This window comes from Pteropus alecto, unplaced genomic scaffold (genome assembly GCF_000325575.1).
Source record: "Pteropus alecto unplaced genomic scaffold, ASM32557v1 scaffold8, whole genome shotgun sequence".
Classification (NCBI taxonomy): Eukaryota; Metazoa; Chordata; class Mammalia; order Chiroptera; family Pteropodidae; genus Pteropus; species Pteropus alecto.
The window spans coordinates 15,531,773-15,597,322 of NW_006494609.1; the positions used below are offsets into that span (position 1 = coordinate 15,531,773).

A 65,550-nucleotide genomic window follows, 5' to 3' on the forward strand; every position below is an offset into this window, starting at 1 on the left:
TCAACTTCATTACTATTAGGGAAATGTATATTAAAACCACAATGTATTACTACTACTACACACTCTCCATAATGGCTAAAATATTGAGGGAGGACTAGAGACATCGAAACTATTATTTACTATGGACACAACCTAAATGCCCATCAATAGACAACTGGATAAAAAAAATGTGGTACTTATATACAATAGAATATTACTCAGCCATAAAAAAGAATAAATTTTACAATTTGTGATGACATGGATGGACCTAGAGGGTATTATACTAAGTGAAGTAAGCAGACTAAGAAAGACAAATACCATATCATCTTACTTATGTGTAGAACTTACAGAACAAAATAAACGAACAGAAACAGACTCACAGATACAGAGAACAAACTAATGGTTGCCAGAGGGGAGGGAGGTTGTGTGGCTGGGTGAAAAAAGTGAAGGTATTAAGAAATACAAATTGGTAGTTACAAAATAGTCATGGGGATGTAAAGTATGGCATAGAGAACATAGTCAATGATATCTGAATAACTATGTACAGTGCCAGGTGGGTACTAGACTAATTAAGGGATCACTTCATAAATTATATAAATGTCTAACCACTATGCTGTACATCTGAAACTAATAAAAAATAATATTGAATGTCAACTCTAATTGAACTAAATAGAAAAAAAGAAAGATTATTCTTCAAAAAAACAAAAAGAAAAAAACACAACTATTTGCAGTATCTACTAAAGCTCCAACTTTAATTGAAATAAATAGAAAAAAGAAAGATTATTCTTCAAAAAAACAAAAACAAAAAAACACAACTATTTGCAGTATCTACTAAAGCTTAATATATGTACACTCTGTGATCTAGCAATTCCACTACTAGGTAGAGAATGCAAACAAAACATGCAAACATACATTCATCAAAAGATGTGTGTCAGAATGTTAATAGAAACAGTACTTATTCATAATGGCCCCTGAAGTGGAAACTACTGAAATGCTCATCACAACAGAATGGCTAAATTGTGTTTTATTCACAAAAGAATAATACATAACAATGAGAATTAATTAATTATAACTACCTGCATCAATACAGATGAATCTCTCAAACAATTTTAAGAAGAAGACAGACTCAAAAGAGTATACACTATGATTCCATTTGCAAAAGTTCAAAAACAGGCAAAATTAGTCTATATTAGATCAGGATAGTGGCTACCCTTGCAGGGTGAAGGGAGAGTCAGTATCTGGAAGAGGGCATAAGAAGGGCTTAGGGGATGCAGAGAAATAAACGTTATTCAATCTAAGTATTATTTAAATGTGGTTTACTTTGTGAGAATTCACTAAGCTGTACTCTTATGATATGGTGTCCTTACCTGTGTTGTATTTAATAAAAGAAAAAAATTCAAACAAAAAAGCCTCTGCTAAGATACAGCTATTGCACACATCAAGAGCTACCTAATACGGTGACCAGACAACAGACTTTCTGGAAACAGTCCTAATGCAAATTTTCTGTCCTGCTATTGGGCTGCGTGCCTCAGTTTGGGGCCCTCAAACTACCATTACCATATTTAACACTATATAGAGAAATAATGACATCCACATAGCCGATTAAAAAAAATTCTCTATAAAAATTAGCTTTAAAATACGAAAAATAAAGTCTACGGCCATGCCACCCTGAACAAGCCCGATTCCATCTGATCGCGGAAGCTAAGCAGGGTTGGGCCTGGGTAGTGCTTGGATAGGAGATCACCTAGAAAGACCAGGTGCGGTAGGCATAAAAAATAAAATATAAGGGATTGTAAGCTGACAAGGTCCTTGCAATCTGTGAGGTCAACCAAGGGTTGCCTCGCTTAAAATAAAAAATAATAATAAAAATAAAAAATAAAATAAAATCTGAAAAATAAGCACTTAAAAATCAAACCTTATCTAAGTAAAACTATTGCTGTAGGAAATATCGTCCTGTACTTCTATGATTTAATCCAAAGTAAGAACAAATTATTCAGTCCAAATTTAAAATCACATTTTAAAGTGACAAGATGAATCAAAATCTAGATGGAACGAAAAAATTGCACAATGGCCCCTCCGAGATTATGCATTCCCCCAACCCCGACAAGCTATCCCCAGCCACTTCTTTCTCATCAAGCCTTAACCAAAGCTGAATAGAAGTTCACTCTGCTGCAGTGAAAGTTCAAAGGTATTGAAATTCCACGATTTCAAGCCCGAACTTTATTGTCTTGGGATCAGAGGACGAACAAACTGCATCTCCAGTTTTACGAAGATATTTTATAAAATCACAAAAAGAAACAGCACCAAATCATTCCCCCACTGCCCTCAAAGTTGTCAGAACCAACCTGAAACCAGTGTAAATTCCCAGAGAGATAACTGACTACAGCAGAAAGCGGGCATGAACTAAGGGTATGCTCTGAAATGGCCTAACTGGGGCCACCTCATAGTCGAAGCAGCCTTTCTTCTCATCTGAGTGATAATAAGGTCCCACCCCTTATTGAGGTTCAGCAAACACAAGCATCCAAACAACAGCAATGGCCGGCACTTCTACAGCACTATGTGCCATGCAGCATTCTAAGCACTGAGCTCTGAGGCAGACACTTTATTATCCTCACACCACAGAGGAGGAAACTGGAGCACAGTGACAGTATGTAACTTACCCAGGTTCATACGGGTAGTAAATGGCAGAGCAGGGCTTCAAACCCAGGTCAGAGGCTTCAAGTCTGTGCTATTGCCACTTCCTCAAGCCACTTATGTGGAATTTGGTTATTACTAAACCTCAAATATCCTGAAGAACCAACAATCACAAAAAGGCATAATAGATGTCATACGGTCAATGCTTGGCATCTCTTCAGTATTTTCACTAATTTTAAATATAATCCCAACGAGTTTGGTTATCATTCTCAGTTTATATTACATAAAAATACCAATTCGGATGGCACAGTGACCCCACCAAGAGTGGTCAGCAATAAAAGTGATCACAATGACAGAACGCAGGCACCATAACTAAAAACAAAATGAAACAGAACAAAAAAGCAGTTAATGGTCATTTAATATTAGAGTTTAAGTTAGGGATTAGCAAACTCTAGTTTTTGGGCCAAATTCAACCTGCACCAGTAGCTAAGAATCATCTTTATATTTTCAGACGGTTGGGAAAACACAAGAATATGTGAAACCACATATGATCCGCAAAGCCTAAAATCTTTACATAAAAATTAACTTGGATAAACAGCACCATATACATCTTAGATGCTCAAAGAACTCGATTAATTTATTGAGCATGAACTATGTGTCAGGCACAATCTTAAGTACTGGGGGATATATCAGTAAACATTTTGTTGAGTTTACATTTCATCTTAATAAAGGGTACTCAAAGTGACAACTCTGAATATGGGGAAACCAGCATTCCGAAGGGAAGTGATCGCAGGGCCCTTCGCAGGCAGGGCCACTTCCTTAGAGCCACAGTCGGTTCTCTGGCTCTCCAAACCCAGTACCTAGCAGAGATTAAATGGATGTGGTGGAGGTGGAGTAAACATGTTGGAAAATGGCACATTAAACTTGAGCATCCCCTGAATGGACTGTGTACGATATTAACAATGGGCACTATGTTTATAGGTGCTTTCCATACACTTGAAATATGTCTTAAAAACTTCAACTTAAGAGCTTTCATTTGCTAAGAACATGTAAATTGATAAAACATATTCCTGAAGTACCTTTAAGCCTATGCACATGCTGATAACTGAGAAACTTTAGCCTAAATAGATTTTCATTAGGCTACCGCCCAGCGGGATTCCATGGTTTAGTAGTTACATTCATTGAAATGTATCCAAAATAGGTAACAATCTATAGCATTAAAATACATATTGTGTAATTCTCAAGAAATGGTGTGGAACATGTTTAAAGTCTTCCATGTTGAAACATTTTGTCCTACATCAAAGCTTCTGAAAATTAGTGATAAAAATATGTACATGCAGAGTTCTCTTCATCCAATCTCCTCTGCCAAGCTATGAAATTTCTCCTGTCCAACTTTCATAAATCATGTCAATCACGTAAAGATTCGTAATAACTATCACTGACTCCTTACTCTCGAGGCATAAAAATTGGTCTATTTTAGTGACAAAACTTTCTGAAATGTTTTCTCTAAAGCATTTCATTGAATAATGTGTTTAGATTTATGCTGTGCCTCTTGTCTACATTTGATTGCTTTGACTGCCGTGATTTTTTTTTTTTAAATAAATGATTATTTACAAGTATTTAACAAAACAAAATCCCTTTGCTCCTGCTAAAGAAGAGACTCACCGGCAATCCTTTCCAAACATGAAACGATTATGAAACAAGACATGTGCCAAAGTTGTCCTGAGGGAGGTTTCACTCACACCCAAATGGCTTGATAATTGTATGAGAGAAAAGACGAGTTTCTCCACATGCCACAAACATCTTTAAGTGGTCATCGAAGAATCAAAACAAAACAGGCTAGGCAGACCACAACAATATTATTGCAGTCCACCCAGAATACCTAGGAAGAAAGCTGGCTTCCAGATCCGGAAAGATGGGACTACCAAAAGAAACGAAACTCAAACATTTCGTAACAAAAACTCTGTGACGACTTCCCTGTTTAGGGGTGCACGGGGTTTCCTACTTTACGTACCTAAGTGTCAGGCCCTCCAGGTCCCTGCACTCGAGAGACTCACGGACCCAGCACAGAAGAACATGAATACAACCCCAGGAAGCTAAGTGTATGGGAGATTCCAATATAGAATTGAGGAGCCCAGAGAAGGAAAAGTTAATTCTGCCAGGGGTAAAACTGGGGGACTTGGGAAGAAGGATCGAGGGAGGTGTCCGAGAGGTGACTAGCTAGAACCTACGGAGAGTCGGGGAGAAGGGACCGGAGAAGGAATCGCACGGAAAGTAGAAGGCAATCGCAGAAGCAAGCCCACTCGGTGCCACCCTCTCCGGTGCCCCGAGGTGCCCCCGGCCCTGCCTTCACTCCCTCCCCGGCTCCCCGGACGTCCCGGGCCTGGGGCTCCCCGGACACCTTGGGTACGGGCCTCAGGGGCGGAGGGTGCGGTGGGGGCTTCGGTTAAGCTCCCCTTCGGAGGAAGCTCCTCTCACCCAGCGAGATCGGGATGGGGGCCACTCGGGCCCCAAACAGCTCTCCAGGAGATGGCGATACCGCGCCCCACGCCCCCCACCACGCCTCACACAGGTACCCGCAGAACGCGGACACTCACTTTCTCGTGGAAGATGGACTCCATGTTTATTTGTCTGGAGCCAACGGCCCCCGCGCCGAAACACCCCCCTACCGCGGCCCGCCCCTGCCCACGTGCCTGGCGCAGACCAATCACCCCCGAGGATGGGAGTCACGTGGAACGAAGAGCAAGCGATCACCGGGGTGGCAAACGCGGGCACACGTGACCTTTGTACCGCGTCCTCCCATCGACTGTTACCTGGGCGGCGGGAGGACGCTGCAGCGCCGCCTGTGGTGTGGAAGATCTTCTCCACTTCCCACCCATTGCTGTGGATTCTTAGGCTTCTAGGGATCTGGATAAGGACCACCCAGGTTCTTTTTGTTTTCCACTTTACTTTGTACTTTCTACTTATCATATCTGAGTATAGTTATTTAATATCTTCCTCCTCCACTCTCACTGAAAGCCTCATTAAGAAACAAGTTAATTTTTATGTAAGGCATCATTGCATCCCCCAATACCTAGCATTTATGTAAAAATGATACTGTTTATATAGGGCTTACTGTAGAGTAGGCACTCTTCTAAGTGCTTTGCATATATTAATGAATTTAATACAACAATGTGTTGAAGCAAGCAGTGTTATCCTTATTTTACACATAACGAAATTGAGGCACAAAGAGGTTAAGAACAGCACAGTGTCCAAGTTCAACTAGTAGGGCTGGGGTCCAAATCCAGATGCCTTGTTAGTAGTGTATGTGTTCTCGTCCTGAAGAGGAAGCACCAGTTGAGGGAGGTGAAAAGTCCAGTAGAATAGGGGAGTAAGTGGTGTGTTGAAGCTGAAGGAGTAGGATAGGAACAGATCTTGCACCTTGAAACCAGGGTAATTATGTTAATGGTTAGAGATTTTACACACACACACACACACACACACACACATGTTAAGTAATGGTCTAGAGCAGGGGGTCCCCAACCCCTAGGCCACAGACTAGTACCGGTCCGTGGCCCATTAGGAACTAGGCCGCACAGCAGGAGATGAGCGGTGGGCCAGCAAGTGAAACTTCATCTGTGTCTGCAGCCACTCCCTAGCAATAGCATCACCACCGCAGCTCCACCTCAGACCATCAGGCATTAGATTCTCATAGGAGCATCGGTCCCTGGTGCAAAAAAGATTGAGGACCGCTGGTCTAAAGTTCAGGAGACTGGTTAGCTGTAGAACGGGAAGTTGTTGGCGTAGAAAAGGCAACCAAAACCACAGGAGTGAATAAAATCATCTCAGGGGAAAAAGAAGAGATTGAGAAGAGGGTCTAGAGCAGAGCCCTGAGAGTAGAGAAGAACTAGCCCAGAAGAAGGGAGGAAAAGCAGGAAAGTGTAATATTCTGGGAGCCCTGGACAGGAACTGCTTCACAGAGCAGTCAGTGTCAGTTGCTGCCAAGAGGTCCAGCAACATAAGAACAAGGGCCCACTAAATTTTGTTGCTATGGAGACCACTGGTGACTTTGGTGAGTGCAGGTTCAGAGGAACAGAAGGGGCAGCAGGAGGTAAGGAAATGAAGACTGCTAGTGAGGACTGGGTAGCCAGGGGAGGATTCTGTTACCACTTACTGAACGTCTCTGTGTGCCTTGTCCATAGTCCTGTGCTGTGTTGGGAAAACAGTCTTAAGGACTTGTGGTCTAACTGGGGAAACAAATCATGGTCTCATGAAGTGAAAAAAATATGCAAAACAGTTTTTCTGATTTCTTTTTAAAGAAAGTGATATATATATATATATATTTATGCAGCAAATCTCTGTAAGAATATAATGGAAACCCAGAGGTTACCTGTTTGAGATAAGAAAGGAACTGGGTAAATAGGAGACAGGAGTGGAAAGGGGACTTTTCACTGTATACAGTTTTATTCTTGATTTTCGAACTATATTAATGTATCACTTATTCAGAAAAAGTATGTGATTGTAGTCATTTCCTAGGGCTGCTGTAGCAAATTACCACAGAGAAACTGTTGTGGCTTAAAACAACAGTTTATTCTCTCACTATTCTTGAGGCCAGATGTCTGAACCCAATGTGTCAGCCAGCCCGTGCTCCAGCTCTGGTGGCTCCTGGCATTAGTTGGCTTGTGGCCACATAACTCCAATCTCTGCCAGTGTCTTCACATGGCCTTCTGCCTTCTGTCTCTCTGGGTCTTCTCCTTTCATAAGGTACAAGTGATTGGATTTAGGTACCACCTTCATCCAGGATGATTTCATGTTGAGAGCTTTAACCAATTACATTGGCAAAGACCTTATTTTCAAATAAGGGTGGACTTGAATTTTTGAGGGACACAATCGACTTTTTCCAGTGATTAATCACTAGGATATATGCCACCCAAAGGACCTTATTGTTTTGTTCACTGTTAAATCCTCATCACCTAAAACAGGACCTGACAATATTTAGTAATGTTGAATTAAACCAGTCATCTCATTAGGCCTTTCTGACCTATTGAGCATGTGATGAATTAATAGCAAGCATAAAGTGAAAAGATCGATGCCTGGGAGTCAGAATGCAGGTTCTGGTTTTGGCTTTGCCTCTGAAGCCATGTATGACTTGAGTATTAGATTTGTTGCAGTTCCTATTCTGATAACTCCATTAGATATTCAGCACATCCTAAACTTTAACTTTGTAAGATAACATGTATCATCCTTCAAAACCCAATGACCATACTCTCCAGAAAGCATCTCCAACTAATTAGAAGTCCCTGTCCCTCTTATGAGTTACTGTATGTGCCTCTATCATACATGGTGCCTTTTACACAGTATCATACTTGGTTTAATCACATATCTTTTCCAGTACCTTATAAATGTCTTGATGGCAGGGCCCATATCTTATTTGACTTCGTGTGTCTAGTAGTTGGTATCTTTCAAATGAATTAATGAAGCCAGGTATTTGGGAATCAGTCTCGATTCTTTTTCTGCAGCTCTTCCCCCTCACCTCTTGTTCCAATTAGTCCTCAAATGCTATGTATTCATTCCTCTCTGCCCTGTCTTCTTTGTTCCTGCTTAGTTCAAGCTGTCTTGATTTCATGTGTATTCCAGTTTGAGGATGTCTGGTCTTCTGATTCCAGTCTCAGTATGTTCGATTCATAGTGCTGTCAGTGATCTCTCAAAAATGCAGATCTCACCAGTTCTTTCATTTAACAAATGGAGTGCTACGATGTATCAGGCACTGGGACTACAATCATGAAAGAGACAAACAGCCCCATCTTCATGGAATTTATATTGGTAAGGATATTTACATTACACAAATCTTATTCTATTTACAATCCTTCAGTGGCTTCCCATTGCTAGCTTACAAAGCCCTTTGTGACCTGGACTGACCACCTGTCTGACTTTATCTCCCGAAATTCCCTCTGCTCCAGCCACACCATTTTCCCTTGACTTCCAGAAAGTCCTCTGATGAAAAGTCCTTTGTGCCACAACTATACCTTGCTCATACCTGTATTAAAGCACTTATTACATCATACTAGAATTATTTATGCTACTCAGAGGAGTCTTTTTCTATCAAGTTTTGGTATGGAACAGTGGATAAATACATTAATTCTAAAAAAATATTATAATAATTCAGTAGGAAGGAGGTTGCTGAGCTACTCAGGAAAGTGTTTCTGGAGACAGGCATATGGACTAGATGCACTTCCAGTAGACTTCCTTGTCACCTTGGACAATTCAGTTTCTCTATTTCACTGAAATTTTATGTTAAGTGAGATTTCACAAAGATATTTCTACCTTCTTGAACATTGTACCTTTTAAACTGACATTTTGTTACCAAAAACCAAATAGCTTAACAGAATTTTAAACATTTGACATTTAAAAATTAATGTCAGTTTCAGTGTACTAAACATACTATACCCGAAAGTTTCCATGAGCCCCTTTGTAATCCTTCTAACCCACTTCTGTACCCTGGTCCCCCAGGCAATCACGGATCTTTGCTACTAGTTTGCAGTTCCTAACATTTTATATAAACGGAATCACATAGCATGTGCTCTTTTTGCCTGGCTTCTTTCATTCAGGATTAATCTGAAATTCATCTGTGTTGAATCAATCATTTCTTTTTATTGCTGAGTAGTACTCAATTATAAGGATTTAACACATCCATTCATTTGTGGACAAACATTGTGGTTATCTCTAATTTTTTGCAAATTACAAATAAAGCTATGAACATTCATGGAAAAGTCTGTGTGTGGATGTGTGCTGTCATATCTCGAGTGATACCTGAGTGGAATGGCTGGGTCATACATGGGGGTAAACCTGGGGGTAAACACGCTTAACTTGAAACAGCTTCCTTTTAACTATTCTAATAGGTGTTTAGTGGTGTCTCATTATTTTAGATTTGCATTTCCCTAGTGACTGCTAATGTTAAGCATCTTTTCTTGCGCTTATTTTCTACCCTCGTATCTTTTCTTATGAAGTGTTCAAATCTTTTGCTTATTTAAAAAATTGCATTGTTGTCTACAGCCATACCACCCTGAACAAGCCCGATCCCGTGGGATCTCGGAAGCTAAGCGGAGTTGGGCCTGGTTAGTTGTGGGATTTTGGAAGCTAAGCAGGGTTGGGCCTGGTTAGTACTTGGATGGAAGACCAGGTGCTATAGGCGTAAAAATAAATAAAAAATAAAAAAATAAGGGCTTGTAAGCTGACAAGGTCCTTGCAATCTGTGAGGTCAACCAAGGGTTGCCTTGCCTAAAAAAAATAAATAAAAATAAATAAACAGATAAAAATTGCATTGTCTTCCTAAGTTATAAGTTCTTCACATATTCTAGATTGATTTTTGTGTATGTTTTGTAAATATTTTCTCCCAGTCTATACTTGCATTTTCATTTTAACTGTTTTTTGAAAAGGTTTTAATTTTTATAAAGTACAATTTCATGATTTTTAAAACTAGTCCATGCTTTATGTGTTACATTTAAGAAATCTTGCCAAAGGTCACTACAATTTTCAGCTATATGATTTTTAGCAAATAAAATCTTAGCATCATCCTTTTAAAGCTCCTTTTACGTACCTGGTTTGAAAAAATTTTTCTGAAAAATATCTGAGGTAAAAATTGGCCATGAGTTAATAGTACTGTGATCTAAAATGAGTAATAGAAAATTAAATGCTAATTGTAAATTTCACATTGGTGTACAAAATCAGGTACTCGATAATTATTTTTAAAGGTAGTGTTTATTACTTGAAATGTGCAAGATTACTTCAGCATTAAAAGAATCACTCTCCGAATTCTTCAAATTAAATAATGTTTTTATTTTTGTCATAATTTTAAAAATGTGAACATTCTGTAATTCAACCACAGCTTTTACTTCCAGGTGACTTCTTCATGGGGTCTCAATTCCCTGTGTAGAAAGAAAAAATTAAGGAAAGGAAAAAGTATAAATAAAACTTTTATGAGGGGATAAAAGGGAAAGTCAAAATAATATGAATTCAATATTTTATATTCTATTAAATTGACCCATTTAAAAAAATTTGTTAGATTCGACATATTCATTCTATTCTCTCGTGATTTCAAACTTTTATCATTTTTCAATTATATTTTTCCAGATTAAAGAACTGTAATTTCTCAGTTTATCCTCAAGTGAAAGCTATTTTCCTCTCAACAAGTTCATTTAATGTTGTCTAGGGGTCCCCAACCCCCGGTACCGGTTTGTGGCCTGTTAAGAACCAGGCCGCAAAGCAGGAGGTAAGTGAAGCTTCATCTGTATCTGCAGCTGCTCCCCAGCGCTAGAAGCGCCTCAGCTCCACCTCAGATCATCAGGCATTAGGTTCTCATAGGAGCACCGGTCTCTGGTGCCAAAAAGTTTGGGGGACTGCTGGTCTAGGTCCTTTCCAGTTCATTTGATCTTTCTTGAGATCCTTGACTGTGAACCTCCTCTACACTGACTGTGGCTGCTTGTGCCTTGAGCTTCCTCCCACCCAGCTGCACATCCAGTGGCAGACACTCTTGTCTTGCTAACTCTAACTCTCTGTGCCAGAGGAGCCATCCACATAGACACAATAGGACCAGGTGGCTACCAGTTGCCTTTTGATCACTCAACCACCATGCCTAAGGCTCTCAAACAGCACTAAGACAATACTAGTACTATTTATTTCAGCTACACCATGCCTTAAATAAGACAGTATATGATAATATATGTGAAAACTGTATCTAGAGTAGGATTTAGTGAGCTGGTTTAAAATATTGTTTCTACATTAAAATGCACCCTGAATTTTTTTTTTGGAAAGGGAATTTTCAAAGATATGAAGTAACCGGTTCATAAACTGAAGACCTGTTTACATTCCAAATGTAATCATACATTTTTATGCAAGGATTAAACAACAAACAAGCCTACAAAATAATATCACTTACATCTAAGTCCTTGGTGGGAAATTACCCCTTCTGTTTATTTTTGGCATATATGATATTAAGAATACTTCCAAAGCTGGCTCATTGCTGGTTTAAAAAATGCCCAAACTAACCTTTTAAATAACAAACTCTTGTTCCGGAAGGCAGTTAGCTTTTCATCATTCTTTCCATCTAGGTAACATCCGATGACAAATCCCATAGGGACAAGTACATGTACCCAGTGGTCACGTACAATCTGAATTAAGTTCATTGTGAATGCTAAAAAAAAAAAAAAAAAGTCATAAATATAACTGCCTTTGAAATATCTTTTAAACTGCATCTGAAACAGGAAGATAACCTGAATATAGGAATCGATGTTAAAAGCATAAGCCTCTTTTGATTTGCTTGGCATCAGAATATAGTATACTACTTAAAATCTACTTGATGAAGATTATATAGGTGACAATAATTAGTAGAAAAATTACATTGTACTAAAATTAATTGATTACTTTTTCTTCCTGGTTCCATCAGTGATCTTATATGATATAGTGCAGAGAAATAGAGTATAAAAAATTTTACCTGCAAAAAAGCTGAGCATGCGTATACATGTAGTACTGACTTAAAACTTTTACATGTGTAAAATATTTTTAGAACCTCTCAGAATGCTAAAGTAAATAGAGAATAATACTATTTTGCCAGAAGCAGAATTCTTTAGAAAAAGCTATAATTATTGAAAACTAAATTTTCAATTAGCAAAAATCTTGTCTTGGATAAACTTCACTGGCTATGATACGGCCACTGTGCAAAGCTGAAAACTAATTTTTGAAAGGAAATGAAAAGATTCAAGAGAAATTTTAAACAACAACCGTATTAAATAATGTCACAGTAGATCTGAACGTCAATTAAATAACTCTAAAAAAGATAGGGAGAGAAGAGAACTTACTTTTATAGAATGACTACTAGACACCAGAGACATCGTACAGTCCTATAGATAATATGTAATAACTATTATCCTCATTATAATAAGAAAACAGCTTAACCCAAATATATATTAAGTGCAGAACTGGAATTCAAACTCAGTTTCACTCCAAAGCTCTTGATGCCTTCTATTACATCCCAATGCCTAAGAGACCCCTCCCAGAATTGATATTTATGGTACTTAAGAGCCTTTACATTCTAAGACTTTCCAAAAGGCAGAGGAGGAATAGAAGAACCAGAAGTCATAATGGAAAATAAATTTGCACTAATTCATAAAAACATAGCTGAATCGTCAGTTTTCTGTAAAAATTTGCACCTAGAGATGAAATTAAAATACATCCTCATGCACATGAATCTAAAATGAGTAAATCATATAGAATGGCTGAGAAGACTTATGATGAAACCCCGGAAAGAGAATAGTCACGTGAAGGGGATTCGTTCTGAGAAATGTGTTAGGCAATTTGGTCATTGTGCAAACGCCAGAGTGCACATACACAAAAAAGAGATGCTATAACCTACTACACACCTCGGCTCTACGGTATAGCCTATTGGGCTACAAACCCATACAGCATGTTACTGTACTGAATACTGTAGCAACTGTAACACAATAGTATCTGTGTATTTAAACATATCAGAATATAGGTGTACAGTAAAACTAAGGTATAAAAGATAAAAAAAAAATGGTACAGCTGTGTAGGGCACTTACCACGAGTGGAGCTTGCAGGGCTGCAAGTGGCTCTGGGTGAGTCAGGGAGAGAGTGGTGAGTGTGTGCGAAGGTCTAGGACATTCCCTCACACTGTAGACTTAGAAACACTGTCCCACAAGTCCTCCCCCACTGCTCCCTTGGAAACATGGAGGAGAAATTGGCTGGGTGAGGTGTGGATCGCCATCACAGTGAGTGTGGGAGGGAGTGAGAGGTGGCTTGAGGACCAGCAGAAATGAGAAATCAAGATAGAGAGAGAAAGGAACACAGGGCACTGTAACGGCCGTGTGGTTTTGGCTACTGCATGTTGGATTATGGAACTTCGTGGTACTCATAAAAAAAAGGGGGGGGGGTGTTAACACAGACAGGGTGTAGAACTGAGGACTGAACATTTTGACTTTGGAAATTTGTTTTTGGCTCTACTGACCCTATCTGGCATAACTCTCTCTGGCAATGAATCAAAAGAAGAAATAAAACTTATCTATGCTTTACTTCATTAAAACCTGGTATTTCCAAAGTATAGGGACAGGCTGGCTCCACACTAACACAGAAAGCTTTTACTAAAGTGGCAGTGGCACTTGATACTTGTTCAGGTAGCTCCTGCAGACCTGTGTCCTTGCCCAGGGTCTTAGGTCCTCAACAAAGAATTCACAGCAATGTGCCCTGGACACCGTCAAGTGAGACCTGGGCGGGCTGCAGTGCCCTCTGAGTACGTAGCGCAGGGGGACAGGGTCCTCTGTGCAGGAGCAGGTCAGTGGCTGACTGGCTGGGCTGTGACCTGTGCACTCCAAATTGAGGTGCTGGGAGTGAGGGAATCTACTGCAAAGCCCCACAGATACTGCTCCTGTCAGAGAAAAAAAAATTTCTCCTAAAGCACATATCCTTCCTACAGGGTATTCCATAATCTTACATGAAATTCAGCTCCATTATAATCTTATGGGATCACCATCATATATGTGGTCTGTCGCTGACCGAAATGTCATTATGCAGGACGTGACTGTACATTACTGCCCATAAAAGTACTCAGCACTAAATTGCGCTGGGATTATGTAGCTTGGATTCCTGGCTGTCACACTTATACAGTCTAATTCTTTATTTCTCAATCTTTAATCACTTACTCATCTCTAAAGGCACTGGGTTAGGAAATGGCCATGAAGTTAAAAATTGCAAAATTACAGGCAGATCTCAACGATATTGAGAGTTTGATTCCAGACCAGACAATAAAGTGAGTGTCTTATTAAAGTGAGTCATAATCTTTTTGCTAGTGGACGGTCTAAGCCTCCATTTTGTAAACAAAATGCAACACCTATGAAGCATAATAAAATGAAGTGCAATAAAACGAGGTATGCTTGCACTGTGTATTGTCTTTCATAAAGTGTAATATTTACACATGGCAGGTTCCAGTCTGAATATCATTGACCTGGAAAGTTATGATGCAATTAAATAAGATGTTTAAAATACAAAATTTACAATTTAGTCTTAATTTTAAGTTTTAGTCTACTGTCTACAGCTGGAATTCTCAAACTTGACTGCACGTCAAAATCACCTGGGGAATCTTTTTGAAAACAGGGACTCCTTGGCCCTATTTCTGGAGTGGAGCTGGAAAAATCTGTATAGGTGAAAGATATAGGTGAAAGAACTCAGATGATTTGTTGCAAATAGTTCTTGGACATATAAATGAAAATGTAACTACTATCCTATTTCCTAGAAGATGGAGGTTCTCTTAGCATTGTTTGCATTGAGATCCTTAAGTGCTTTTTGATAAACACTTAGGTACTTTTTGTGATTCTGACCAATGCCCACCAAGTTAGTCACCTGTTTTATAAACTTAAACCAGTCAAGTATGGGAATAACAATGTGTGCCTTAATCAAATAGGTTATGTAACTTTGAAAGCATTAAACTGCAAAATATTAGACAACATAAATCACTGTAGAAGTCCAGTGGTCATCTATTATTTCACCTGTCTTTATTAGGGCCCTTAAATTTCTTAACAGGTGTCAAGTCTAACCCTCAGTACAGAGGTAAGATATTGTTTGTATTTAACAAAAAAGTACTTGCTAACTCTCAGCTCAAAACTGTTTTAAGTCCGTGGCTACCTGTGGGCTATAAGCCATTCATTATTAGCATTCTTCCAACAGGGCCAGAAGCTGATTTTGTTTGACTCTACTCTGCACAGAAGAGATCAGACATGTCCCTGAGGCTCTTGCTGCCTAAAGGTCTCACAGAGACCACAGGTAAAGACAGTGGGACAGATAGATAAAAAGGATTCTGTATATTCAGAATCCAGAGTCAGATTCAACCACCATGAATGAAGCCTGATTCTGTCCCCAAGAGGTAAATGACAAATATTAGTCTTAGAGGCGTTTCATATTACAACTGTCCAATCTATTTATTCAATGGACTTTGGGAACGGTGGCACTGAACATAATTTATCCTGTACATTTCACTATAAGCAATAACCAAGGAGGATGATGATTTATGGACATTAAAGAACTGAGCTAGAATGAATCCCCGGAGAATGGCTAGAAGGAGAAGCATAGATAGGTTTTCAGGCTCTTGGTCATGGGCCCAAGAGCATAAGGGATGGGTAAAGGGCAGTGAGGACCTGGGACAGCCTCCATTAAGACAAGCCTAGGTTTGAAGAGTGATATCCACAGGGGTGCCCAATATGTAATGTGCCCAATACATATTAGTGTCTTCTTTATATGAAAACTCTCAAGAAAAATTTTATCTTTACTTCAGAACTGGGAGTAGCTACAGCATTACTGGGAAAATTTTTTTTTTAATCTTGCGGACTCAAGGAATCACATAACTGATCAAGTTTTGTTGCCTACCTCTAGAAAGAGTTGACTTCTAAAGCACTCTCTGTAAGACAATGCTTTTCATAATCACCAACTCATGTAATCCTCACAGTTCTACACAACTATTAACTAATAGAATGTCCCCCAATGCAGTACATATTTTTTTCAGATGAGGAAATTCAGGGACAATCAACTTGCCTAAGGTCACAGATGCAGTAAGTGGCAGAGCTGGGATTAATAGTCAGGCAGTTTGACTCCAAGTCCAAGCTCTCTATTTCGTGCTTTACTGTCTCTTACAGTAAGTACAGGGGTAAATATTTATGTTAACCTCACTTCTGGCTTTATCTTATTTTCCCCAATACGTATTATTTTCTTCAACCCAATTTTTTCTGCTTAACTTCTAAAAAGGAAACGATCTCGTGTGTATTTTTGTAAGTCACCCCGAATTCAAGTTGGAAAAATATAGATGACTAGACATATATATATAATAAGTATGTGTTTACATATATTTATATATACACATATATGTTCACGCACACATATACACATATATTCTCTAACTGGTCCCCACAGCATTTTGTATGTATTGATCAAAAAGTGTGGATTTAATCTATGGAAACAAATACTGGATGCATGAAGGAAACTAAACTCCTTGAAATCTGGAACCATGTCTTAAATAACATATATACTGCCAAAAAACCAAGCACAATTTAAACATTACGTTTTTACGAAGTGCACATTTTGTGGATTGGTAGGCTCAAGAGGGTTCGAGATTTAAAAGAGAGAGGTCAGTTTGGCTTCCAATCCTGAGTAAAGAAGAAGACGCAGTGCTGGAACTTGGATGAATCTAAGATGCTCCGTCCCTGCTTCTGCCTAGGAGTGTGACCCGGTCGGTTTCCTTTCCCGTCCGACCGGCGGCGGTCACTGGGTGATCGCTAAAGATGTTTTCCAGTTATCAGAGCCTCAGAGTACCTTTTCTAAAAGCTGCCAGAAGGGAAACGGTCCGCCTGAATAAACCCACTTCCCTTTCCTTTTCCTGGCTCCTTCGCTCAGAAGCCCCTGGACGCCGACCGCTCCAGCCCCGGGGAGGCCCAGATCACCCCAGACCACACACTCCACCGCCTATGGCTTCCCTAGAGGTGCACTCTCCCGCCTGCACCACAGTGACCCGCAGCGCCTCAGCCGCCTTGGACCCCGGACCCACCTGCGGTCTCGGTGCCAACGACGACCCACGACCAAGGGCAACGGCGAGCCCAGCCTCCAGCGCCGGCGGAAGCCTGGGTCTCGGGACCTGCCATTCACAGCGCCCGCAGGAAGAGAGGGGTGGCACAGGAAGGCCATACCTCTTCTTCTTTTTAATATTTGACTTTTCTCACATTTACCTTAGATTTCAAACATTGTAAGTCATTTTAAAATAAAATTTAGGCCCTAGGTGACGAGATTTGTTGATGTATGCTCCATCTCCTTCCTACAACCTCGTCCCGACCCCCCCCTCAAGATGGTATCGCCTGGGGTCTTCCCCGCCTCAGCGGATCGCCTCCAGTTTCAAAATGGCGACCGCCACTGCGGGGCTTCTGCTGCCTGTTCGTCACGGCCGCTGCTGAGCGAACGCCAGCTTTTCTCGCTCTTGAACTTGGCTGGACTCGACTAGGGGTTGGGAAGGGCAGTGGACGGCGTTGGGGGAGGATTGACGAGGCAAGTGAAGGCGGAAGAAAGGAGCGAGCCTTTGGTTGGGGGAGGGGGCGTCCTCGGCCCTCTGGGAGAGTCTGGCTCCAACTCCCAGCCAGTCTCCGCTCGGATGTGCTCCTGGGGTTTCGGTTCCGACTGCCCTGGTCGTTCGTGGCAGAAGTGCTCAGCGAGGGGAAGAGAAGCGATTTCTCCTTGGGTCTAAAGCCCGCGCGGTCTTTTGTGGCCGTCCGTACGATTCCCTCCTATGCTCTTCCCTCCGGTTTGCTGTCTTCCTCAGCCCTTCCAGGCTCTCGGCGCTGGAGGGGTTAATCCAACGCCAGCGTTGGTTCCTTAGCTTCGGCTGCTGTGTTTCCAGCTTCCTTGCTCGGGGTTTTGCCGCTGTCTCAGGTTGAGAGACCACGAGGCTGCTAAGCACTGGGAACAAAGTATGCGTCCTTTTTCGTTAATCGACTCGACCCTCTGCGTCTCGAGGGCACTTGCACCACCATCACTCTGTTTTACGTGCTGTTCAGTAAACCGGAGATCAGACTAGCCATAACCCCAGCAAGTCTGGCCTGTGACCTGGCGAACCTGAATTACCAATTGCCCATCCCTTAATATTTTACTTTATAACCCCTTTCATCCTGTTAGGAAACCGCTGCTCTCCCGGAAGAGACTCAGGGAGCTGGAGGGCCAACCCAGAATTCTTCCCTTTTCCCTTGGATTTTGCATAGTTCCCTTTAGTTATCATTAATATATACAAAGTCATTATTGAGAGAGCAAGTAACTATGATAGATAATTGAGACGAAGTAGTATGGGTTGGAATCATTGCCCTGAAGGAATTTGAGGTATAGTTAGGATTCATTTCCTTCTTTCAGTGCACATTTATTTTGCTTTGAGTACTGTGCTTGGTTGGTATTGGTGATAAAAAGATGATCCCTTTTACTCTTCGCCTATACATTCCACATCTCTTCAACAAATACTCTTTGTGTCTAGTGTGTGCTAGGTGAAAATGAGGAACTGCTTGAGGCCACCGAAAAGCATTATTAGGGAATAAATGTTTGAGCTGGGTAATGAAGGTTCAAAAGCAATTTACTAGGTTCAAGTGAAGGTCATTCCTGGGTGGAGTACAGGGATGCAGAGACTTGAGAAATTTTGGCATACTTAGGGAGAATGGGAAAATAAATTTGCTTGAGCATGCAATGTAAGGGTGAAGCAAGAGGTAGGTTGACTTCCAACTAAGGAATTTAATTTTATTCAGTAGTTAGCAGGAAGCCAGTGAATACCTTGCACAGGAAGAGGCATGGGTCTATTTGTTTTGTTTATTTATTTATTTTTAGGATGACAGCTGTATGGAGGATCAACTTGCAACAGGAAAACTAGATGAGAGGAAATTGCAGTCAGGTAAGGTAATGAGTGCCTTAATTGAAGTATAGTAAAGGATGTCAGAGAGACATTTCTGAAATGTCAAATAGGATTCAACTGGTGGCAGCCAATTTGGTGGTAAGAGAGTCGTGACCCCAGAGTTTTTAGTCTAGGAGACTGCATGGTTGGTGATACCATTAAAATCAAGCCTAAGATGTACATGAAAATAGAATGGTGCCAACGGTGCTCTGCAGTCCGAAGCATTCATTTTCGAATCTAGACCTGTGGTGCTATTACAGTAGCCAGGGCTACATGTAGCTCTTGAGCACTTGAAATTGTGGTTAGATCAAATCGCCTTGTGCTGTAAATATGAAATACATGGTGGATTTCAAAGACTCAGTACAAAAAAAAACTGTAAACTATCTCAATTTTTTAATAATGATTACATGTCAAAATGATATTTCAGATATATTGGGTTAAATAAAATATGTTAAAATTAATTTCACCTGGAAAACTTTTCAGTGTGGCTGTGAAAAACTTTTAAAGTACATTTGTTGCTTGCATTATATTTTTGTTGGACTAGATTATCGTAGTCTAGACCGATGATAGAGAAATTAGTATAGAGGTGGAATTTGAGCTGGGTCTTGAGATGATCGTGAACAGTGATGTCAGGGCAGCTTGCTGGCACCCTCCATTGCCAATGAAGGCATTCAGTTTTTTGTTTTTTGTTTTTTCAAGCAATAGGAAGCCTTCAGAGATTTCTGAGCAGGGGATAATATGTGCAGGGGTATTTCTGAAATTAATCTGGCAGGAATGTTTAGGTTGAGATGAAGGGGAAAAAGGCTGGAAGCTGAGAAGCAGAGAAACCCAAATGTAAGGTAATGAGGCCCTGCATTAAGGTACTGGCAGTATGAACGGAAAGGGAATGATATATGTACAAGGCATGCTGAGGGAAAACTAATCAGGACTCGGAAACAGACTGTTCAGGAAGAAGTAAAGGAAGGAATCGAATGTGTAGAGTTTCATCCTTGGTTGCTTAGATAACAACTAATGAATTCATGTCATAGAGTTATTAAAAGTATACATTTGGGGCTAAAGAAATTTAGTCTTAAAATAGAACCAGCAAAGTCGAAAGGAGGAAGTGGTCTGCTAAATACTCTCCCTTTTTATTCTTCTGCTTTCTGTATCTTCTTATCTAATCAATCATACACACCAGCCAATTTTCTTAAAATACAGAATTACCTGTATCGTGTCATCTTCTTCCTTGATAATTGATCTTAAAATGTTTCTTTGTTGCCTGTAGAACTAGTTCCAAAGTTTCCCAGGCCTTTCATTACCTGGCCCTTTTCTATTCATGTGCCTGGGTAGTTTTTTCACTGGTTATCTGTAAGTTTTTGATTTGTGCCTTTGATCATGTTGTTTTGAATATCTTTTCTCTTTGTTTCTTTCTACCCAGGTCCTCCCAATCCTTAACAAATCATTTAAGATCCCACTTTCTTTTTTTAAGTGATTTTCAATAACATAAGCCAATGTCGATTTAAAAAATATTATTTCTTAAACTGCATATTTCAGCCCCTGATTGTAACCAGTTTGGTATATTATTATTTATTTTTGTCTTTTATTATATATATATTTTTTATCCCTGTTTGTTTTATGTAAGCTTAAGCTTCCTAAAATTATGATGTTTCTTTTTTTAAAAAGGACTATATGTTATACTACTTGCTGCTCATGGTGCTCATCTTAGGGCAAGATATAGAAATTAAACACCATAATTAAAAACTGAAGTAAATCATTATGCTGCATTCATGAGACTTATTTCTTTATTTTTTAGATTCATAAAGAACTCTTCCTTTGAATTCACAGTGTTTCATCCTATATACGATTGAGATACCGGTAAGTAATGAATGTCTAATAAAGATGTACCTTTATTATATTGTAAGCAATTGTAATGAAAATACCCTTTCATCTGTTGAAATCAGGGTCTGTCTGCAAAAAAGTTTTAACATGAACTCATTCAGTTATACCTACAAGAGACTTTGTATTTTCAGTTCATAATGTAAATAAAGTGGGAGGAGTAGGGTAGATTGGAGTAGAAAAAGAATTTCTCTTAGGCCGTTAATGTAAATGTGGTGTGTGTGTTACATGCCACTGAGTCAGCTTCAACTCCTGGAGACCCTGTGAGTGAGTGACGTCCACAATGTCCTGTCCTCCACAGCCCTGCTCAGCGCCTGTAGACTCCTGCCTGTGGCCGCTTTTATTGAGCCATTCCATCTCATATTTGGTCTTCCTCCTTTCCTGCTGCCTTCTATTTTCCCCAGCATTATTGTCTTTTCCTAAGAATCCTGCCTTTCATGATGTATGTGAAGTAGGACAGCTTCAATTTTGTCATTTTTGCCTCCAGTGATGTTTCAGGTTTAATTTGATCTACTCATTCACCTTTCTGGCCATTAAGGGTATCCATAGAGTTTTCCTCCAACACCATATTTCAAATGAATCACTTTTTTTCCTATCAGCCGTCTTCACTGTCCAACTTTCACATCTATACATAGTAATTGAGAATACAAGGGTGTGGATGACCTTCGCCTTGATCTCTAGTGACATATCTTTGCTCTTGTTGATCTTTCCTAATTCTTTCATTGCTGCCCTTCCTAGTGTCAGCCTTCTCTTGATTTCTTGATTGCAGTCTCCATTTGAATGGATGACTGAACTCAGGTAAGCAACACCTTTAACAATTTTAATGTCTTCATTATCTGTGTTAAAGTTGTGTATTTCTTCTATAGTCATGATTTTTGTCTTCTTGATGTTCAAGTACAATCCTGCTTTGTCACTTTCTTCTTTCAGTTTCATCAGACGTTGTTTCAAATCATGGCTACTTTCTGCTAGTAAGGTGGCGTTATCTGCATATACTATTACCGATGTTTCTTCTACCCATTTTCACTGTTCCTTCCTCTGAGTCTAGCCAAATTTTTCATATATGTTCTGCATGCAGAGTAAACAAAAAGGGAGGTAAAGTGCATGCTTGTCCGATGCCTTTGCCCGTAGGAAATCATTCCATCTCTCCATATTCTGTCCGGACAGTGGCTTCCTGTCCACAATACAGGTTATGCGTCAGGACAGTTAAGTGCTGAGTCACACCCATTTCTTTCTGAGCAACCCATAGCTTTTCATGGTCTACAAAGTCAAAGGCTTTACTATAGTCTATAAACAGACTAACCTTCCAAAAGCCTTTGGAGCACTCCAGTGTCCACTGAATGCTCGCAATTAGATCTTGAGCACCACAACCTTTTCTGAATCCAGCTTGAACATCCTGCATTTCTTGCTCCATAAAATATAGAAGCCTTTGTTGCATTACCTTGAGCATCACTTCACCTGCACGGGAAATTAGAGCAGTGGTCCTACAGTAACTGTACTTCTTGGCATCTTCTTCCTTAAAAATAGGAATGAATATTGAACATTTCCTATTTGTCGACATATTCTTGTTAGGATTTTGAAAGATTTAGTCTCTGTGGGTTGGAATAATTCTGTTAGTATACCATCTACCCTTGGTGATTTATTTCTTCCCTATACTTTCGGGGCAGCTTTCACTTCACTTTCTAAAATTTCAGGTTCTTCCTTATAGGAATCATCTTCAAATTATCTGTCATCCTTTTGTCTCTTCTATATAGATTTTCAGGATTCTCTTTCCACCTTCCTTTTATTTTCTCTTGGTCAGATAATACGGTTCCTTGTTGGTTTTTCAGCAGTCCTAGTCTATGTTTAAATTTTCCCCTTATTTCTTGGATCTTCTGGTAGAGATCACTTGTTTTTCATCTTTTGTTGTTCTATCTACTTATATCGACTATCATAATTCTCTTTAGGTCCACTTGGTAGTTGAAAAACTGCATTCATTATTCTAACCTACTTTTGTCACCTTTTACTTTTGCCTCTTGCCTATCTCTAACAATTTTTAGTGTTTCTTCTGTTATCCATCTCTATTTCTTTTTACTCCTGGCATTGTCTTTTCACATTCTTCTCTAATTCTGAAGTTTCAGTCCACAGTTCTGGTTCTTGGTCAGGCAAGTTTAACAATGCAGATCTCTTGTTTTACGTGGACTTTAAATCCATCAGGAATGTTAGTTATGTTATTTTGGCACTTTGATTCTTTTAGTGCTCTTCTTCAGCTTCACTCTAATGTTTGATATTGACAGTTCGTGGTCAGTACCACAGTCTTCTCCAGGTTTTGTTTTGGTAGACAGAATACAGCTTTCCCATCTCTTCCTTCCAACTGCATAGTCTGTTTGATTTCTATATTGGCCATCTGGTGATGTCCATGTGTAGAGTTGTTGCTTCAGTTGTTTGAAGCATGTGTTTGTGATGGACAACTTGTTGGCTTCACAGAAATCTATAAGCCAATCTTCTGCTTCTTTTCTGACCCCTAGTCTAAATTTTTTGACATTTGATTCTACTTTATTTTTTCTTGCTTTTGAGTTCCAGTCATCTATAATTATCAGCCAGGAAAGGCTAATTTAGTTTTTAAGAAGCTAAGATCTGAGATGTTTCTTGAGACCTGCATTTTGCTAATGAATATTTTTATAACATCTGTTTAATAGCACACAATTCTAGTTCTAGGCCTTAAATCCCAACAGATGTGCTCATGTAATATCTTCTTGAAATGTATGTGGTAGGTCCCCTGGCATAAATTCCAGCATTTTTTTATGTATGTATTAATGCTCATGTTTTATAGGCTGGGGTATGTGGGTGAAGAAAGGGTAATTAACTTGCCCAGAACACAGAGGAGTAGATTCAAATCTGGGTCTGTCTGAGTCCAAAGGCCACTGCTTTTCATCAAACCCCACTAGGAAACCACAGAAGGACTCATTGTAAACAAGAGTGTGTAGGATCATGCTTGTACTTTTAAACTTGGCAGTGATGGAAATGGGTCTTTTAAATGTTTGCTTTCTATGTTTATGGAATTTCTGCCCACTTAGAAATTTGACATAATTTTAATTTGTTATGTATGTTAGACTGTACTTTAATGCTTAATTACATTTTTGTTTCTTATGAAAGAACCTTTTGGATTGTTGTTATTGGACCAAAAAAATGACATCTATTATCAAGTTAACTACCCTCTCTGGGGTTCAAGAAGAGTCTGCTCTTTGTTATCTCCTCCAAGTCGATGAGTTTAGATTTCTATTGGACTGTGGCTGGGATGAGCACTTCTCGATGGATATTATAGATTCCCTGAGGAAGTAAGTTACTTTTGTTATTTCTAGACTTTTAGAAAATCAACTCCTCTTTTCTACACTGTAATACCATATTCATGTTACACAGTGTTTGCTTTTCGGCTCTAATTTAGTTTATAGAAAAAGACTTAGTTTTATTTATGCCAAAGAACCAAACAGTGACCGTTTTCACTTGTAAAGTTTGATTGACTTATATGCTGTGTTATTTGAAATTTGGCCAAATCTTAAGTTAATTGTTACTTGGCTAATGAATCTCAGTAGAAATTTTTTGCACCCTAATTCTAGAAAAAAGCAAGATTTAAGTTTATAAGAATTTGAAGTGAGGAAAAACCTTCCATGTGAAAGTTCTGCAGTCGGGGCACATTATCTTTTTATATCTTTTGATGCTAGATGTTAAGAATTGGTGCTTAAAATAATGACCATGAGATACAAAAGGATACTAACCCATCAAAGAAAAATTCAGTTATGTTTGCAGTCGTGTACTAATTATGGAAGGAAAGAAGACTTAAACATTTAAAAAACTTAGAAGTTTTAGCAAAAAATTTTTTTCTTGTTAATTTTTTTGTCGGTGAGAGCATATGCTTCATTGATTAAGTTTTACTATAATGAATATGCTGTCAGTCACCATGAGAAAAAGCTGGGGCAAAAATTCATAATAAATATCTGGCTGTGTAAATATCTTTTCTTTAATTTCTGAAATTCCAAGCTGAGTTCTTAAACTTAAATCGATGGTATAAAAGATAGCCATTTGAAATCAGCTTACATGTGGTGTCCATTGTTTCTTTTACTTTTCTTTATTAAATGTGTCTAGACACTATATATTTACTGCAACTTATCCATAATTTGGACACTTATGCAGGACAGGGCTAGTAATAATTGAAATTCATAAGTATCATACTTTTAGCTCTTAGTTTTGCTCTTTTACTCCAGCATAGTCTTTTTTCAATTCAGAATAATGAGGGAAATCAGAATTGATGAATTAGTTTTGCGTGTCCTGCCTTTATCCTTAAAACTAGATTTGAAGAAGTTGTTTCGTTTTTTGTCCTAGGCATGTCCACCAGATTGACGCAGTACTGTTGTCCCACCCGGATCCGCTCCATCTTGGTGCTCTCCCATATGCCGTCGGGAAGCTGGGTCTAAACTGTGCTATCTATGCAACCATTCCTGTTTATAAAATGGGACAGATGTTCATGTATGACCTTTATCAGGTAATTTGAGCAATTAAACAATTTTTTTAACACTCTGCAGTGATTATTTTTAACCTCTTATTTGTGTTCTTCTTTTAGTCTCGACACAATACAGAAGATTTTACACTGTTTACATTAGATGATGTGGACGCAGCCTTTGACAAAATACAGCAGTTAAAATTCTCTCAGATTGTGAATTTGAAAGGTAAAAAATGTCTCCAGTAGTAAATCATTGGACTAATGGGGTTTAACCTACTGTAAAGTACAAGGGGAATTTGTTGTAAAAATTGTAGGCACTACAAAATATTAACAACTCAGGCCTTTTCCCATTTAACTTGGAAAAGGCTTGTTCAGTGTTTGCTGTGTGCAGTGTGGGCACATCCTCCTGTGGGGAGCTCACAGGCTGATGACTGAAAGTAGCGACTGAAGTAAATGCAGTGCTCTGACAGTGCAGGGTAGAAAACAACTGAATCCTAGAATCAAGCATAAAAATTTATTATTTAATTAGGTCAAGAAGTTACATATTAAATATATACTTAGCATCTATAGAGAGAATTGTATTAAAGATTTTCAGATATGAACCCTGGTGTTGAAAAAAATGTTGCAACAGTGGAATCTGAAGATTTAGCCAGAAAGTAACAGTGGCCTCAACAGTTTTGTTTGTACTTAATTTTTCTTTAGGAAAAATTCTTTACCGTAATGAGATTTGAATTGTCAGATTAGAAGTTAGCAAAAATGGAAACACTTGATAATTTTGTGTACAATATAAATATTAAAATTTATTAGTTCATACTAAATAATTTAATAGTACTAGTAATTTTAAGTTGGATCTCTAGCCTTCTATTCCTAAGCACAAATAAGTCTACAAGAATACGTAATAAAATGACAAGAGCGTTTGCTTCCAGGAGGGAATGGAGTAGCTGGGGGACAGGAGAGTGAGACGTGCATTTCACTGGGCACCTTTTTATTTTTGAATTTTGTATCATTGTATATACTACCTATTAAAAACCAGCTTACAAATAAATAACCTTTCTTTAGGGTTGTAAAAGAAATCTGAGTGTTGTCATTATCTTGTCAACGTAGGTAAAGGACATGGCTTGTCTATCACACCTCTGCCAGCTGGTCATATGATAGGTGGAACAATATGGAAAATAGTCAAAGATGGAGAAGAAGAAATTGTTTACGCGGTCGATTTCAACCACAAGAGGGAGATGTAGGTACATCAAGAGAAAAGCTAATGGAAATACAATTGGTATTATTTTATACTTTGGAGGGAAAATTAGAAACAAAGTTATTTTTTAACCATAAATCTAGAGCAATTTAAAAGCACCAAATAGTGAATATTTTCAAAATTACTTAATTATTTGCATTGTAAGGGAAAGTTATGATACAGGAGAGAAAAGATATATTTGAAAGTACAGTTAGTATCCACTGTATAAAACAGATATCTTCCCAGAGATGTTGCAGAGGAGATTAATTTTTATACATCAAACTCTTTATGCTCTTGACCTACTCATTAAAGGAAATTTGTGATTTTTTTTTGTATAATCAGTAATTACCATCTAATATAACTATATTTAAAGTCAGACCCTTGAAAAGGAGACACATAGTTTAATATTTTAAATACTTCATTTTGTACTCACAGAATATTATATTGATTATATCTGAATGATGATACTCTGGAAGATCTTCATTTTCTTTCTTTCTTTTTTTTAATTTACCAGATTTTCTTATCAGCAAGTATGTATGCTTTTATAGTTGGAGGTGGAAAAAAACTTTATAGAACAAGTTGATTATATTTTACGTAAGATAAGCTATTGTTTATTTGAAGTGATATAGAATATTTCTCTTCTTCAACTTTGTTATAGCCACTTAAATGGATGTTCCTTGGAAATGTTAAGCAGACCCTCCCTACTTATCACAGATTCATTTAATGCTACGTATGTGCAGCCAAGGAGAAAACAGAGAGATGAGCAGCTTCTGAGTATGTATTACGTGAAGTCCTTTTTAAAGAGCTGCAGAAGTGCATGGTAGCATGAATTCCTGTTTGTTCTGTTCTGGTTAACGTTTTTCTTGTCATAGAGATTCGCTAACTCTAATATTTTTAAAAAACTATTATGGAACCACGTCAATATTTTGTACGAAGGGATGGCATTAGTTGGTTTGAATTTAACATTTGTGAGATAGGTACAAAGATTGGCTTCTCCCAAGCACTCTCTGGTACATGTCTAGAGAATGCCAATATATATAAAAATTTCATATAAATCTGTTAGAAAAACATTTATTCTCTAAAAGGAAAATTAGAATAAAGGAGATAAATGAAGGTGCCAGTAGTTGACGATTTTGGCATTGGGTGCTATATGCTCTAACCTAGTACTCTTGGTTCTGGGCTGTTCTCGGCTGCTTTTGTGTTGGCTGGAGTTGCTTTACCTTGTATTGCTTTTTTTATAAGCTATGTGGGATTTTAGCAGGGAAAGTTGGATTCCACTTATAAACATGTTCGAAAACACTGCCTTCACCTAACATTTAAAAAGTATCACCCATAATACTAACTTTAAGAAGTTCTTCAATTCCTGTTTTTGCCAGAGTTTGGTTTTACTAAATATTTTCAGTACTTTCATCTAGAGCAAGGAAATCTGTTTAAAAATATTTATATATTTGTGGGAAAAGAGAATATGATCTGTATTTTACTCTACAGGCATACATACATACAAAATATGTATGTATTAACATAAAGTACGTGTGTGTGCAGGTGTGTACGTTGTATGTGTGTGTAAATTTGGGAATTATTTATAATGAAGTTTATTAAGGCTGGTTGCATTTGGCCTACTCATTGAATTTTTGCAGTGTACTGTACAAATAACATTTTCTCTGTGTACTATGGGTGAAAAGGATTGGAAACCACTGATTTATAATTTTTCAATGAAAAAAATCGAGAGTTAATGGCATTATTTTTTACTCCTAAAAAGATATATTCACAGAATAAAAAATATTTGTAATAGCCTGAATGAAAGTTTTTTATTTTTTGCCTGGCTTAGTAATTGCTTATTTATAAGTTATTGCTTTTATAGTAAAAACATGGATATAAAGTTATCTTTAATTTTGTAGTAAAGTATTGTTATGTTCTATAGGAATTTTACATTCTGTTTTCTAGCAAATGTCCTGGAAACACTTCGAGGTGATGGCAATGTATTAATAGCAGTGGACACTGCAGGCAGAGTTTTGGAACTTGCTCAACTCCTTGATCAGATTTGGAGAACTAAGGATGCAGGATTGGGTGTTTACTCATTGGCACTCCTAAATAATGTCAGTTATAACGTGGTGGAATTTTCTAAGTCCCAGGTTTGTTTCCCATTACCATTTGTAATGAAGTTTGCTACGGAGCTTGGGCTTGTGGAAAACAATGTCTTAATTGCCCTTTGGGTTTTATTTTTCTGTTGAAGAGATTGATGATGATAATGATGATGATGACAATAATAACAAAAGCTAAAAATTTACCACTTAGCTATTTTTCAGGCTTTACATTTATTATTTCATTTAATCCTTATACACCCTATGAAATAGGTTCTGTTTTTCCCTCCATTGTACAGATCGGGCAAGTTGCTTCTCCTCTAACACTTAGTATCACAATTTGTAATATAAGGACAAAAAAATAGAACCAACTTTATAAGATAGAAATGTTAGAATCCAATTTTTTCTCCTTTGAATAAGCTCTTAATCTTGAAATATCAATCTCTGGGTTAAGATACTCATTTAGAACTTATACATAGCCTTCTCAATAGATTTAAAGTAACTTATTAGTGAAACAATGCAAAATTGGATTTTTAGGGGTGAACACTGGGGTGGCAGGATCTAATAGAGGAACCGAAGCAAAAAATAGGCTGCTTGTCAAATGGTACAAATTTAAGGCAACCAGTGTGGGGAAGAGACTTAAGATAGAAGTTGAACTCCTTGTAGAATACACTGAAGTTAAAATATAGCATTTTTTGATTATTGTTTTCTTTCTCCCCCATATTAGGTAGAATGGATGAGTGATAAATTGATGAGATGTTTTGAAGACAAAAGAAATAATCCATTTCAGTTTCGCCATCTCTCTTTATGTCATGGTCTTTCTGATTTGGCTCGAGTACCTAGCCCTAAAGTAGTACTTGCCAGCCAACCTGACCTGGAATGTGGATTTTCAAGGGATCTCTTTATTCAGTGGTGTCAGGACCCTAAAAACTCAATCATTCTAACTTACAGAACTACTCCTGGGACTTTAGCACGTTTCCTAATTGATAATCCTTCTGAAAAAATTACAGAAATAGAGGTAAGCGCCGTACATGAACTTGATCTTAACACTGTTTGGAGAATACATTATGCATGATATATAAAAATCAGTGACCAAAAATAAAACTCAAAATTGTTTCAAGATTTTTATTAGAATAACAGAATAAGAGAGCCTTTCATAGCACAAATTTCAGAGCTCCTTAATTGGAAATTCTCATTTTCCCCTGTCTTTATTCAGATACAATAGACAACTAGTTGCCTGTGTTTACATTGTACAATTCAGTGAGTTTTTTTTTCAATTATAGTTGGCATACAACACACCAGCCTCAGCTGTACAGCATATTGATCAGAGATCCAGGCAACTCACAAAGCGATCACCCCACCAAATCTCCCCCCACATATTCATTCCAACATTATTTTTTTGTTGTTGCTACCAAATTTTACTTATTTATTTATTTTTAAAATTTATTTAAATTTGTTTCACGTATACAGTACATTAGTTAGACATCTATGCAGTTCATAAAACGATCCCTCCAATTGCTCCTTCCTTTCCCTGGCCCTCCACCTAGCCATCATGTTAATGCTAACTGCATTCCCTTTGCATGCTCCCTATCCCCGTGACCAACTGTCAACTGATTTGTACTTCTTTAACCCTTCACCCCATTCTCCTATCTCCCCCTGGCCCCCACTGGTCCATGACCAAATTGTCTACTATATTTGCAAGTCTGTTATTGATTAGTTTGTTCTTTTTGTTTCTTAGATTCCACATATAAATGAAATCATATGGTATTTATCTTTCTCTGTCAGACTTATTTCACTCAGCATAATAACCTTTAGGTCCATCCATGTCGTTGCAAATGGTAGGATTTCATTTTTTTTAATGGCTGAGTAACCATCATTATTAACCATCTTCCCCATGCTGTACTCTACATCCTCATGTCTACTCTGCAACCATTCACCTGTACCTCTCAATCCCTTTGCCCTCTTTTTCCCCCTCACCCCACTCCCCTCTAGTATTCCTCAAAATATTCTCTGTATCTATGAGTTTATTTCTGCTTTTGTTGTTGTTATTGTTGATTTTGTTCTTTAGATTCCACATGGACGTGAAATCACGCGATATTTATCTTTCTCTATCTGACCCATTTCATTCAACACGATACCCTCTAGGTGCATCAAGGCAATGTCTTTTTCCATCCCCTTCCTTTTAGTCTGTGTGTGTCTTCTAATTTGAAGTGAGTCTCTTGTAGGGAGCATATGTAGGGATCTTGTTTTCTTATCCATTCTGCCATTCTACCTTTTGGTTGGAGCACATAATTCTTTTCCATTTGAGGTACTTGTTGATAGGAATGTAGTTGTTGCCATCTTTATTCCTGTTTTTGATACATGTTTTTTCTTCTTAAAGAAATCCCTCCAACATTTCCTGTAATACTGGTTTGGTGTTGATAAATTCCTTTAACTTATTTTTGTCTGGGAAGCTCTTTATCTGCCCTTCAACTCTAGATGATAGCTTTGCTGGATAAAGTATTTTTGCTTGTAGATCCTGGGTCTTCATCCTATCGAATATTTTTTTGCCAAGCCCTTCTGTCCTGCATAGTTTCTTTTGAGAAATCAGCTGCCAGACTTATGGGGGTTCCCTTGTAGGCAACTAACTGCTTTTCTCTTGCTGCTTTTAAGTTTTTTTCTTTTTATTTAACCTTTGGCATTTTAATTATGTGTATCTTGGTGTGGGCCTCTTTAGATCCCTGGCTTTTGGAGTTCTTTGAGCTTCCTGGGGTTTTATGTCCATTTCCTTTACCAGGTTAGGGAAGTTTTCCATCATTATTTCTGATGATTTTTTCAATTTCCATACTGCTAATTGGTCTATTAGTCTAGGAAGATTGTATTTTTCTAAGTACTGGTCCATTTCTCCTAGGTTATTAAATTTGGTATCATACTTTTTCCTAGTACTCTTGCATGCTCCTTTGTATTTCTGCAATATTAGTTGTTATTTTCCCTCTTTCATCTCTGATTTTGTTTATTTGTGTCCTTTCTCTTTTTTCTTTAGTGAGTCTAGCTAGGGGTTTGTCAATTTTATTTTCTTCTCAAAGAACGAGCTCTTCGTTGCCTACCCTTCTCATAAGTTCCTTGAGCATCTTTATAACCAGCGTTTTGAACTCTGCATCTGTTAGATTGCTTGACTCCATTATTTCTAGATCTCTGTTCTGTTCTCTCATATGGTTTCTGCTTCTTTGTCTTCTCATTTTGGCTGCCTTTCTGTGTCTGTTCCTATGTATTAAGCAAAAGCTTCTAAATCTTCCGGTCTTATTAGTGCAGCTTTGTGTAGTAGGTATGCAGTGGCACAGTCCTGAGTGGTTCAGCTGCAGGCCAAATTTAGCCCAAGCCTGCGCCCCTCTGAGGCCACCTGTTAAGATTCAGCAAGCAATGCACAGATGTTGTGCTTATAGTTGCCTCAGAAGGCCCCACCAGAAACCGAGGCCAGGTGCCACCAGTATGAGTCTTGGTGCTGCGCAGCAAGGAGCACCTGACTTGCTGAGGATACACCTAGATGTGGCTTGGGTGGGGCTGCGAGTCGGAGGAGGCAGTTTCAGGGAATCCTCTGGGCAGAGTGACCTCTGTTATCCAGTTAGATGATGTCTCTGCTGTGGCAGTGCTGAGTCTGCACACTGGGAGCGGGGAGGGCTCAACAGAGGAACAATGGATACTGCTTGCACTTCGGCCTGGGAGAGAGTCTAGCTTTGGTCCTCATTCTAACTACTCCGTGCCCTCCTTTAAGTCCCTGAGCAGCCGAACCAGCATTGCTGGTCAGAACGAGCAGGTCTGTCACACCAGAAGTCCGCTTGCGGACGTGGCCCCTTTAAGAGGAGTCTGTGTCTGCCGCTGGCGCAGGCTCCATCCCACGCAGCCACTCAGTACGGGCAGCCTCGCGTCCTCACCCCATACTTCCATCTGCCCTTGCAGGATGATTTCTTAGTTCTCTCCCTAGTTGTGGCCTGTTCATCTAGATCCCAGGTGATGTTTCCTTGCTGCTTGCTCCTTGATTTGGTCGCCAGAGGGATGAATAGAGCCTCTGTCGTCTACGCCATTTTTTTCCCCTTGGAAATTCTCATTCTTGAACCCTTCCGCGGTGATCCCCAGACCCACACCCAGACAGTATACATATACACTGTCTTCTTAATCTCTCTTTGAAAAGTTCCTTCCACGCTCTTTCCTTAATTGGAATCTGGCTGTTCCCTAATGGTACTCTTTCTCCTGCAGCCCTCTCAAATAGATGCTCTTTTTTTTTCCTCTTTCATTTTTCATGTACTTTGCATCACACTTGACAATACACTAACCCCTTCTTGTTCCTGACATTTACTAATCTCTTGGTTATTCTCTGGCATTCATTGGTGACTTTGGACCCTGGTTGACAGCCTTTCTGTCCACTCATACTCTGGCCTCCATTCTTGATGACCTTAGCACTCATATCCATCCGGTTTCCTGGCCCTCTGTTTCTTGACTCTAGTTCTTAGTGACCTTTTCCTCCATGCCTTCCCACGATCATGCTATCTGCTCCCACGGTCATGCCCTTAACCTCTTAACCTTGTTTTGTTTCTCTGCATCCCTTCCTCATGCATCCCACTGTGATCTTACAGCTGGCTTGCTCTATTACTGCCACGCCAACAGTTCCTTGGTGCCATTGGGACTTTGAGTTCACGAACCTCACCACTTTCACTGTCATCATTCCTCCAGCTTTGAAAAGTCAGTGGTCTGTCATTATTTTTTAAACACCTTTAATTCTCTTATCCTTCTGTCTGTACTCAGCTGGCAAAGCCTTGGCTTTGAACTGTTTGCTTACACCAACACTAGCACTCAGCATTCTGTGGGCTATTCCTTTTTGTACTTTCTAGTAGGACAGTTTCACACCTCCTTTCTTCTCAAAAATTCTACAACTCCATCTCAGTTCTCACGGATGGGACATGATCTTGTTTTAAACTCAACTGAGAGGTGGAAGTAGTCAGATAGGACTTCCATTATCTTCTCAGCACTAATAGCTTAACCTGTTTCTGCATCTGCATTTGCTGCCTTATCTCCTATTACAGGAGCAAGACAATTAGTCAAATGACCTTACACCAAAAGATCGTTTTGTTAATAACCCACCCATCAAATCGATCAATTTTTCCAAAACTAGTCTTATTAACTTAGTTTATAGCAATTGATACTGAACAGGTTAATAACTGTTAGAGTTGTGCAAAATTTCAGATGACTGCTTTTCATTTTGTCTTCATAGTAGCCATTTTAAGGAATGTTTAATTTGTTAAAAGTGAATTAGTAAGGGTACCTATGAACTGGACTTAAGAAAAGCATAATAATAGTAACTGAAATCTGATATACGTTCGCTATAAATACAGATTTGCTGAGGAAAGATTTGGAGCAAGGATACCAAAGTAAAAAAATACTGTCTTTTGGGTTATTTAATAGCTTAGAAATACAAAGTTAAAAGAACTGAGAAATACTTGAAATGGTTTCATCAGATATGAAATGCTGTATTAGGAAATATTAATTACTAGAAATTCAATTAAGGCTGATATGCCATTTGAGGAATTAATAAAAAGAACATTTAAAGTGGTTTAAGTTTAAAAAAAAAACGAAAATGGCATTCAGAGTTTAAACTTGAATCGATAGGTTTTTGATTTTTTTTAATAGCCAGTACTTAATGCTCTTTCCCCTCTCACCTCGTTAGAGGTTTTTCCTTTTCTGTCTAACCCACCCATCAAATCGATCAATTTTTCCAAAACTAGTCTTATTAACTTAGTTTATAGCAATTGATACTGAACAGGTTAATAACTGTTAGAGTTGTGCAAAATTTCAGATGACTGCTTTTCATTTTGTCTTCATAGTAGCCATTTTAAGGAATGTTTAATTTGTTAAAAGTGAATTAGTAAGGGTACCTATGAACTGGACTTAAGAAAAGCATAATAATAGTAACTGAAATCTGATATACGTTCGCTATAAATACAGATTTGCTGAGGAAAGATTTGGAGCAAGGATACCAAAGTAAAAAAATACTGTCTTTTGGGTTATTTAATAGCTTAGAAATACAAAGTTAAAAGAACTGAGAAATACTTGAAATGGTTTCATCAGATATGAAATGCTGTATTAGGAAATATTAATTACTAGAAATTCAATTAAGGCTGATATGCCATTTGAGGAATTAATAAAAAGAACATTTAAAGTGGTTTAAGTTTAAAAAAAAAACGAAAATGGCATTCAGAGTTTAAACTTGAAACGATAGGTTTTTGATTTTTTTTAATAGCCAGTACTTAATGCTCTTTCCCCTCTCACCTCGTTAGAGGTTTTTCCTTTTCTGTCCATTATCTATCACTTTTTCCTCTGTTTGGTCACATCCAAAACAACTTTTACTGTGACTCCTCCTCTACTCCCAGACTTCTCTGAGTCTTCCTCATCTTAGGGAATAGCAACACTTTCCACCTACTGACTCAAACCAAAAATCTAGAAATTAAAAAAAAACTGTTCTTTGAATATATACTGAAAAGTGTGCATATTGTAAGCATACACTGCGATGAGTTTTCGCAAGTTGAACACAGTTGTCTAGCCTGTATCTAGGTCCTTTTCAATGGTAAAAGGACCTCTGTCCTGACTTCTAATGCACAGATTACTGAAACTTATTTTCAATTCCTTACCTTTCCCTCAACACCCATATTCAATCTAGCAGCAAGTCCTATTGGCTCGACCTCTAGATCTATCCTAACTCTGTCTACTTTTTTCCAGCTCCACTACCATCGTCCCGGCCACCATCCTAGCCCATGCTAAATGCGCTGGCCTGGACTGTGCCGAGTTTCCTAACAGGTTTCTCTATTTTTACGGTTATACTCTATTAATCCTTCTTCTCATAGTAGCCAAAGAGTTCTCTGTCTCTCTCTCTTTATTGTGGTAAAAAAAAAAAAAAAGAAACACAACAAAATTCACTTTCTAACCATTTTTAAGGGTCCAGCATAGCAGTGTTAACTATATGAACTTTTCATCTTACCAAACTGAAACTACCCATTGAACAACTCCCAAAGGCATCTTTTAAACATTCATCATTTCATGTCACTCTCTTGCCGACACCCTCCAGTGTCTTCCTTCTGCTCTCTGAATAAAATCAAAACTCCTTACCCTGGCTTTTAAGGTCCCACATGATCTGATTTCTAACCCTTTCTGACCTTATCTCATTCCACCGTCTCTGTGCTCTGCACTGCTGCACTGCAGCAGACAGAGCCTCTGCACTAGGCGTTCCTTCTGCGTATGATGTTCTTTCCCAGCTTTGCACTTGGCTGGCTTCTCGTCATTCAAGTCTCGGTTGAAAGGTCACCTCCTCAGGTTGGCCTTCTCTGACTGCCAATCTAAAATACCTACTCAGTTGCCAATGCATCACCTTTAAGTATTTTTCCTAGCACTCATTACTATCTGGTATTTTCCTTGTTGTCTTGCTTTTTCCACCAGCAACTAGAATACAAGTTCCATGAGAAAAGGGATCTTGGTTTTTTTTTTAAATCTCTAGCACACAGAAAAATGTTGGTGGAATTCAGGAATGAGCAAATTAGTGAATATGTAATAAACCTGATTTCTTACCATGTTAGACAAGAGTTTATTATATATTTTTTTGTCTACGTTTATTGCTCTCCTGAGTTAACTCCTTTAAAAAGAGCAAAGATATAGTAAATGAATAAGGTTTAATAAATTGGAATAGATTTGATTAGGAAAAGGAATAACTTGGAGGTAATAGAGTGAAGGAGTAGGAAGAAAAATATCTTAAGATTGATTGATTATTCTAGAACTCTGTTTCTGAATATAGCCATTAATTTTAGATATCTTAAATGAAAAATAAGATAGCAAAATTTATTATAGCAACAGGCATAAACTAAATTATGTCGTAAATTATGTTCTGTTAAAATTTATATGTAGGTTAGACAGGCATCTGTATAAGTTCTCAACAGTGTATTTGTAAAGGAAAATAATGACACTTTTCGAAACAATTTATTTTCAAGTAAGATGTGGGATGCTAGATGTAAACATGTATATCACTCATTCATGCTGTACACTAGAATCACTTGATTTTGGTTTAATTTTTTTGTTACTTTTTATTTTGAAATAATTTCAAAGTTAACAGAAAAGTCATAAAAATAGTATATCCAGATTCCCCAGTTGTCAGCATTTCACTGGATTTGTCTTATCACTTCTGCTATATATACATATACAATATTAGGTTTTTTTTCTGAATTATTTGAAACTGTAGATGTTCCATTATCTCTCAACGTAGCAGTGTCCATTACCTAAAAACAAGGACACTCTCCTGCAAAACCATAGTACATCCATTGAGTCAAAGAAATAAGCATTGATAACATACTACCATTTCATCTACTAACCCCATTCATCTTTTGCTAATTGCCCCAACAATGTCCTTTATAGTTACCCTTTCCTTTTTCATTTGGGATCCCATCCAGGATTACACACTGCATTTAGTTGTCATGACTGTTGACATTTTTGAAGGATATACGTTCTCAATTTTTTCCCTATTCACATACTATATGCTGTTTTTTTTTTATAAAGAAATTGGACCAAATTATCCACATATTCTGAAACTAGCTTTTTTTATCTGAGTCTTTCTTGAACAGTATAAGTAGATACAGATTTACCTTATATTAATTTGTATATTAATTTGTACAAACAACAAATGAATTCTTTTTAGTAATTTTATAATAATACATAGTACATATGTACTGTGATTATTTAATCCAGTGGTTCTCAAAAGTATGGTGTGAGGACCCCTTGGGAGCCTGAGACCCTTCAGGGAGTCTGCAAGGTGGAAACTGTTTTTCATGATAATACTGAGGGTTTATTTGTTTCTCACTGTCCCTGCATTTGTGCTGACAAGTGAAAGCAGTGGCAGGTAGCGTGCTGGCGCCTTCGTGTATATCGAGGCAGTGGCACAAAACTGTGCTAGTAATCACTGCATTTTTCATTGCTACATGCTTGTTTGAAAAAAAGTCAGTTTCACTTACAAACATCCTTGATGAAGCAGTAGAAGTTATTTACTAAATTCTTTTAGTAAAAGATTTTTAACTAATCTGGGTGACAAGATAGGAAGTATGTGTAAAGCACTTGTGTTGCATATAAAGTACAGTGGTTGTCTCAAAGAAAATCACTTGTACAATTGTTTGAGTTGTGAGTTGAACTAACCATTTTTTCTTGGAACACCGTTTTCACTTGAAATAATGACATGATTATTCAGACTTAGATATTTTCTCAAAATGGAATAAATTGAGCTGGTCACTTTAAGGAAAACAATAGCATTTATTGCTTAAACTCGATAAAGTTCAAACTTTCACATGAAAATTAGAATTTTAGAAAATGTATACCCATCACTATGAGATTGATAACTTAACCGTAAAAGACTTTTCTGATGAGATTGGTGGTGATATTTGCAAATGTGATTTTTCAAATGTTGTCAGCATGTGTAAGATCTATGTAACCTGGTAAACCAATATTTTATAAATAACTGATGCATGATGTTACAAAATAATGCGTGAATGAAAGATCCATTCAAAATATGAGATAAATCAATACATTTCATATAACAGAGTACCGAAAGTCATTGGTATGGCTTCAGATCCTGCATTACAAATAATCTTTAAGAAACTACCACTTTTTGAGTTTTAATATAATATCAAGAAGAATATTCATAAGAATTACTCTTCATAAGAATATTCATATTTAAATATTTTTCCTTTTCAACTATGCAGCTGTATGAGGCTAGATTTTTTTCACCTACTGTAACAAAACCAACATATTGCAAGAGATCAAATGCAGAAGCAGATGTGAGAATCCAGCTGCTTGCTATTAAGCCAGATGTTTAAAGAGATTTGCAAAAATGCAAAATAATGCTATTATTTCCCATTAATTGTTTTTTACTTTGGAAAATATAATTATCTTTTGTAAACATATGTTAATGTTAACATGTAGTGGTTTTATTATTTTTTAATGAACAGATTATGATTTAAAAATTTTAAATTTTCTAATGTGGTAAATATTGATAAATATACAAAAAATGAAGCCCTGTATACCTAAAACTAATGTTTTATGTCAATTATATTTTAATTTAAAATATTAAAAGCTTTTGGGGGTTCTCAGTAATTTTTAAGACTCTAAGGCAATCCTGAATCAAAAAGTTTGAGAACTACTGATGTAATCAGTTTGTGTCGATGGATTTTAAAATGTGTCCAGTTTTTTGCTATTAGAGACATTGCTTCAATGTATTTATTATTTCTTTCACATTGTGTGATTCTTTCAATACGATAAAGTCCTACAAGTAGAAATGCTATGTTAAATGACAAGCACGTTTTTATTTTTAGATGTTGGCAAATCACCTTCTGACATAGTTGTACTAATAGACAGTGGATGAAGGCACCCTTTCCCATATAGTAGTTAGGGTTGCCAGTCTCATAGATTGAAAAATGGCATTACGTTTTTAAAAATTTGCATTTTTCAAAAGTCATTAGCGAAATTAGACCTGTCTTAGGGTTATTAGTTATTATTTTGTAAAGTGCTTTTATTATATATACTTTGTCCTTGTTTGATGTGTGGGTCATCTTTTTCTTAACTGATTTAGAAGAGGTCTTAGGAAAAAGTAGCTTTGGATAGTCATACAGTGCTACAAATAACTTAAAATTTCTTTTAACCTTTTGAGATTTAAAATGTCAAAGCGATTTTATTTTTTCATATTGCCATATTTATTCATCTTTTTTTTTTATGGCTTTTGGGTTTTAATGTCATGTATAGGCCTCACCTATACCAAATTATAAAAATACTTTTCCGTATTTTCTTTTTCTGATTGGTGATTTTTTAAACCAGTTTGATTTACCTTAAACCTATCCTAGAAACATGACAGCTCAATTTTAGTATTAATCTAAATAGGATCGGTAAGTGCACGTAACAGAAACTTGAATAATTTCCAGAGGAAAATTTAGTTTGCAAATGATGACTCAATTTAGAGATGGGATGTATCTCACACCCCACTGCCTTAACTCCCTAATATCGATATTTCCTTTTGTCCGCTATTTTTCTTTAGTTGAGGAAACGTGTAAAGCTTGAAGGGAAAGAACTTGAAGAATACTTGGAAAAAGAGAAACTAAAGAAAGAAGCTGCTAAAAAGCTTGAGCAGTCAAAAGAGTGAGTTATTTTCCTACAAATTATAAATTTATATATGTAATTCGAGAAAAACTTATTTCTAACATAAAAAAGTTTAATTGAAAATACTTAACTTTTAACTTCATTACTTTCGTTACATCTTTGAAATGATGCTAGAATATCAAATTCTTTCAGTGCTGATATTAATATGTATTTATTAACTGGCAGTTAATGCTGTGTTTTACAAAATATCAACCTAATAATATTGATAATTTCATTATTCAGTTAGTATTCAGTATTAAAAACAATTTTATAAATATTAATTCAAAATCTTTTGGGTGCTTTATGACCTTCATCTATTCCAAAATCATCCTAGGGCTGATATAGATTCCAGCGACGAGAGTGATGTTGAGGAAGATATTGATCAGCCCTCGGCCCATAAGACTAAGCATGACCTGATGATGAAAGGTGAAGGTAGTCGTAAAGGAAGTTTCTTCAAACAGGCTAAAAAGTCTTATCCTATGTTTCCTGCCCCAGAAGAAAGAATTAAATGGGATGAATATGGAGAAATTATCAAGTATGTAAGCAAAACAAGCTTTTCTTTCTTATGCATTAGAGGTATTAACTGTGTTTGAGCTCAGTGAATTTGGTCTTTCTGGTTGTAGTGCACTTGTTAGTTTCTGAGTACCTCGGCTTGAAAGATATAGAAGACTTGTAGTTTGAAGCTTAAAAATCGATTGAGGAACATAAAGAGAATTAGTATTAAAAGAACACTGTAGTTTTATTTTTTTAGGTTTGTGACAAGTTTAAAAAGATGATCAAGACTTTAAAAAAAAGAGAGAAGGGACATGCATTGAAGAAAGACATAGGATAGGAAGGACCTTTGGTGGATGGGATTCTGTTAAGTTTGGGAAATGGGTTATATCTCAAATAGTGCTGTATACATGTTTTAGTTATGAGAGGAATATAAGATAGCATGAGTGGAACCATGGAAAATCTATAAAATCAATATCCACTATTAGAAAAAACCCGAAATCACATGTTCTAATCTCACATTTGAAAACACTGCTATCCTGTATAAAGACCCTTGAAGATTCCCGTCACTTTCAGGCAAATGTCAAATGCCTTGGCACAGTGCATGATGTCTTTTGCGATCTGGTTTCTCCTTACTTTTCTGTTATGTTTCTATGTACTTCTGTTATGTCAGTGTGCTTCCTCCACTCTGGTGGTCCTCAGCCTTCTCAGTTTCCTCCTGCTCAGCTTTTTTATGTTAATGCTTTTGCATATGTTTTTCCTTCCGCCTTGTTTCACCTCCCCACCCCAGGTGTCCAGGCTGCTGAATCTGGCCTCACAAACTCCTGGAAACCTTTCCTGTTTCTTCCTTGCTACTGCAATACAGTTAGGCCCCCCCTTGTACTTTCTTTGTACTTTCACAATGCTATCTTGAACATATAGTGGACTTAGGTCATGCCTGGATTTAATTAGGAAAATTCCACTATCTACTCGGCTCTCTAAAATAGTAGAGAGGAAAAATAGCACTCTAACCAGCATTGGTGAGTTTACTTACCATTCCACAGTGGGCAGTCTGTTTAGCATATGGACAGTGTTCTTTAGCTTCAATTTCCTTATCTGAAAAATGGGGGTAAGAATGAAATGAAGTTGTGTTTCTAGGGCACTTAGCATAGAACCCGACTCATATAAATGCGCTGTAAGTGGTTGCTACTGCTGTTGTTATTATGTGGTTTGCAGTGTAGAGATAGTGGACTCCAGGGGCTAAGAAGCCGCTGCAGCAGGCTAGGCGTTGGGTAACAGAGGCTGGGATTCTAGAGCAGAGTGTGACTGGATTTGGGGTGGCCTAGATAATTATAGTAGGGTAGAGAAAACATTTTAAAAGATTTTTTTTTTAAATTTTAACATGCAATTCTCTCTGATGTTGGAAGTAAAAACGGGAAGATAGATGTGTTAGTAGTTCGTTGAAATAAAGATGAAGGCTTTTGAGGGAGCTAATGATTTTGTATCTCAGTCTTCTTGTCTTAAAGATTACTGCTTAATGGTCTTGAAGAACATAATATATATGCAGTCAGCTGATAATGGATATCAGGAAGCTGCACTGGCTTTGGATCAAATGTATATTTAAATCTTCAGCTATAAGAGGGGTCTAGAAATTACGCCATCTACTGGTTAATTATATATAAGATTAACTTGATTGTTACTACCTCTAATTAGAGACTTATTATTTAGACCAGAGGATTTCTTAGTGCCGGAACTTCAAGCTACTGAAGAAGAAAAAAGCAAATTAGAATCTGGCTTGACAAATGGAGATGAACCCATGGATCAGGATTTATCTGATGTTCCCACTAAGTGTATTTCTATGACAGAGTCTATTGAAATAAAGTAAGTGCTTTCATTGAATTTTGAAAATAGATAAAATTTCAAGCACTTGAATTACATAATTTAAGCTGTTTCAAAAGTGAAATTTCTGAATATCCTCTAGTAGGTTTGTATTCTTAAAATTTAATTTCCTTTTTCCATGTAAAGACTTGTGAAGTATGGTGGTATTTTCTCTTCATTAATTGTATTTGAATGCTAAAGTAATCGAATTGGTGGTGAGGAGAGGGTTAAACATTAAATCATACCTTTATGTGAAGAAACATGCTTTTTGGCCTTTTTAGTATATGTACTAGCAAGTGATGTTATACAGTTCCCAAGTTTAATTTTCCTAAGTGCTCGTTTCATAAAATATACTCCTTAAACGTCTTTAGTGCCCTCATTTCTTAAAAATACTATTTTGATCTGCAGTAGTTAAAAACTCTTTTTTCCTTTTCTGTGTGGTACAGTTAATAACACCAGTAAATCATCATTTTGGAATTTTAAAAAACTCATTAGGGAGTAAACTGGTTTATTGTCCATTGATATCATTTAGTATATATTCTTAGGTATAACTAAGGCCTAAATAGTGCATATTATCACAAACTTTCCTCCACAATGGCTGTACCGGTTTATATTTTCACTAGCAGAGCAAGAGGCTTCCTTCACCCCTGTTTCCTCACTAACATTTAGCATTGTCTAACTCTCCCAAGTTTTATAGTCTAATTAGTATAAAATATCAGTACTGTTTAAATTTGTTTTACTGTGATTATTGAGTTTGATTATCTCTTCAAATGCTTGTTACCTTCTTTGTTTTTTCTTCTGTAAAGTCCATGTTTATGTCCTTTATGCATATGTCCTTTTTGTTACTGATTTTCAGGAGTTCATTATATATTCTGGTATTATCTGGTTAGTTTTAGACAATGCAAATAATATTGTCTTCCATTGTGTTATTTGTTTATAAGAGTTGTCCATGGCCTACTTCATTTAAAAAATCTTTAATTTTGATGAAATAATAAAATATTTCCCGTAATTTTTTTAGGTTCAGAAAAGTAAGCTTGAATAATCATGTCTAATTACAGAGCCAGGGTTACCTACATAGACTATGAAGGACGCTCTGATGGAGATTCCATTAAAAAGATCATCAATCAGATGAAACCACGGCAGTTGATCATTGTCCATGGACCACCAGAGGCCAGTCAGGATCTTGCAGAGTGCTGCCGTGCATTCGGTGGAAAAGATATTAAAGTGTACATGCCAAAGCTACATGAAACAGTTGACGCCACTAGTGAAACTCACATCTACCAGGTAAATACGCTGGCATTTGAGTCACAAAGAAGTAAGTACGTTCTGTTGCAGATTAGGACAGATACATGAGGAAAGCAGTGGTGCGTGAGACAGACCTAGTACCCCGCCTTAGCAGAGCTTACAGTCTGTGGGGCTTGTAACGAGGAAATAGTACTTATCACACTGTTACACCTCTGATAAAGCACAGGATGCCATGAGACCCCAACCCAAATGTAGAGGTTTCAAAAGATTTCCTGGAGGAAGTGACAACTAAGCTTAAGCTGAAAGGTTGTTCGTTGGGTTGTCAGGGTCGTATGTAGAATAGGAAAGAGAGGGAGAAAGAGAAAAAAGGACAGCATTTGCAAAAGTATGCAGGTGGGAGGAATGGTGAGGGTTCACAAATTCAGAAGTTTTAAGAGAATTCACAGATGTCAGGGTTCTACTCCTGATTGAAAAAAAAAATAGGCACAGAAAATAGGAATAGAGGAGAGATTAACTCTTATTTGGTAGTGGGACATGGTGTCAGTTAAGGCAGAAGTGTTGTCTATATTTGTTTGGAAAAAAGTGGATTAGAATTCACCAGGCAGAGAAATCACTCCGAGCAGAGCAGGAGGAGCTACCATTCTTAGAATATGGAGGTGTGAAACTGCATGGTGTATTGAGAAAACTATAAACAACTCAGTGCTCCTGAAGTAGCATCAAGTTTTAGAGAACGAGACTTAGCAGTGGCTTTCAACCTTGGCCGCACACAAGAATCAGCAGGGGAACTTTGCGGGGAGTCGGAGTCTTAGTCTCACTTGTTATATTAGAATCACTGGAAGCAGGGCCCCTGGCATTGAAACTTTTTTTTTTTAATTGCCACGTGACCCCAGTGTGCAGTCAGTTTTAAGGACCTTCACATTGGAAAGTGGACAGGGTTCCAGTAACCCTACAGGTCATTAGGTTGTCACTAGCCATGGTCAAGATGAGATGAGTGAAAGATTTTCAAATTTCAACATACATCACTAGAGTTAGAAAAATTATAACAACAGACAGCTTATATTTGTTCACTTATACCCTGTGGGGTTTATTTCTTTTCCTCCCCTTTCCGTATCTAGGTGAGATTAAAAGACTCCCTTGTTAGCTCCCTTCAGTTTTGTAAGGCAAAAGATGCTGAATTAGCTTGGATAGATGGTGTCTTAGACATGAGAGTTTCCAAAGTGGACACAGGAGTTATTTTAGAAGAAGGAGAACTTAAGGATGATGGAGAAGATTCAGAAATGCAAGTGGACGCCCCTTCGGATTCTAGCGTTATAGCACAACAAAAGGCCATGAAAAGTCTGTTTGGAGATGATGAGAAAGAAACAGGGGAAGAAAGTGAGATCATTCCCACTCTGGAACCCTTGCCACCTAACGAGGTAAGGAAGTGTGTGCCGCTTCCATCTTCTCCTTAATTTGTCATCCTTCAAATTTTCCTTTTTATGTTTTAAATCATTTAAACTGTGTGTCATATATAGACTGATTTTGGAGTTTTTTAAAATTACTCGAGGTTATGTTTCTGTGTGTGCGTGTGTATCCTGTGTGGCTAGGGAGTAATAACTCAATCCTTTAGCAAATCTTATACGATACGTAATTGTTTCATGATGTGTTTTCTCAGTGTGGGTTTTTAAAGATTAAATTTTGATGATTGTGAGGATTGCCTGCCTGCTTCTAATCGAGAGATTATTAGTTTTCTAATGTCATACCCCTGTATTCCATTTTTGTGTGTTCTCAATTCAGTTCAAATCACTTTTGGTTTTGATATACTCAGAAATCTTTTATTAAGTATAGATATAATTCTACTCTAGTATTGACATGTTCTCAAGAGATATCTACCTAATTGGCAAAGGTTTCAGGTAATTAACTTACAACAGTATTAAATCTATAAGAGCCCTTCATGTGTGTCAAGTGATATCTTTAGCCCTTCTATGCAATAAAGAATGGAGAGACAGCCTCTGTTATTGGATTTATTTCTAATGCTACTCTTGGAGTTGAGAGGAGTTAGAATTATTTTCTTCGTGCTAAATTTGCACTCTTCAAAGCATATTCAAAGTAGAAGCATTAAGTTGAACCACTTGCCTTTCTGATACTAAAACCCATAGCATCTACTGCATTCTCTCTGAGGGAGGAGGGAAAATGGAAGTGGGATCAGGAGAAAATTATCCCCTGACCTAAGCAAAGGACTAAGCAAAGAATTTTTGGTTCCGCTCTGCCTGCTGGCACTCTGGTTGACCCCCTTAGGCAAGCGGGTAAGTGAAGAGCATAACATTACTAAATGTCTCTCCGCTGTTATGAGGCATGACTAATAAAACTGATTGTGAAACAGTCCCAAAATGTGAAGGGCTTTGTAATGTTAAATAATGAGGTAAGATTCAGAATAACAACGTGGAATGTGATTTACAGTCTTGAAATGATCTGTCAAAGGACTTCAGGGAATAAATGTCTTAAAGATCATGTGTGATTTCACTTTATTCAGTACAACTGTGTGTCTGGTATTCCATTTTAAGTTATTCTTTTCCCTGTAACTTTATCTAAGGTTCCTGGACATCAGTCAGTTTTTATGAACGAACCAAGACTATCAGACTTCAAACAAGTTCTTTTGCGGGAGGGGATTCAAGCTGAATTTGTAGGAGGTGTACTTGTCTGCAACAATCAAGTAGCGGTCCGTAGAGTAAGTGTGTGTTTAGTAAAGGCCGAATTGAGCAGATGCTTCCGATGTTTTGTCATTTCGAATTCTGTAATTCTTGATTGGTAATTTCACAAAACTAGAAATCAGAAATTTGTATTCCTAATGATGACCTTGAAGACTTGCAAAAGTGACTCTCAAAGACATAATTTTATTGTAAATTTTTATTTGAATTCTATGACATTTATGACATCTATGTAAAATTCATGACTCGAGTATTATATCCACATTCTGTGAATCAAAGCAACCCGTTTCCTGACCAATCATAAAGTAATCTAGTTAATATATTTTGGTTATTATGCCTGCCTATTAATGAATAGAAAATGTGCTAAAGAACTTTTTTGTTTTTACTTGGTTTCTAGACGGAAACTGGACGCATTGGATTAGAAGGCTGCCTTTGTCAAGATTTTTATAGGATAAGAGACCTTTTATATGAACAGTATGCCATTGTGTAAAGGACATGTCAAGAAGTATCTGTTCGACCTTTCTAAGAAAAAAAGGATTCTTATCTTATTCTAAGATTTTGTGTTTTTTTTTTTCTTTTGTAATATACAAAAAGAATCTGACAGGAAAACTTAACATGCAGTAGATTTTTAATACTGTAAATAGAAAGCATTTTGCTAATGTTCAAATGAGCATCCTACCTTTTGGCTTTGCGTGATAGGGATCCTAACACATGTGCAGGCCTGAGAGTTGAAGGGGATTGGTTTTCCTGTACAGACCCCTTATTCTAGAGGGCTTCTTACTTGAATAAAACAGTGCAACTTAGCAAACCAGTTCCTGGCCTTAGAGAAATATATTTGCATGAGTTCTTGCAAACTGTTTCTTACATTTTCTGGAATGCAAAGTGAAAATTATTTAGAAAAGATGTACTATTGGGAACAAAAACTGATAAAAGTTTTTGAGGCATACCTAGTTACAAAACAAAAATCAGAGAGTACGTATTATAACTCTTCTTCTGAATTCTAATATGCAATTGTCTTCACATGGAGCGTAGCTACTCAATGCCTGTATTGCCCAGTGATGCACTTTCGTGTGAGGTTGTACACATTTGGTTTGAAATCAGTTTTTATTTCTGCCATTTCTCGTTTTATCAAGTTTTTATTGTTTCTCAATCTGAATTATAATACCATCCTTTGAATACACACAATTCAAAAGAACTCAATGTGTTATAGTCTTAAGGGTTCTGCATACATTTAGACACATCTTAACTATCAGCTCAGTTACTGTATTGGAAAGTATATAGTGCTCTCTTTTCAAGGAAGTAAATGTAGAATCTCACAATTTTATAAGGTAACAGTATAATTTAATTAAAAGATGTAACTTTTTATCTCTTAGGCTTGCTTTCTCTGAAGGTTGCCCAGAAGGTTGCCCAAGCCGTAGTTGGATTTTATATACATTACTACAAAAATAATACCGAAGTTGGATACAATCATCCTTTCTGTATTCACATCTTTTGGGGGCTGGCAGCCCTGGTATAGTATAAACCACTTGTGTTTAAGAGTAAAAACTGAATATATGCAAGTTTCATTGAATTTCAAAATGAAAATCACATTGCCCTATTATAATCTGTCGATGCTTTTTTAGAATGTAGCTTAATCATGACAAACCTTGATGTTTATTTCTGAAGTATTTAAGCCCTCCTCTTTACACTTAGCATTTTTAGAAGGATCAGTCTTCTTATTTAACGTATGTAGAACTAGGTATAGTATAATCTGGTGATATCAAACTAGAATTAATATTTCTATTTTTAATGCTTACAAAGCATTTCATGTGGATTATTGTGCTACTGCAAAGTTTACAGCCTTCTGATACTGAAAACCAGGTACAATGTTATATAAAACATAATATACAAAACAGTTTTACAGAAGATCGAAATAAAGAGTATGTTTTCTTTGCAGAGCTTTGAAAAAAATTCACTTAAATTCTTAGTACTGAATAGAGTAAGCCTAAAATTCTTTTTATTTTCCAGGGGAAAGAAAGTTTGCATTTGTTTCATGGCTTAAAGATTTGGTTATACCGATATTGAAAAATGGTTTTTTGCCTAGCTTTTTTATTGTACTATGAATAGGAATTAAATTTTAAAGTACTGCTTGAAGGTGGCTGTGCTAACTAATGTCAATGCTTTTACCTGTTTCTAGATGACAATATTACTAAAATTTCAAAAATGGAGACATTTCTTTAGCCTCAGTTGCTTAAGAAAAATATAAAATTTAAGAAAAACTATGAGATAAATCATGAACTTGGAGGAACTTTCAGATCTTTACTGTTTAGAAGCAAATACAAGTGGACTATCAGCTGATCTCTATAAATAATTAGGTTAAAAAGAAAATTTTTTTTGTAGCATTTGTTGTAGTGGGATTAGAACTGTCAAATATCGTTGCAAACTTTTCTATATTTTTATGAACCAGTAGGTGGTCTGAAATGGAAGTGAGGAAATCAATTTTCTAAAAAAAAAATTAAGAGAGATTCACGTATCGTAAAATTCACTCTTTTAAAGTGTACAATTCATTGGTTTTTAGTATATTTACAGAGTTGTACAACCATTATCACTATTTAATTCCAGGACATTTTCATCACCCCAAAAAGAAACTTTATTCCTGTTAGCAGTCACTTCCCATTCTCCCTTTTCCCTGGCCCCAGGCAACCATTAATCTAGTCTCTGTCTCTATGAATTTGCCTGTTCTGGATATTTCAGAAAAATGGAATCATATAATATGTAGCCTTTTGTATCTGACTTCTTTTACTTAGTATAGTAGTTTCAAGATTCATCAATGTGATAACATGTATTGATATCCTTTCTATGGCTGAATAATATTCCATTGTGTGGCTAGACCACATTTTGCTTATCTGTTCATCAGTCGATGGACATTTGGGTTGATTCCATTTTTTTGGATATTATGAACAATGCTGCTGTGAACTTTTATGTACGAATTTCTTATATGGACATATGTTTTAAATTTTCTTGGGTATATATCTAAGAGTAGAAGTGCTGGATCACATGGTAACTGTGAAACTGCCGGACTGTTTTTCAAAGTGGCTACACCATTTTACATTCCCACCGGAATTGTCTGAGGGGTCCAGGTTTCCCACACTCTCAGCAATACTCGTTACTCACCATCTTTTTTATTGTCTCAATCCTCTTGTGCGTGAAGAGGTATCTCATTATGGTTTTGATTTGTATTTCCCTAATGATGTATTTCCCTAATGAGTATCTTTTCTGTACTTATTGGACATTTGTATATCTTTTTTGGAGAAATGTCTGTTCAGATCCTTTGCCTATTTTTTAACTGGGTTCTTTATCCTTTCATTGTTGAATTGTAAGAGGTTTTTTTTATATAGTCTGGTTAGTAAATCTTTATCAGATATATGATTTGCAAATATTTTCTTCATTTTATGTGTCCACATTCTTGATAGTGTCCTTTGAAGCACAAAAGTTTTTGATTTTGATTATCTAATTTATCTTTTTTTTTTTTTTAACCTATTGGTGTCATGTCTTAGAAACCATTACTTCATTCAAGGTCACAAAGATTTATTCCTGTTTTTTCTTAAGAGTTTTAGTTTTAGCTCTAAGTCTTCGATTCATTTTGAGTTAAATTTTGTATATGATATGAAGTAGGGGTCCCATTTTATTCTTTCGCTTGTGGATATCCAGTTGTCACAGCATCATTTGTTTAAAAGACTATTTCTTCATCAGATTTTCTTGCCACTTTTGTTGAAGATAAGTTGCCCATAAATGTATAAGTTTGTTCTTGGACCCTAATTCTATATTAGTGGTCTGTATATCTAACTTTATGCTAGTACCACATTGTCTTGATTGCTGTAGCTTTGTATTAAGTTTTGGAGTCAACAAACGTGAGTCCTCCAACTTTATTCTCTTTCGAGATTGTTTTGGCTATTCTGATTTCCTTGCATTTCTATGTGAATTTCAAATCAGCTTGTGAATTTTAGATCAGCTTATGAATTTCTGCAAAAAAAAAAAATGTAGGGAGAAAAAAGTGGTTGAAATTTACAGCTTAAAATCTTAGAATGTTATGGCTGATCGGGACTATTGAATTCATCTAGTACAACACGCTTAGTTTAGTTTTGAGTGAATGGGCCTGTAGAAGGGAAGGGATTTGCTTGAGAGCCAAATGGCTGGTCAGAGACAGAGTTGGAATTGGAACCCAGCCTTAGAGAGTACATTCATTCAATACTAAATGAAGAAATCTAGAATCTTTATAGAATCCAGTCATTCAATACTAAAATAAGTATGTTGACTAGATGAATTCTACGGTCTCTTTCAGCCATAACATTCTGAGATTGTAAGCCGTAAATTTCAACTTTTTTCTCCATCGCTGTGCTGCTTTAGTTCCTTAGTTCACGTTCACTTTGCTTAGGAATAATATGTTCAGTTTATCTTCTCTAAGAAAGGCACCTGACAAACGGTTACTTAGGACAATAGCATGCTGAGAGAGACTGGTTTTAATTTTATATGATGGCCAGTAGTGGTTGGGGGAGGGTGGGAGAGGGAAATGTCACCTGTACTCTTCTTTGGTTGTAAGGTTCTAGAGTTTTATCAGAAGGTTATTGTCCTTGAAATATTAATAAACTGATTACCACTTAAGTCAAAGGATGTAAATAGTGGTTAGTAATTCAATGACTGAGAGGTCGATTACTTACATGTTTGTTTTGGTGGTGGTTGTTCCGTTTCATCTCCAACTCCCCTTTTTATTCAGCCATTTGATAACTATAAAACAAATGTATAATTGAAGATACAGTGATAATGAGAGACGGAATATTCAGATCTGCCTACCTGGGCAAGGATCCTGCTTTTTTCTCACTTTCACCTCCTCAATTGTGTTTATGAAAAAATACCAAAAATTACTAAAATAAATTTTAAAACCCAAGACTTTGCTGGAAGTAAAGATATCTTTGCATCTCTTCTATTCCTCTTCTCCCCACCACACACACACTTTTCAGGCTCATTTCATTTTAGTTCTTGAAGTCAAAATGAGATTTCAGCTACAAAATACAAGTTTGGAGAGTTTTACATCTCTTCTGTAGTTGAAGAGAACCAAACATGTATGTGCTCCTTTTGTGAAATTGTTAATGGATTCAATGGAGCCTACATGAATTTTGATAGTGATAATCTCAAGCCAATATGCAAAGGATCCACAAGGACTTCCTATTATTTTCTGAGGTTTTGTTGATTTTCATGTTCAGTGTACAATTTATTATATGTATTTTTCCCTGAAATGATTGTTATACTTTTTAAAAAGCTATTACTAAATTGTACATTCAAAACTAATGAAGTCCTTCAAACAGATCTCTGTGGGAAGCTATTTTTATTTCAAGGGTACTGTAGCTGTCATTCTTTTAAATGTTTTTAGAGCTCTCATTTCTCTTCAGATTCATTTACCAAACTTATGAGAAATATAAATTATTTTAGAAAAACATTGTGGTCTTGGGCCAACATTAACATTACCACTGGACTCTAAATGATATGACAACAAAATTAACCCTTTTTCTACAGACAGAAATTTGCTACCATAGGAGATTTTTAATATTAAAAAATTATTCAGTACAAACTATAATTAAAATAAAACTAATATATACCAGAAATCATAAAGATACTCTAATTTCCGATATCACCCATAGGTCATGGTTCAGGTTAAATTTCATATTTAAATATCAAAGAATATAAGTCTAATGAGATTATATACATCCTTTATCAGTTATAATAAATTACCCTAAATGGAGAGAGTTCAGATTCTCAAGGTTTTCCAGTATCTTGTATATGTGATTTTTTTCAAGAAGACAAACTTGCAGGCAGAAGTATGGTTAAAATTTAGAACATAGTGCTTTTTTAACTTTTAAGCAGAATTTTATATACACATTATTGCCCATTAAAAACAGTTTTCACATTTATTTCCATTATCCTTTTGAATAGTTTTACCTGAGATAATGAAACCATTAAGGAGAGATTTTTCTAGTAACATAAAAACTAGTGTAATAAATTCCTAATAGGTAAAAGATCACTTCTATGCATCTTATTTTTTAACTTATTCTGAAATAATTTTAAACAGAAAAGTTAACAAGAATAGTTTAAAAGATACTATGTCCTTCCCCTAGATTCCCCTGTTTTAACAATTTGCTGTTTTTTGCCTTATCATTCTATCTATATGCCTATTATTTTTTTAACTATTAGATACTAAGTTGCAGTTATGATGTCCCATTAACCTGAAACACGTGCATGTGTATTTTTTAAAAACAAGGACTCTTGCATAACTACAGTACTTTCATCAAAATCAGAAAACCGACATTGATGAAACTCTACCATTTAATCCACAAACGACATTAAAATGTTACCAATTACTCCAAAAATGTCCTTATAATAATCCTTTTTGTTCTAGGATCCAATCCAGGACGCTGTATATGTTTAGCTATGTGTTCTCTTCAATCTTCCTTCATCTGGAGCACTTCTTCAGTTTTTCCTTGTTTTTGTTTGTTTTGTTTTTTATGACAGTTTCGAAGAGTGCAGGCCGGTTACTTTGTATTATGACCCCTACTTTGGGTTTGTCTGATGTTTCTTCATGATTAAATTAAGGCTATGAATTTTTGACAAATACCAGAGAAGTGATGTTGTGTTCTTTGTATTATAGCAGGAAGCAATTTTGACATTACTGATAATTTTTAAGTTGGTTATGTGTACTAGGTTTCTCCACTGTAAAGTTAATAGGTATTTTGTACTTATTAATTAATGAGGGATAAGTATTTTGTGGGGAGCTATTTTGAGACTCAATATCTTATTCTTTATAAATTCTTATCTTCTAGTTTTAGCATCCATTTGCAATTCTCACCAGAAGCAGTTATTGCCAGATGGTGATTTTCTAATGACACTGTTGTTTCTACATTTAATTGGCATTCTAGTGTAAATACTGTCCCTTCTCCATATTGACATTGATTATATTAGTGTGGAACAGGGATTCTGTTTTATAATCTACCTACTACAATGATTTGATGCTCCAGTTGTCCTGAGTTTGGCTAGTTGGAGCACTTTCAAGCTGGCTTCTGTATACTTTTGACACGTCCTTGGGTATTTTGTTTTTAATTGTAAAAAACACATAACATTAAATTTGTCATCGTAACTTTTTAAATTTACAGTTCAGTAGTGTTACGTGTATTCACGTTGTGCAACAGATCTCTAGAATTTTTCATCTTGCAAAATTGAAACTCTCTATTACTAAACACACATTTTCCCTCCCACCCCACCTCCCAGCCCTTGTAACCACCTTTCTACTTTCTGCTCCTATGGTTTTGACAGCTTTAGATAGATAGTTCATGAGTGGAATTATACGGTATTTGTCTTTTTGTGACTCTTTATTTCACTTAGCGTGATGTTCTGGAGGTTCATCTATGTTGTAGCATATGAAAGAATTTCCTTATTTTAAGACTGCATAATATCGTATGGATGTACCACATCCTTATCCATCCATTCATTTATTAGTGGACATTTGGGTTGCTCCCACTGCTTGGCTATTGTGAATCGTGCTGTGATGAATATGGGTGTGCAAATATCTGAGATCCTGCTTTCAGTTCTTTTGGATATATATCCAGTGGGATTGGTGAGTCATATGGTAATTCTCACTTTCAGGAACCACAAGATATTCCAGGTTCTGTCTTGTTTTTCTCCCTGCCAATCCTGGGACCAGCCATTGTGCCAGACAGTCCTGGTTTGCTGTAATGGAGAACTGTGTTTAGAACCAAGATCTGGGTGCTAGGTTGTGCTCATTGCCACTGTGCTATCAGTGCTACCAGGTCTTTTCAGTGGACAATTAGGAAATATGTACATCTGTGCTTGTTTCCTCGTCCACCCATCTATATGTATATTAAAAGCCATGACTTCACTCTGATCTCTGATTCCATTTCTTGTCCACAAAGTTTATTCTAGACCCCCCTTTCCATATTTTTACTTCCTTTATCCTATAGTGAAAAATGGGGCTCCTATATAACCCTCAATATTTTCACTTATTTGTTCACTTCTTGTGATTAACCAATCTGACCATAGGGCTGGCTCCTTTGCTCTCAGCCCCCTGCACATGGCTGCTGCAAGGACTCAGTTTCCTCCCACCCCCCAATTCATGGCAACACCTGCCAACTGAGCCCTATAGCGCCATTTTAAAGAAGGCACCTTTGGTTCAGATGGCAATGCCACAAGAGAGATTTTGTTCCAGTTTACATGGTGGCCGTCAATGGAGAAATAAGCACAGATTCCAAAGGTTTCTACTTTAAATGGAACTGTATCGTATCTGGGTATCTGTCTTGGTTATTCTGTTACAATACCTTCCTCATTCCTTTCTACTTTATAGCTAAGCCAGATAAAGATCACTGTGGAGCGGGGTTAGAGGAGGAGAGTAGAAAAAGAAGGAGGTGGAAGCCCAGTCCTGAGGGGAGCAATGGGTATGGCGGGAGGGTACCACACGGTAGCACTCGCAACCTAAAATGCTCTCTGAGCTAAAACACTTCAGCAGTTAAAGATCTTGAGTTCTGTGTTTATATTATTTTATAACTGTCCTTGCAAAAACCTTTGCCTGTCAGTTCATCATTTGGATCATCCACCCCCTTAACTCTTAAGTCTTAGGAGTGTCAGGACCAAGTTCACTATATTGAGTGCTGAGGTGTTCTTTTATTAAACAGTTATTATTCAATCTTAACAATTTTTAGTGGGAGGAATAATATCATCTGCCTCTGGACAAAGGATTCCTTAGTAAGCTCAGGATGGCGTCCAGTTATGTAACACATGTGGGAACTTTATAATAATTAATAGAACTTATTCCTACTTGTGAGAAAATGGAGCCTATGGCCACAATTTTTTCCATTTGAGATTTGGTTTACCTAATGGGAATTGCTCAGGTGCTTTTTTACTGAAAAATAACTGAGCCCCTAGCAAAAGAAGCTGACACTAAGTATTTTCTATGCACTAGATACTGTGACGAGTACGTTACATGCATTATCTCATTTAACCATGATCGTGGGCGGAATGGGCCCTGTTATCACCCCATTTTACTGATGAGGAAACTGAAGCTTGTGGTCTCTTGTTAGTCCTGCCATTCTCACACATAATAGCCTTATAGTCTATACTGGCTTTGATATATTATTGGTAAGAGTTCTTTAGTTCTGAAGAAAAGAAACCGTCTGTGGCTAACTTAGGAAAAAAGGGAGTGTATTGGGACAATAATGCCACGTAGCTCTGGGGATCCAGGCAGCAGGCCCAACTCCCAAGGCTCCACAAAGAAAATGCATCAACTACAATGTGGGTCCCTCAACATAGAAAGCCATGAGGGAAATCCATTGTTGGCCTGGCTTTTGTTAAATGCTGACTCTCTGGCTAGAGAGAAGAGCACCCTGATTATCAGTTTTGCTAAGATTAGACATAGATAGGAAGATGTCACAAGAATTTGAGGGCCTGTCACCAGAAGGTGGAAGGCAGAGACACACCCAATAGAAGATGTAGTAGACAAGAGCACAGGCTCTAGAGTTAAGGGCTTCAGATGTCAAGGCCACCACTCTGTGCAGGACTCAGTTACTTTATATCCACACTTCAAATACATGGGGACAGTAATGGTACCGTTTCTAGAGTCTCATGAAGATTAAATGATGTGAACCATGCAAAGCACTTGGAGTGTCTGGAGGACAGTAATGGTACCATTTCTAGAGTCTCATGATGATGTGAACCATGCAAAGCACTTGGAGTGTCTGGCACATAGTAAGCACTTCAGTACACGTTAACAGGGCTCCTTCACATACATCACCTCGTTTATTATAATCCTAAAGGCTAGGTATCACTTCCATTTTCTTCTTCTTCTTTTTTTTTTTTTTGGTGAGGCAACCCTTGGTTGACCTCACAGATTGCAAGGACCTTGTCAGCTTACAATTCCTTATTTTTTTTTATTTTTTACGCCTCCAGCACCTGGTCTTCCTAGGTGGTCTCCCATCCAAGTACTAACCAGGCCCGCCCCTGCTTAGCTTCCGAGATAGACGGGATCGGGCTTGGTCAGGGTGACATGGCCGTAGACTCACCTCCATTTTCATAAAGAGAAACTGACTGGGGAGGACTAAGTGTCTTGTTCAAAGCCACACAGCTAATCAATAGTGAATCGGGGGCTTTTACTCTGCCACTTGACCTACAAATAGGTGCTCTAACTTTATCCTTTTAGCTTCTAGATATGAATTATTTAATATAACTTTTAATGTATTACTCATAATTTCTTCTAAATAACAGTGGGATTTATACCATATGACCTAATATAGAACTAAGACATTTTTATCTTAAAACATTTTCTAGGACAATTTAAATGCAGCAAACTTTCTGGTTTGGTCAAAGTGATAATACATTAATTTAGAGACACTGAATCTTTTCTCATCATTACTGCTAATTTTATGCTATTCCACTGAATTACAGAAAACAGGCAGCCTTTGGTCAAAAATGAGAAAATCCACAGTCTGCATAAAAATCTTGGGACATATTTATCCAGGAATACTTACATATTGATTCCAAAAAGCCGTCTTAACGCATTTGCGTAAAATCTTTATCGATAAGAGGTAGAGGTAAGGGTTGGGTTAGGATTTAGTCAAGTGGGTTTCTAATCTCTCTAAAGCTATTTCCAAGGACTGCTCGTTGATGAACATGTGTTAGTCTGAATTAGTAGGCTCTGGCCCCATCTTACTCTACTTGACATTTTTATAAGTTTTCTAGTTGAGGATGTTGGTGGCAGGTTAAGAAAATTTGCAAATGAGCTGCCACTGAAAGAAGTAGCTCTTGTATGAAAAGACAGAATTGGGACCTACAGAGATCCTGACAAGTTTGGACAATGGGCAAAATCTAAGAAAATGAAATTTCACCTTTCTTTCTAAACCAATGACACAAATACATGGTGGAGAGACAAGGTCTAGAATTCTTGGTTTAAAAAAAATAAAAGCATTTACTGGACTATAAAGATGGCTGCCAAAAAAGTTAATGACTTTGGGTCACATTCCTAATAGACTAATGGACTCTAATTACTAATAGATTGTTTATGATAAAGATGGTGATGGTCCTACTTCATTCCACTGTTAGGACTCCTCTTAGAGCTCTTCAATCAGTAAACATTTTTCTCCCCCACTTTTTTACTTTCCCCTTTAATAATTAATACACATTGAAAATTTAGAGGGTATAGAAAAGCATAAAGACAAGAAAAAGTTCTATACTAAATGCAGTACTTTTATCATTTTGGCCTATTTCCAGCTTTATTCAATGAAATGTTTATGTAAATCATATGTATACAATTTTTCATTGTGCCTTTAGAGAAAATTTTCCCATGTTTATAACCATCTTTTAAGCTCTACAAATATTCCATCATATGGGTGTATCATTATTTAGCTCTTCCCAATTGTTGGATGTTTTCCAACTTTTCTCAATAATCTGAAATACAGACAGATTTTATTCATAGTCATGCATCATGGTTGTTTTAATGCTAGCACACAATTGCAAATAGGTTAAATACTACTTTTTAAGGACATTAATATCTGAAGAAGGTCCAGGAGAGAGGACCAGCCTGTTGAATGACTTGGAAACCACAGAAAACAGGAAGCAGGGATATAGTTTGGAGTATACAGTAGGGCTTATTTTTGGAAAAGAGGGTACCTTACAACGAAACGAGCTAAGAATTACAAAGCATCCGAGATGCTGACTCTCAGGTAAGCTGCTGTGTTTTTCAGGTTCCCAGTAGTGACCTGGCTTTATGTACTCGATGTGCAGTAAACCATCTTTCTTTGGAGGAGTAAAGTCTTCGACATTCAACTGAATGAGAGTGTCAGTAATCTACCTACCACTAACCCCCAAACGTAACCATTCCAAGAATTTGCTTCCATTGCCAGCATCTTATATGTGAATTCTCTGTATTTATCTTTCCTTCTCTTGCTGCCTTTTTTTTTTTTTTTTCAAGGTTTCTCTCAAAACTCGAGACCACGTTTGACCCTGACCATTACAGTGGAGGCAGAACAAATTTTAAAGAAGCTTTGTTACAACTGTTACTCTTTTCATTACCTTATTGGTAATAATTATTAAAAATATGTGTCACAGTGGGAATAAGCAAGACTGTTGTGGCATCTGTATAAAAGTCACCCACAAACATCAGCCTCCAGCAGCCATCCCAAGAGGTACCAATGCTTAAATTCTTCATTCCATGACTTTGGTTTCCTGAAAAGTGAGGCCAATGTTAGCATATTTAGCTCCCAAATACCCAGACAGAATTAACTTCCGTTGGCAATCTGTGGAAATGAAGGAAAAAAGAAATGTATGCCATAACAACAGAGTACGTTACCCACTATTTAGTACACTACAGAGGGAAATGATCTGTGTTGCCCTTTGGTTGCTGACCCAGAATGAAAACGACTCTTGTTGGACACTTACTATTTATCACACGCTTGCTGTGAATTATTTTATTTAAACCTCATGGCAGCCTATGCCAGATCTAACAAGTTATCCCCACTTTATATAAATGAGGAAGTGAAGACTCAGAGGCTAGGAATTTCTCTGTCAATCACCAGTAAATACTGTAGCTAGAATATGAATTTCTGAGTATTCCAAAGTCCACACTTGGAGTAGGAGAGATTAAAGATTTCAGAAGAGTGACTATGGCTGTAGACCTATCCCAGTGTGGCAGCGAATCAGTAATCAGGAAATGGAAGGGTCGGTCGTATGGATTGAAATGTCATGTAGACGCTCATAAAACAAGACGAGCGTATTTTCTTTCAGAGAATGAAACCTCCAACGTTTTTCCATTGCATTGAAACTTCAGAATCTGTATATTTCCAGGGCTTTAACTTGCTTTCCTCATTGCCATTTCAAAATAGAAACCATGGTCGTCTTAGTTAAAGCTGGTGTCTAATCTGGAGTCACGTGATGTCCCCTCTGTTCTAACTGGTTTTGGAGCAAGACTGCTTCACCTGTCTCGCTTCTGGGGCATCCTGCTGCTGGCAGAGCTACTCTCGACAGATTTAACATCTTGAGGTCTAATGTCAAATGCAAATTCAGAAACTAAGGAAATCTATGAACTTGTCAGGGAGAAATGCACAAAATGATCAGTGGGCCTTTGGAATTGCTAACTCCAGCTTCTGTTTCCCTTTCTGGCTGAATAGCTGTGAAGGCACCGATAGCTAAGGAAGATAGGGGACCTGGCATTCGGTTTTACTATACCACAATAGCAAATTTAATTAACACTAAACATCCATGAATAAGGAGAAATGAGTTGATTATGGTATATCCAGACTGTGGAATATTTAGCATCTATTTTTAAAAATAACTTTGATACGCACTGACCATATTATATTTAAATGACAAAAAATAAGTTATAGAGTATAAGTTATGATTACATTTCTGTAAAACCATATATGCAAATGGCTGATGAGAGATTTTAACCCAGGTCTGCATTAAAAATGAAAATTTTCCAGTTTTTGGTTTATGAATTTTACTAGTTTTTTTTCCTTTTGCTTCAATGAGTAGCATGAAAGGACGATGTTATGGATGCCACCTGAAAATTTCCACCTCCCCTTTCCTCAGATGGCCATCGTACATTGGGGGACAGAGAACAGTAGGGGAAGTGATGGGGAGAGAAGGGAGGAGGGAGACAGAGCTGGGAGTTAGAAAATCATAATGTAGAAAAGGGTCTTATAAATTACCCAGACTAAACCCACCCCGGGTCCATTGTAAGGACACACTGAGGCTGCGTGGAAGCATTACCCCAAGAGCATCACTACATTATGATTCTATCATCCAAATTAAGTATATTGTGGAACTTAGGGCCCGGCGTTCCATTTTTTAGATCCCAGATATTGTAGGGAATAGGTAATAAAAGCAAGACCTGGCAAATGAATGCCTTTCGGGTGCCCACAGCTCTCGTCCCGCCCACGGCCCTCCCCTCCCTCATTACCATTATGACCCAGTGAACAGAAAACAAACGTTACATTAATTCAGCCCACCATTCTCAGCAAAGGGGAAAACTGCTCACATAATTTTTGCATTTGCAACCAACATTCCTTTGTTGGATGGATTTACTATAGATCCCAAACCTGAACTGGGGAAAAATCTTTCTTGTACAAATGGCTGTTCCCTGGAGGTATCTTCATACAGAAACCACATTTTGTTCATAATAAATTGGTTTTATTAATTTTCAATGGTGGGCTCACCTAATGGCTTCAATCTAACATCTAGTCTTAAAAAGGGTAATTAGTGAGAGTTATTAAAAACGGACCATCTTACCAATTTTTGAAAATTCATGCAGGGCTTCAGAAAACATTAATTTCCCTTCCTTCCATGAAATAACCTAAGCAAATGAAATATTCCTTAGAAATAATAGAAGTCCTATAAAGAGAGATGGAGGTGATAAATCTTTAGTGCTCTGGGTAATCTAGCTTCCTATTCTCAGCCCGAAGTTGGGCATAGAATCTAAAGAAGACATATACAAATTTGAAGGATATAAAAAATATATCTATATAGTCTTATATATCTATAGATCTCCTATACAAATCTCTATCTATAGAAAAAATAAGTATTCCAAAAAATGGAGAGAGAAATGTAAAAGAGGGGCTTTTTTACTGTGAGGAACTTGGCTAAGAAAAGACACCATTTGGAGAAATTATTTTCTAAAAAGTACACCGTGAAGCAACTGGAAGATGCTCTGATTAGGAAAATAACCCGAAAACCAATTCATATCCTATGTAATACTTAGGGAATTGCTCCCATCCACTCTGGAACAATCTGTGGCTTCTGGAATAATCTGTGATAAGGAAATTTAGAATTAGAAATAGAATTGAGTTAACGCCCATCACTATGCCTTTCCTTAGTCTATTGAATATTAAGCCTCAAGTCACCCCAACAGTAGGCTGAGTGCAAGTCAGCATCATCTATTGAAGGCTGTCTATACGCAGGGTGCTGGACTAGTTGTTCTGGGAGAAAAAAGATACGGCACGGTCCCTGGCACTGGGTAGTTATGTTTAAGAACACGGGCATGGCAGTTTCCAAATTGATCAGAATTGTTGATTAGATAGGTGCCCAAAAGTAGGGTGATGGAGAGAGATGGGGATGTGGGGGACCATCACTGAGCACCTCATGCTGGCCAGGTAGCTGGGGTCGGGCAGAGCCAACCTAGGAAAGAAGTGGAGGCTGGGGCCTGCACGGCTTTGCCTTTGTCTCCAGCAAATGTAGAGGAAGAACATGAGGGAGCTTGACTGCTGACCTACTGTGTGCCTGAGAAAACGCTCTTTCTAAATGAAAGGCGTTGCTTTACAGGGTGGCGGTGGGAGGTTCGCTCACAATGTGAAGTGTGGTAGGATGGGTGCGAGCTGGGGTTTCTGACAATGAGTATGAGTTTAGAGCCGAACAGTAGATGGGCCGAGTTCTTCAAGGCATGGCAATGAATTTCCACCAGTGCGCAAAGACGCCACGGGGTCTGGAGTCTGAGATCTGGCTGTAGGACCCAGGCCCGTGCCCCTCTACTTCGGTTTTCTCAGCTGAATAATAAGAACGATGAATGAAAGAGACTTCTGGATGTAGTTTTGCCCACCCAGCAACCATTTCCCCTTCTACTAACAGCACCTGGCTTGGTCTCTCAGAGATCCATCCTTTCTTGGCTCTCATGTCATTTGACTAGAAAGGGGTGACCACACCTGTAGCTATAGTGGTTGGTTCAGGGTTGGGAATGTGACTCAGGCCAGGCCAAAGAGACCCAGCCTCGGACTTTTATTGAAACTGGTGGTAAAGGACCTTGCTTTCCACCGGGCTGCTAAACTGGTAGGATCTAATCCGGGGCAGGGTTGGGGAGGGAGGTTCTGTGGTCATCTTTGATCCTTTGCAACTTCTTGGGAATAGCCTGCCTGAGAATGAAGCCAACACAGAAGAAAGCTAAAGATGGAGAGAGAGAGAGAGAGAGAGAGAGCGCGCGCGCGCACGCGAGCGCACACGTGCACATGCTAGCATGGTGATGATATCGTTTGAGGTCCTCTGAACCCTGCTTCCCCTCAAACTTCTTACATGAACCAATGACTTCTCTCCCTCTTTTTTTTTTTTTTTTTTGTTTAAGTGAGTTTGAGCTAGTTTTTCTGAAACTTGCAACAGAAGGGTTCTAACTAAAGAGTACCAACCCCACAAGGCCAAACAATTGTGACAGCCATGCAAATGTTTGTTAGTTTTCATTCTCTAAACCTCAGCTTCTCTGATTTGCAAACCGGAGATGATACTTGCCCTGCTTACCTCACAGGGTTACTGGGGAAGGGTGGGGGGGTATCTAATAGGATGGATAGGCGAGCCCTTTGAAAATCAAAACGCCCCACAACGGTATCACTAACTGACTTTTTTAGGGCCGTAACCCTGCTTCCCCTCAAACTTCTTACATGAACCAATGACTTCTCTCCCTCTTTTTTTTTTTTTTTTTTGTTTAAGTGAGTTTGAGCTAGTTTTTCTGAAACTTGCAACAGAAGGGTTCTAACTAAAGAGTACCAACCCCACAAGGCCAAACAATTGTGACAGCCATGCAAATGTTTGTTAGTTTTCATTCTCTAAACCTCAGCTTCTCTGATTTGCAAACCGGAGATGATACTTGCCCTGCTTACCTCACAGGGTTACTGGGGAAGGGTGGGGGGGTATCTAATAGGATGGATAGGCGAGCCCTTTGAAAATCAAAACGCCCCACAACGGTATCACTAACTGACTTTCTCTTAAATCAAGGTTCTTTGGGAAATTCTGAGTGGAAATATGGCCAAATCAGAGTTGTTGTGTTTTGTTTTTTGTTTTCTTTTCCTTTTCTTATTATCAAGAGAAGCACCAGCCAGGCCCTGTGAAGAGGAGAGCAGGCTGAGTTTCTGATTTCTAAAGGTTTCCTAATGACAGGGAAAAGGAGGAATTATTGGAAAGGGGTAGGACTGAGGTTGAATTAGAATTTACTGATGCTTGATCTGGAAAATTCTTTAGACATTGAATCCAGGAAGGCAGGGGGCAGGCAGGACATGGGGAGCTTGGTTAGACACCCATTGGGGCCACCTTGGCTGCTGCTCTCGCCCCATCTCCCTCTCTGCCCCATTCCCCTCTGCTCTTGTCCCTCCATTTGTGAAAGACCCTGGTGGAAGGCAGGGCTTTTATGTCACAGCGAGGGCATTTTCTCTTTAGGGTAAATCTCTGAAGGAAAAGTGACAATACAAGTGAGCTCACCCCTCCCACCCCTCCCACAGTCTCCTACAGATCCTGCAAAGTGAAGGCGTTCCCAAGCTCATGCTTCCAACGGCAGTGTTAGGGGGCTTACCTGGCCTTTGTCTGTCTTTAATGTCCCAACTACTGCTCTTCAAGTCACAGCCCAAGAAACAAATATGCATCCACCCAAATATGGAGCCGTCATCCTGAAGTTGCAAGTAAGTGCAGATTTTATTTCCCTTTGGACTAAAACGAACTCAAGTTTCATTAATTCTGTTCCTACTCTGTCCGTACATGCTGAATTCATATACGCAACTCTAAGTATAAAGCAATTTCCCATTTTCCCAATGAAAAGATTTAAAACATCCCTAAACTAAACCAACCAACCAATCAACCAAACAAAAGCTAATGTTTTGGGCCAACTTAAATATATAAATTTTTAGGGAAATAAAGTAATTGTTTATAATAATTAATTTTTTAAATGTACATTTGTATGTCTAAAAGTCACATGTCATATAAAAGAATATATTAGGTTAGAAATTTGCTTTTTTCTACGTTCGTGTTTCATGGAGTGATTTCATTCAGGCTCTGCTTGTGGTTCAATGGCATCTGTACCTTTGTCCTCTGTGCTTTGAGTCCTCTAGTAGTTACCACCCGACTACCTTGCTACCAGAGATGCAGCATCTTTTGGAACTGTGACTGATGCTGTCATTGGAAACAATTCCTCCTGTGGACATATATTCATGATCGCTGCATCATGAGTACTAAATGCATTGCCTTATTGGGGTGTGTGTGTGTGTGTGTTTAAAATAACACAAATTTATTATTTTAGAGTTCTAGGGCTCAGAAGCTGACAGGGTCTCACTGGGCTAAAATCAAGGTGTGGGCAGAGCTGCGTTCCTTCTGGAGCTTCGAAGGGAAAATCCATTTTCTCGCCTGTTCCAGCTTCTGGAAGCTGCTGCATTCTTGGGCCCCGGGGCCCCAGCCATGCTGCATCGCTGTCACCTCTGCTTTTGTTGTTACATCTTCTCTACCCTCTGCCTTTCTCTTAGAAGGACCCTTGTGATGACAGTGGGTCCACTTGGATATCCAGGATAATCTCCTTATATCTCAGGATCTTTAATTACACCTGCCATGTCCCTTTTGCCATGTAAGAGACCATAGTCACAGGTTCCGGGAATTCAGAAGTGGACATGGAGTGGGGCGCTGTTTTGCCCACCACGGAGAGGGAGTGTATGGGATCCAGGACCGCAGTGTAGACTCTCTGGGCTGGGTGGAACTGGGTCTGAAAGCCTAAGACGGGTGGAGACAGGCACCCAGGATGCTTGGACTTAGTGGGGGCTGAGAACGTTTCAGTGGTCTTTAAAAAGTTACTTTTTTAGAAAACAACATCTCACATGATTCTAAAGCCCTTCCCCTTAAGGACTAAATCTGTATTAAATGTCTGTCTGCCTTTTAGAATTGTTTCTATCAACTGATTATCAGGATCTTGATAAGCATCTCAAATTAGCCTTGACTGATTTTTTTTCAGATTGATTTATTTTCTCAAAACAGTATTTTAATTTTCAACATAACAAGAAAGCTTCCTATAATATGCTAGATTTTGCAGGATCTGGATGTAAGGCAACTCCTGAGGGATAATATGGGAGGAATCTTGATATATGCTTGTACGTGTATAGTAGTAGCTGCGTCAACAGGAGAACTTATATTTTACATTATATTTACCTGCCAATTATGAATCTAACAGCTGCTATGTGATAGGTCAAGAGGTCGTTGATGATTATTTACATGCTAGAAACAAAAAGTATTAACGAGTTCCCCACACCCTGCCCACATAAGAAAGGATATTTTACTATGTGGGCAGCTCTGGGCCTGGGGGGTCAGCATGGTAATTAGGATGGGGATAGAACTGCAGGACTTTTAAAGGTGAAGAAAATGTAGATTGAGTTATTTTCAAAAGGGCAGAGATCTGTGTGCAAGAGAAAAAGGGTAGATCGTGAAATGGGGGGAACTGAGAAAAAAAGAGACGCACCGTGGAAGGGGCCGAGGGTGGGCACCACCTAGTCGATAAGTAAGAGGGCTGAGGTTTGGGGGTCTCCACTCTCCTCTCCTTTCCCTGGGGC

At 37.7% G+C, this 65,550-nt stretch overlaps 3 protein-coding genes and 3 pseudogenes across 6 annotated transcripts in view; 2 read left to right on the forward strand and 4 right to left on the reverse strand.

Annotated features, from left to right (window-relative positions):
• The window catches only part of ATXN3 (ataxin 3), a 32,038-nt gene extending 26,745 nt beyond the window's left edge, over positions 1-5,293 (reverse strand). For 2 of the 3 annotated variants that reach the window (XM_006925534.3, XM_025042108.1), the window contains exon 1: positions 5,211-5,287. In XM_006925534.3, coding sequence (XP_006925596.1) covers positions 5,211-5,234 — 24 coding nt within the window. In that variant the 5' untranslated portion in view covers positions 5,235-5,287. Of the gene's footprint in view, positions 1-2,639; positions 2,768-5,210 lie in introns of all 3 variants that reach the window. The other variant, XM_015599687.2, reaches the window with a different exon arrangement.
• LOC112473806 lies at positions 1,630-1,748 on the forward strand (annotated as a pseudogene).
• Positions 5,294-10,404: 5,111 nt separating the features above from the next.
• NDUFB1 (NADH:ubiquinone oxidoreductase subunit B1) lies at positions 10,405-17,346 on the reverse strand. The gene is made up of 3 exons (XM_006925641.3): positions 17,192-17,346; positions 11,638-11,782; positions 10,405-10,517 (listed from the first exon to the last, which is right to left on the reverse strand). The coding sequence occupies exons 1-3, from the start codon at positions 17,283-17,285 to the stop codon at positions 10,481-10,483; spliced, it is 276 nt and encodes a 91-aa protein (XP_006925703.1). The 5' UTR covers positions 17,286-17,346; the 3' UTR covers positions 10,405-10,480.
• LOC112473904 lies at positions 12,184-12,313 on the reverse strand (annotated as a pseudogene).
• A 168-nt stretch (positions 17,347-17,514) lies between the features above and the next one.
• On the forward strand, positions 17,515-48,322 carry CPSF2 (cleavage and polyadenylation specific factor 2). Of its 2 annotated transcripts, none has more exons than XM_006925536.3 (16): positions 17,515-17,682; positions 20,853-20,914; positions 24,068-24,249; positions 25,292-25,451; positions 25,530-25,635; positions 26,514-26,643; positions 27,299-27,414; positions 28,585-28,772; positions 29,449-29,739; positions 39,808-39,908; positions 40,243-40,443; positions 42,108-42,260; positions 43,316-43,541; positions 44,618-44,917; positions 46,075-46,209; positions 46,587-48,322. In XM_006925536.3, exons 3-16 carry the CDS (start codon positions 24,101-24,103, stop codon positions 46,677-46,679), a joined length of 2,349 nt encoding a protein of 782 aa, XP_006925598.1. In that variant the 5' UTR covers positions 17,515-17,682; positions 20,853-20,914; positions 24,068-24,100; the 3' UTR covers positions 46,680-48,322. The 2 variants fall into 2 exon arrangements, with proteins under 2 accessions (XP_006925598.1, XP_015455189.1); XM_015599703.2 differs by lacking the exon at positions 17,515-17,682 and adding an exon at positions 18,991-19,060.
• A 7,842-nt stretch (positions 48,323-56,164) lies between these two features.
• LOC112473799 lies at positions 56,165-56,282 on the reverse strand (annotated as a pseudogene).
• Positions 56,283-65,550: the final 9,268 nt, after the last annotated feature.

Bases quoted from the DNA above. Each gene is read 5' to 3' on its own strand.
- NDUFB1 (XM_006925641.3), bottom strand. From the start codon at position 17,285: ATGGCAGGTCCCGAGACCCAGGCTTCCGCCGGCGCTGGAGGCTGGGCT. The intron at 11,783-17,191 runs GTGGGTCCGGGG...TTTTTTTTTTAG, and splicing joins CGTTGGCACCGAGACCGCAG to CATTCACAATGAACTTAATT. The intron at 10,518-11,637 runs GTTAGTTTGGGC...CTTTCTACACAG, and splicing joins AAGAGTTTGTTATTTAAAAG to GGAATTGAGACCCCATGAAG.
- CPSF2 (XM_006925536.3), top strand. From the start codon at position 24,101: ATGACATCTATTATCAAGTTAACTACCCTCTCTGGGGTTCAAGAAGAG. The intron at 29,740-39,807 runs GTAAGCGCCGTA...ATTTTTCTTTAG, and splicing joins AAAAAATTACAGAAATAGAG to TTGAGGAAACGTGTAAAGCT. The intron at 46,210-46,586 runs GTAAGTGTGTGT...CTTGGTTTCTAG, and splicing joins ATCAAGTAGCGGTCCGTAGA to ACGGAAACTGGACGCATTGG.